Source organism: Emys orbicularis, chromosome 7 (assembly GCF_028017835.1).
Source record: "Emys orbicularis isolate rEmyOrb1 chromosome 7, rEmyOrb1.hap1, whole genome shotgun sequence".
In the NCBI taxonomy this organism is placed as follows: Eukaryota; Metazoa; Chordata; order Testudines; family Emydidae; genus Emys; species Emys orbicularis.
In genome coordinates, this window is record NC_088689.1 from 24271934 (window position 1) to 24344022 (window position 72089).

Genomic DNA, 72089 nt, shown 5'->3' on the forward strand with positions numbered 1-72089 from the left:
CTCAGAATAGGTACAAAGGTGCACTGAGGACCATTCATATGTCTCTGACACGTGTCAGGATGAAGCTAGCACAGTATCACTGTCTGCAGCATGGCCTTATTGGAAATGCTAGGGCTTGTTATGGGTAGAACAGAGTTGGATCCAGAGCGCTGAGGGAAAGCACCACCATTCCTTGGAACTGAGCACACATGACCTGCCCCACTCCCTGCCTGTGGCATGAGAAGATTTGGGGGGTTTGGCAGTCACTACCAAACAGCAATGCCAGCCGAACAGCCCGATCAGCCCCAGGGGCCCGCTGAACAGCTGATCGGTGGCCAGCCCCGGGGCCACAGAACTACTGTGGGAGCTTGAGGCCCCCCGTTTTTTTCCATGTGTGCTTGAGCCCTAGAGCACCCACGGAGTCGGCGCCTATGCAGGATTGGGCCTTCAGTTTCCCTTTTCGAGTATGTGGGTCCATTAAAAAAAAAAAACAGAAAAATGAGTCACAAATATTGGTAGGAATAACAGGAGTACTTGTGGCACCTTAGAGACTAACAAATTTATTAGAGCATAAGCTTTCGTGGGCTACAACCCGATTCAAGGGCTGCCTTTGCACCTGAAACTATTTTCAACTAAATTTTTGAAAGATGATCATTTCCCTTTAAATGGCATATAGATAGCTTTGCCTGTTTGTACTTTGCTAATTGAGCCCCTCACGGACACCAACAAATCCAAAGGAACCAACCCTTTTGAAAATTCGACCCTCAGAACCCATCAGAATTCCTCCAGAGTTAGAGGAATGGAGGAGCAGGAGGTGAGAAATCTTCATGCTGAGCAGAACTGCAGAGCCTACTCCAGCCAACTGGATAACACAGATACTTTTTGGGGTAGTAGTGGATTCTCCTGTTCTCCTCCCTCCCCTAGATCATTCGTGACCTGCCATCTCCATCCCCTTACACAACACACGGACCCCAGATGAGCTCTACTCAGCACAACACATGTGCATCCCATGGACAGTTTCCTCAATATGGAGTTCATACGTACTACATTGTGTCACGTTGATAAACCTCTGAAGGAGAGTGAAATTGATATGGCTGATGGGGAAGGCTAGAGATCCACATTTTATCTCTCTGAACAATGGTACAAATGGAAGTTAAAAGATGAACTAAATATAATAGTTAAATATAAAAGTTAAAAATATAGTCTTAGCTGAACTTCTGGATTTAGCATCACAAACCACTTGAAAGCCATTTTCTTAAAAACAAAATATACATCATTTAAAGAATACTTTGGGAAGGGCTAGGATTAAGAAGCTTGCCACTGTAAAAATAATATTTCAGCTGTGTGGAGCTCTCAAGACCACCATATTGTCCTTGGTATATTTCCAAAATGGGGCCTCCCACTCTAACAGAAGTGGGTATAGGTTTTAAAAATATAATACTAAATTTTCCTCTCATTCAGCTGACTGGCTTTACTACATGTTTTGACAGAATGGCCAAGTCTTCTGAAATTTATTCAACATTTACTGTTCTGAGTTTTAGCTCTCTGGGTTTAAAAACACTAATACAGGCATAGAGGTCACTTGTCACACATATCTTAAATAACACACATTAAACCAAAAACATGCAAGATAAAACCTACACTTAAAAATCATACAGAACATGCACAAAAATCAGTCATACACATTCATGAACAGAAACAATTTTATATTTTAAAAAAAGCTTCGTATGTAAACTTGCCAAACTATATAAACCATTAACAAAAATATGGGCCCCAGTCTGATTTGCATATATGCCCCTGCATGGACCCCCATTAATTTCCTGGTTTGTCCCAAGCAGGTCTCTTTTAGCAGCAAAATGTCAGTGCTATAATAGCATTGGTTACACCCCACTTTCTCAGGGCTGAGTCAAACAGACTAGGCCAGGCTTTGTCACCCTGGCAGAACAGGTGGTTACCTAGGGCAGAGTAAGGGCCAGTCGTTTCCAGCACCAGTGAGGGGAAAACCAGTGGAGTGTCCATGCTCCACTTCACCAGGTCAGAGACAACCCAGGCCCTGGTGCGAAGGTCTCTCAGCCTTAGGAAAGGGATGATGGGCACACACACTGGGGGTCTCCCATGGTGGCCAGCAGCAGGAGCTACTCCCAAAGTCCTTCGCGATCAGTCAAACGAAAAGCAGCGAAAGTCAGCAGGGCGCGCGAGGTCCAGGAGCAGGAGGGCCCTGGCAAGGATGTTAACTGGGAGACTTGGGGGGAGATGGGAGAAGGCTAAGGCAGAACAGGCTGCAGGGAGCGGGCTACTGGGGAGGGACGGTGAAGAGACGGGGGATAAAACAATGCAGCGCGGCAGAGACGCGGTCTGGGGTGCGGGAAGTTAACGGCGATGTGAGGGGCGGAGGGCTCCGGGGCGCGTGCGGGACAGTTGCAGGCTCCCTCTGGTGAAGGTCTGGCGGGAGCAGCTTTCAGATTTTCAGGAAAAGATGCAGACGTACGAGAGCACTTCCCGGGCAGCGTTTGAAAGGGTCAGAGGCGAGGCGGCGATGGCGCGCGCGATGCCGCCCTTCTACGTCTGTTTCCTACAGTCGGTCCCCTCTTGTCTACCGCCAGTTTGAAAATTAAACAGCCCCAGCGCTTCCCATTGGGCCCGCTTAGCGATCACGTGATTTTGCTTCTACCACTCAGACCGTTTCGCGCGCCTTTTCGAATTGGAGTTTTCATCGATAGTCCCTGTATCCTTCCTCCTCACTCGCCCAGGAGGGAGGGAAATAAAATAGTCCTGGAAAGATGTCTGTTCCGGCGGCCGGACTCGCTGCAGCTCCAGAAGGGTGATTTCTGTCAGCAGGTGAGTGAAGGAAGCAGGCAAGTATTGTGGGGGCTACTGGGGTTTGTTTTATGTGGTGACTGGTGAAGAGATACGTAGGGCGGAGTGAAGCGGCCTCGGTACCGGGTCCGACCGGCAGCAGTGCCGGGGGCGGTGAGTGACAAGGTCCCTGGAGCTGAGAGTCTACGCGCGCGCGCGCGCGGAGACGCTCAGGCATCGCGGTGAAGGGACCGGGCTGGGGGCTGAATGTGGCCCTGCTGGCGAGATCTGGATGAACGGACCGTGAGGGACAGTCGGACAGGTAGGAACCCTTCTCTTTCGCACCCCAAGTTTAAAGGGATGCTGTAAGTGAGGTGCTCGCCGTGGTAGGTGGTTGCGGGGGGGCATCTCCACCCCGCGTCTGTTTACGGGGGGGGCCCGGGAGCCGGTGTGTGAGGAAGCGGAACGAATCACTTGTTTCTGGGTTGTGGCTGGGAATGGTGGAGGGAGTCCTGAGGGGAAAGGGGGGGGCGAGGTTGGGCTATGTTGATTTGGGGGGAGGGGGGCGACGCTGGGCTGTGTTGATTTGGGGGAGGGGGGCGACGCTGGGCTGTGTTGATTTGGGGAAGGGGGGGCGACGCTGGGCTGTGTTGATTTGGGGAAGGGGGGCAGGTTCTCGGCGGTGAGCGGCATGGATGGGTTGTGGCGTTTTCACGGGAGAGGGTCCAACTGCTTAAATAGCTCGGGGCATGTGTGTATTGTAGCTTTTTGGTAGGTGGCTCAGGTAATGATTACTATTGTAACTGTCAAAGTCTCCTCATCTTCACATTGACAGTCTCATTTCAAGCAGAGCCCATGCTGATTTGTCATTTTCTCTAGAGGTTGTCCTCCAACTGGTTCTATAAATGTCTCGGTGTGGTTGACATATAATCCCTCCTCCCGCTGTCTTGTTTTTGTTTTTAACTACTGTACATAGGCGCATCAGGCTGTCCCCTAAAATCCTCTGAGAGTATTTCTTTGCAAATGATTAATTAGTTTAGAAACCTGTACAGATGGTGTGGCGTTTTATTTTATGCTTGCATTTGGCCTGAATCCTCAAGTTGGGGGACAATTAGGGTAAGTGTTTAAGAAGTCTCATTTAAATTCATACAGCACAAAAATGAAGATTCTGTTAAAGGGCCACTCAAATTTGGCACAATATTTGGAAATTTTAAAAACAATCTTAGATAAAATGAGATCAATAGGAATTCATGTTTACAAAAAATAGGAAAGATGAGTACTTTTAACCGAGTCCATTCCTTGTTTTCAATTCTAATACTGCAGTTTTGTGCTGCTGCATGAATCTAAAATTGAAATGGATCAAAACCAACTGAAACTACCTGTTCTGTTGTCCTTGTGAGGAGGGAAATACAAAAAAAAGGGTGAAAAGTAAATGGTCTTATACACTTATTTCAGTTTAAATAATGTAAGGTGTTTTTTGTAACATAGGTATGCTAGAGATGCTTGAATTTTTTAAATTAATGCATTTATGCCACAATAATGTGAAATTTAAAAAAAAACTGTTATAAAGAGGGTTTCTGCTCCCATCTTTTCAGCAATAGAGAAACTGCTATATATAGGGGAACAGTATAGTAAAAGTAAACTCAGTAAATAGAAAATATGATTTTCAAGTTATCCCTTAATTGTATGTTTACCTGCAAATTTTAACCTCAATGTCCTGCAAATTTTAATGCTCGAAATTGTATTACAGCTAATCTCAAATTAGGCAGTCATTCTTTTCCAAATGATTGAGATTTGGCAGGGCTGTTTTTGTAATATACACAACTTTACACAGGCACAGTCAATTTAAAAAGTCATGTATTTATTTGAAAATTTGTTCCCTATTATAACATCTTACATTTATATAACTGAAAGAAATGGAAGAAAAGAATTGTATTTTTCTGTTTGTATTTGCTTTTTTCTTTTCTGCATTTTCTTTTCAATGTTTTGTCATATGTGTCCATTCAAATGATTTCCTTTTTTCTATAGTCATTTCCCCCTGTTTGAATGAGACTCACACAGCATTAGAGAGGGAAAAACATTTTGGCACATAGGAAAGCTAATAATCATAAAAACATTAAGAATAGTTGGGGGCAGATTTTGTACCTGAAAAAACTTTCAAGTCACATTCATTTATATAAATATAGTTTATATTGCCCCCTTTTTAAAGCATTCAGTTATGGAAACGTTGTGACACTTAGATACCAAACATATGTAAACATAGAAAAGTAATTATTTACATCAACCTGATACAGTTACTCCTGGGGGAATTCTGCACCCAAAAATATATATATATATGCGCACAATATTTTAAAAATCTGCATGTTTTGTAGAAACAACACAGTATTTGCTGGGAAAGAGCCTGGGTGTGAACTTGGAGGATTGTTGGGTTTGGGTGGGAGAAGTAAGGAACAGGATTTTTTGGGGGGGGGAGGGGGGGGAGATTGTTAGGGAGCTTCCCCCAGGCAGACCCTATCGGACATCCAGCCTGTCTCAGTCAGGCACATGTGTCCCTGTACTGCTCCATCTCCATGTGTCTTTGCACCCCCACTTAGCCACCCTCTTATCCCCCCATCTCCATGTATCCCTGCATCCCTCCTCTCCTGGTCCCCATGTAGCCCTGCACCTCCATGTGGCCCTGCACCCCCACTCCCATTCAGCTCCTGCCCCAGTCTGTCCCCTCCTCTAGCCCTTCTGAGCCCCAGTCTGTGACCCCCCAGCAACCCCAGGTGTCCCATGCTATCGGTTCCCACAATAACACCTGCCTCCTGCCTGGCCCCATGGGCAGGGCGCTGTGAGGAAGGCACCCTCTTTCTCTTCCCTATTCGCAACTGGGGTTGCTCCCGCCTGGGAGTGGCTGCTTTCTGTTCTGGCACCACAGTGGTCCCTTGTGAGTGAAAGGAGTATCTGCAGCACCTTTCCATCAGAATGTGTTTTCTGTTGGGGGAAGCATAATTCTGCGTGGCCCATGAATTCTGCGCGTGTGCCTTTCTATGAACATATGCCGACTTTCACCTCCTGTTATTAGGTATCATTTAACAGTTCCCACGAATCCTTGTGAGTGAAAAAACTTGGGGATCCTTCTGCATGTAAATTGTAGAGAATTTGCCTTTTGAACATAATTTATATAACCAAGGTACCTATGTTCATAAATATGTAGAGCTTAATTTGGGATAGTAAATTTGCCATTCCTTTACAGGTAAGACTTCCAGTTTCAAAGATGCCGCTCTTTGGGAAAATTGTTGTTATTAAAAGGAATGGGACTGATGGAATCCATTTTCCACTCACTGCAAGTTCTTGTTTATTTGGAAGGTAAGAATTGGTAATGTTAGAAATGTATTTATGTACATCAAGAGAACATGTTAACATTTTGTTCTTCTTAGTGTTATATTTTTCTTTATTTTATAAGCTTTGCTGTTTAATACAAATAAATGTTTGAATATTTGCAAGTAGTGAGGGAATGTTTAATGGAGGAAAAAAAGCTCAAGCTAGTTCCCAGGATAAACAGTTGAACTTCCACTCTCTGACTGCACAACATAGCAGCTTTTCTCAGCTTCACTCTGTAGTAAAGGTGAATCTAGAGGAAGCAGGGAGCTTGTGGGGAAGAAAAGTCCCAACTGGACTCATGCTTGGCCAGCAGGGGACAGAAGCCTAATAAGAGGGAGGAGGTCACTAAAGGAAAGAACCAAGGCCGAGTTGGGACTAGAGGTAAAAGTCAGAAAAGATCTTTTGCTGCCATTGGGGATACAGACTGAGTCAGTACATGGTGGTACAGTGTACTGACCCATCTCTTGAACTCCTGTCTTGCTCTTCAGAATCTATGGTTTCATTTAAAAAATAAACAGACACGAAGAGTAACTTTATAGTTGTTATGGTTTCAAAAGAAAATGTAAAAAGTGTCAACAGAGTGAAACTGATGAAGAGATATCTGCAGGAGTCTGCAGAGAGCATGAAATACCTCTGAGAGGTGTGTACTGCATCATCTCTGTTAAGTATGTTACATACTCAGTGATAAAAATTTAATGTCAGCATTAACTATTTCATTCCTCATTTAAGAAAGGAGAGGGAAAATTGTAGATTTGTGCAATTTGCTGAGATCGGCAGTCTGATTTTGGTGCTCCAAGTGGCTTTAGGGATATTTCTTTTACTGCCAGTCAAAAAAAGAATCAAGCCCTTGGAGTCTAACCAGAACCCATGGGCAGATGCAAGCATCGCCAAAAAGAAGCCAAGCTCAAGAAGCTTTGAGAACATGTATGATCATATTTTGAAAATCTGTAAAATATACTTTGAGTGGCATTTTACTTGGATTTCTCTCTTGTGTGGAAATGGTATTCTACTGAATATCTGGCAAGCTGCTCAGGCAGGTTGAGAAGTCAGCATGCTGATGTGTGATGTTTGTTACTAAGCGTGAACCGAAGTTGAGCTGTCCTTAGAACTAATAACACAAATTTTCTTAAAAGTTGATAAATTGTTTTATATATGAATTTTTTGAATGTTACTCAAAGAAAAAGTGAAACAAACATAGGTTTGTGTATTTGAATAATAGAGCACCAAACAAATATTAAAATTTGAGTTTTGAATACAACACTTTATTTTATACTGGAAGAGGAAATTCTTATAGTAGACAGGGTACAGCTAGCTGGATCCTGGACTCTGAAACCCGCTCTCTCTCTTCCCCCCCACCCCCCTGCCTCTGCCCCCGCCCCCATGGGCCTGATTGTCTACAGTGCAATTTTATAGCCCCAAGAGGCTGAGTCGGCTGACTCGGACCAGCTGCTGCTGGGCAGTGAGAGCTTTTATTGCAGTGTAAACATACCCTAAGTAACATATCTGAGAGCCTTATATAAGACCCCAGTCCTGCAGTCAAATCCACTATAGGACTCCTCTGTTCACATGGACCCCATTGGTTTCAGTGGGGCTGTTCATGTGTCTGCACTGATCCAATTCTAAGATGAGGGCCTGCAATTTTAAAGTTTCCTAATATATAGTTTCTACCAGATATACATAGGTAAATCTGTCAGGACTCCAAACTCAATCTGGGCTCTGAAAGTTAAGTTGTGTTCTTTCTCTTGCACATATTAGCAGCAAGAAAGATTTTGTAGGCCTAAGTTTGCCTTCAGTTTGCCTCTGACTTCAAATTTGGCCCTGCAACTGGAATTTAGTAAACAATTATGATATGAGCCAGAATAGATAAATGCATTTTTTACTTGCAATCCTTAGATTTCATGTTTCTGTCTCTGCTTCCTCTATTTTTTTCTGTCCTTTTTAAATTTCAGGACTGGTTCTTTGACTGCTTTAGACATTAGCACGAAAACCAAACACAATATCCTAAAAGTACCTAAGCAGTTTAGCCAGCATGTTGCTTTCTTTTCTCTTGTATTGCATCCGGGAATTAAGTACTAATGGTGTGAATCCTGTAGTCTGAAAAGCATACTTTGTAGGTATACGTGTGGATAAATGTAGGTATACGTGTGGATAAATACATAACAGAATATCATTCACTAAAGCTGTCAAGTTAGAGTAAATATTTGATTGAAAAGCAACATTTGTGGGAGGGAGAAATCTTCTGTAACTTACTGGTAATTATTTTGTCTTTGATTTTTTGGGAAACTTTCCACTGTTGCTAGCAATAGTGGAGCTGCAACAGTGCTTGTGCAGAAGTGAAAGATTTTTCAAAATTGTCTATGTACGTACAGCTGGTGGACATATATCCAGCTAGTTCTTAGTTTAAGAAGCTGTAAATTTTAATAGTGTATATTTAGTTTAAAATTTGCTTTAGGTTTTCTTAGTGCTTGTGCTGACTTTAAATATTTTTATATTGCATTTTCAAACAGCATCATAACATTTTTGCAGATATTAAATGATCACGTGCTCAGAAGCAAATTCTCTATAATAGTTTTTCTGTTCTCTTAATTACTTGCTTAAAACTAAAGTTGTGCTTTTCAACCAAAGGAAAACGGAGTGTGATATCCGCATACAGCTGCCTCAAGTCTCAAAAGAACATTGTAAAATTGAAGTCAATGAGAACAAGGAGGTAAGTTTTGTTTTTAATTGTATTATATTCCATCATTGCATTTCTTCAGGTTACTGAACTAGCTATTTTTTGTTTCATTTGTAGGCAATCTTGATTAATTTAAGTACTGTAAATCCAACGCAATTGAATGGTAACAGTTTTCAGCAACCTGCACATCTGAAGCATGGAGATGTGTTCACTATTGTTGATCGTTCTTTCAGGTCAGTAGCAATGAAGGAGGCAAGGAACTATGGCACTGATTTTGTAGTGAAATTTGCAAAAGCATACTCTTACATCTTCACGGAGCTCCATTGATTTCAGTGGTGCTCCCTAAGGATATAGGGGTCCACCTACCCACATCTCATTGTGGGCTCAGAGACAAAGAGGGTATCTTTTCCCCCTTTAATCTGAGGTTGACACATTTTCTTCTTACTCCCTAAAATAAATTTAAATCTAATTTCATGCTTCATATTTCCTTAAAGAGTTTTTGCATAGTATGATCAGAAAGCTGGGCTGTTAAAGCATTATGTCCTTTAAACTATTTACCAATAAGCTATTCATGACAGTATTGTCTTGATATCCTGGTGGGACTTTCTCCTAAGGTTAGATGTGTTGTATTAATTCAGATGGAATATCTGGGCTAAAGGGTCAAAGGTGTTGATGTAACGCAATCACTGTCCAACATTAAACAGTGTTAAACAAGGTTTGGAGTTTAGCATATAGAGACCACAGCCTGCTTAGTACCATAGCAAACACACCATTAAAAATCGTTTTAACCTTTATTAAGATAAAGAAATGAAGGAAAAACAGTTGAAACACTTTGAAATGTAGACTACTAAGTAAGGCTTTAATTTTAAAAACATGCATTCTTCCCTTTAGCTGGAGAGAAATTTTAGAAGGAAAATCCCCCTTGTTTGACATCTCTTAGACTTAAATTGTGATACGCTTCTACCCCGATATAATGTCCTCGGGAGCCAAAAAATCTTACCGCGTTATAGGTGAAATCGCATTATATTGAACTTGCTTCGATCCGCTGGAGCGCGCAGACACCCCCCCCCCCCCCCCCGAGCTCTGCTTTACCGCGTTATATCCGAATTTGTGTTATATCGGGGTAGAGGTGTAATTGTCCTTTGAGGAGAAAAAAGAAGTCAGTTGAGAGCTGCTGCTGCTGTTGTTAAAGTCCAATTGTGTTTCATCTCAGGTGATGGTTGGGATTTGACGAGCTGATAGAGGTGGTGATATCATCTGGTTCCCTCTCTCTGGCCTGGACTGGTCAGGACATCTTTCAGGATCAGAATGATGAAGGCTTAGGGTCCCAGGAGATGGCAGGGGTGGCAACCATGATATGAAGCTTGCTCCACTAGCCAATTTTTTCCCCAAAATTTCTTTCTTTAAGGACCCCAAAAGGTAGTGGTGGGTGCAGTAGCTCTTCCTGCATTATTTTGTCCAGCAATTAGGCCTAGTTTCTGATGTACCAATTTTCGTTCACATTTCTCATGTTTACCAAGTTTGATCTTAACACGGTCCTTGAGTTAAATCAGTAGGCCTTTTTATTTGGATTAATTCAGTCTTTCTGTCTCCTTTTTATGCCTTTTCCCATGAACAATTGTTGTTACAGGCTATTGTGATATCTTATGAACTTTCACATACTTTTTACAATTGAGCTCACAATTAGGGTAGATTTGTAGGCTCAATTATTACAACAGACTTTTGGAGAAAATTTCACAACTATGCCTCAGGGCAATTTATAACCAGTTACAGCTCTGTTTACAGATCCAGACTAACACAGCTACCCCTCTCATACAGTTAAATAATGGTGGTATTGCTGGAAGGGGACAATTAGTACAGGGTTTATATAAGGGTTTATATACGTTTTACAGTTAGCCATCATAAATATAACATAAGCAAAGAGGTTGTTTTCTTCTGTTAAATGTTTTGCAGGTTTGAATATCCTCCTCAATCAACTCCAAGAAAGAGACTTTCTAGAACTCCAAAAAATGAAACCCTACAGGTAATTTTAAGGCCACTGACTACATTTGCTGAACATATGCATGGTGTCATCTGTCGTGTCATATTAGTATTGGTTTGGTGATTTATCTTCCCCTCCCTATTAGCTTGGCATCAAACACTAATCCAGTGATTGAAGCTGTGAAGAAACTCTTGAGAAATATTGTTTTCTTACTATTTACTAATCCATATTGGCTTGTGTCAGTTTTCAGCAGTGTAAATATTTAACTATAATACTCTAAATTTAGCATCAGAACTAAGGATTATTTTTTAAAAACAGTTTGGCTGTTTTAAGAGAGGACAGGGTACAGGGGTATTGAGACATTTGAGATCCTTGTACCTTAATTTTTACATTTTAAGAATTACAGGAGTAAATCATAGCTGTACGTCCCAAAGTATTTCTAGTGTTCCTGCTTTCAATATAATCTTATTCTGAATAGCAGTAAATAAGTAATGCAGTGTTGTTAATGACGTGTCCCTTTATCTTCCTGGCCAATGACAGTCTAAAGCAGGGGTCGGCAACATTCGGCACGCGGCTCGCCAGGGTAAGCCAGCACATGGCTTGCCCGCGCCACTTCTCGCCGCCCCCATTGGCCCGGGACGGCGAACAGCGGCCAGTGGGGGCCGCGATCAGCCGAACCTGCCGCGTCAGCAGGTAAATAAAACTGGCCCGGCCCGCCAGGGTGCTTACCCTGGCGAGCCGCGTGCCGACCCCTGGTCTAAAGGAATTAAGTTAGCAAAACTGGGAAGCTTGTCCTCAAGATTGTGAACAGCCTCTTTTAGAAAATAATCTGTGATTGTTATTCCATATGCCCATTACATTAAGATAATGTTGAAGTCTCTCTAAAGATTGATCAAAGCATAAAATTTTAAATTTTATCTTCACGACTAGCAGGTTTTGTTAACCTTTTCTTTTACAGTCTCTTGCCCATATTATCAAAATACTTGTTGAAATGAATAACTTGTAGGGATATTGTTAATCAACCGATTGTCGTGAACATTGAAACACTTACGTAGGCTGCAATTCTTATATTTAAACTACTAGCTGAAAGCCCATATTGTCACACAGGTGTGGTAGTTGGGCCAAGTAATCCATTATCTGTGCAGTGTCCTGCATACACCTAATGAAATAGTTGCATGCAAATTAGCTATGGAATAAGGGTGGTGATTGTCACCTCTGATATCACAATGATCTAGGACTTTAGCATGGGATAAGTATATGCCCACTGTACCTGAAAGCTTGTGCTGTCGCACAGATGTAATTCATAAAGTCAAAATTGCTGAGAACTTAAACTGACCACAAATGCCAGTGGTGATTGAACCTGATATTCTAAACAAAAAACTCTCAATCATGCTTGTCGTTGTTTCCGATGCTTCACGCTAGCTCAACAGACATTCTAGGCTTTACGGTGACAATCCTGGCATCTTATTATATTGATGAGCAGGCTTCCCTGAAGTCTAATAAGCATATCATCTCAGTTTTGTTCAGTTATCAGAATTTAGCTGTAATGCATGCTTAGGCTACAGAGTCTTTTGGAATTAATGACTATTCCAAAAATAAGACAAACTATAAAACTGTCTTCAAGAGCCTCAGATGTCTTACTTAAGTAGCAACCTGTGTGACCAACTTCAATACTGTACAATTTCATATAATGCGTGGATTTAAATTTGTTTTGTAAGCCTGGTGCTCAATTAAAATTTGTCTTGGTTATGAAGAGAGGCCAAATTCTGTAATCTTCTGAAAATGTAGAGTAGAAAACTGTATTTGTGATAAAAATATGTTGCTTTATCATAACACTGTACAAATTTACAGGTTCTTCATGTTCAGCAGGTGGCAGAAGTGGAATTACAGAGCCCAACATCTAAAAGTCCTCATACGTCTGGTTGGTAGTTGTTTCATGTAGTTTGCTTTTTTCAATATTATATAGTCACATTTTATTCTTAGCATGCTTGCAAAAAGAAGGTGGGTAAATGTCTAAAGATTCATTTTACAAGTCAACCTGTTACCTCAGTTGAACTTTTATTTTAATGTTATCTAATAGATAATTAGATTTTGCAGACCAAATGCTGCCTTTCAGTGCCATTACAGAAGTATAGTTGAGGACAAAATTAACCACTGCAATTAACATTTTACTAATTCAGTTGATGTCTGAGGTAGAAAAGAATCATTACTCTCCACAGCAAATGTTATATCTGCTCTTGAGTGCTAATAGGAAGAGAAAATTAAAAAAAAAAATTGATGGCTTTTAGGAGTAGAATTGCACATTTTAGCCCATACGTCTATGTGTAATCTAGGCTTTTTCTTAAATTCTCCGCCACAAGTGCACCTCCACTAGTATAGTGGAAATACAGAGGTGCTGTGGGCTTTCTACCCTAGTATTTAACCCTGAGCAAGTCTACAGAATACAGTGTTTCAAAATCTGTGCTAGCATTGCTATCTTTTCTCACCAGCAGTAGATCTGCAGTAGATGGAGAAATAGAGGCTTTATCTACACTAGGACCAGTAGACTGATGTACTCGGTCAGTGGGAAGTGCCCATTCATCCACACAGATTTGCTACAATGGCTTTTTCAGAGAGGGTCAATCAATGCACGTTATCCCCATACCAAGTAGGAGTAAGACTCAACTGATGTTAGCACAATAGATTAAATACCTATTGTGGACACATCCTGCTATAATGGTAACACTGTCACCACAAAAGGTCTTCCCACTACTGACCCATAATGCAACAGTCTCTCCTAAAGCGTCCCGTCTCTTCATATCAACACCTGTTTTCATAGTCCAAAGTCTAGGGGTCACCTTGTCCACAATCTGCCTGCCCCATACTAATAATGCTATACTACATTCTGCATGGAGCTCAGTTTGAGCTATTTTCATCGCAAAATGTTCTTTTTCCCCCCAAAAAAAGATTTTATAGAAAAGCTGTTAATGCTTCAGCATGGTCCTTTGAGAGATCCTGCACCATCATTTTTCTGTGGGGTGAGGAACTTGTCCAATCACAACAGGGAAGTCAAGGTATACCAGCATTTGTCAGCAGCCATCCAAGCTGGCCTCAAGCAATGCTGAGACAAGGGGAAGGACCTCAGTGGCAATTGCCACAATCATGCGTCACAGAATCAATGTAGATGCCAGATGTTAATTTACCATGGTAGTTCTGTATCAGTTTAAACAAACTTATTTGGAGTTTTAACAATCAAGTTCATCCAACTGATTTGAAATTACCATCCATTCACCTGTTTAATGTAGACAAAACCCTAAGAGGCCTGTGTGAACCATAGTGATTCAGTCATTGATTCTGCAGATAGAGAATATTTCTGAGGTATGAGCTACTGTATCTCAATGTGGGGCTAATTCAAAGTCTAAATACAATTTAAATATCGGCATAAACAATTTAACTACTGATGAATGTATAAGAAAAATTCAAATTGGATTGCGAACAGAGCTTGACTAGTGGGCAAAACTTTAGTGCTGATATTTTATCCCAGTGTAACCCTGATTGGTGTTGCTGCTTCTTTATTCAAAAGAGCAAATCTTGTCCAAGGAGAAAATCTGTTTTTCTACCCATTTAATAACAGTCCTCCAGTTTTAAAATAAATATATATGTATAAGGTTCTTTTTACCCTTTATTACTATCTAGATAAAAACATAGAATGTGAAGGCCAAAATTTTGGTGAAAATGACAAGCAAAGCACTGAGGAAGATATTTCCAGAGTTGTACCAGCCAAACAACATGCAACACCTAAATCAACATACAGAACAGCTAAATCTAACAGAAGAGAAAATGAGATGTCTCCTTTTAGCAAACTTTATGAATTGTTGAAAAATGAGATTGATGTGAAAACACAGAAAGATGGCAACGAAGAGATACCTATGCCACGACAAGCAGGTGATATATTTTAAAAAAAAGAGGATGGTGATATAATGTTGATGGACACTGTAGGAATTATTATTATTTATGCAGGATATTAGAACAACACTAATTTAACCATAGAGTCCTTTATTAAATCCAAAGGCCACATGGAATTTATACTATTGCTCTAAACAGGCCTACAAAGCCTAAATAATAAACAATTTACTATATCCAAAGAGTAACAGAACATTTATAAGCATTTGATCAAACAGGCTAAATCCAGGGGTGCTGAGACTCATATTTGTCCGCTCCAACGTTATCAGGCAGGTAGTAGCTGAGTTTACTTTTTTTATACACTTTAAAAAAACAGTCATGTCATTCCCAAGCTAAACACCAATTTGAGACAGTTTGCTTTTATTTCCAATCTTAATCTAGATGAGATTTACCACCTCCTTTTCCCCCAAGGTTTTTCCTCCCTATCTCTTCCCCTCCTTGCTGACCAACAGTTTTTCCTTTGCATCATGGATCCTAATTTTTGAGATAACACTGGTATGTTGGGTAGAAGGTCCATGTTGGCTCTTTTGTTTAAAACGATCTGTAGAGGCCTTCTTTTTAGAAACATACCCTTTTTTCGTTAGTTATTCTTTTAACCAGACATCCTCCCTACTTCATTTTTTCTGGCTTTATATAACTCATTAATTTCCAAGCCTTTCTTTTACTTGCTAGTTAGGGCCTTTCTTTACAACATATTTCTTTAACAAAATGTAAAATAACTTCTGTTTTCTACTTTTATATTTATTCTACAGAGACTAATGCCCAGCAAATTTCATTATTGGTATTTCCATCTGGTCAAGAGACCCAAACTAAGGAAAAAGAGACAATAATTGGTGAAGATATTGAACAGTCTAAAGTTAAAGAACAAGAAATAAACAATGTGGAACTTAATCAGATTTCTACTGAAGGAAATAGTTCTAAGAAGACCAATGAAATAAGTTCTGCAAATTCAGGTGAACCACGGACTGGACAAGATTCATCATTAGGAGTTAAAGCAACAGAAATTTCAAATGAAATTCAAAAGAAAGATGTAGTATGCAGTAGTGTTGGTGGGAATGAATCATGCATTTTGGGAAAAAGTAATAAATATTCAAAGCAAAAGAGAAACAGTAAACAGCTTACACCAAGAAAATCCTTAAATGCAGAAGAAGTGCTAAAAGAAATTCATTATGAGACTTCCTCAGTTAGCGTAACTAAGGAGAGAGATTCTGAAACTGTTGCATTTTCTCCTGGGTATAGTAATTCCAAAAGCCCCAAAGGGAGTGTTAGACAAAGTAAAAAAAATTCAAATAAAAGTCCATTATCAGAGTTATTAACTCCAAAAAGGTTAACACCGAAAGATGAATCTTCTGCTAGCCGTAAACATCACTCTGGAGCGCGAAGGGGAAGACGAATGAGCTCTGGAAAGATGGCTGAAGAAACATTGGAGAGAGATCCATCTCAAGAACATTACAAGAATGTAGATATTAAAGGTAGTGATGTTAAAGAAAAGCTGACCACAGAGAACTACCAACAGAAATTAGAGGTGGAAGATGCTAATATTGTACTGGGACCTCACAGGTTGTCATCAAAAAGAAGGTGCTCTGAAAGTGTTGTACTTCTGAGAGATGATGAAGTTGCATCAGAAATAAATATTTCTAGCCTACCTACTGAAGACAAAAAGTCAGGTAAATACTTTGTATGGTTAGGAGCTATATTTTTAAATTTATTTGGGAGAGACTATCATGTTTTATGTAAGTGAATGGTTTTTTTTTTTTTTTTTGCCGCACATCTATCCTTAAGTATTGTATATGTAATTATGGCTAACCATAATAAATACATTGAAATTGTTTGAGAAAATGTGAATGTAACTACATCTATTGAATTAATTGTGCAAAAACTAAGTTATAAGAATTTGTGCTCATTAAATGTGGCTTGAAATGTGCTTCAGACTTTAAAATGAGTAAAAATTAATTTCTAATTTATATGCTGTAATGTTTTTTGACTCTTCATATATATGAAGAAATTTTTCAATTGTAATTTTTAAAAGGTGAGACAAAGAGGTTACCTCAAAAGCGGAAAAGTGGAGAGCTTGAGTTGTTACATCAGCCTTTTGGGAAAAGAAAGAGAGTGTCCTTTGGTGGTCATCTCAGTCCTGAACTTTTTGATAAAAGTCTACCACCCAACTCACCACTTAGAAGAGGTGCAATTCCAGCAAGGTTAAGCTTACCATTTGGAAATTCACCTCGTGCGGTTCTGAAGAAGGGACAGGGATTCAAACGTCTTGTAATCAAGGTAAACTTTAAAGATGAAAATTTAAACATTACCAAGGAAACAAAATAGAAATTTTAAGTTTGAAAATTACAGAAAAGGCATACATGAGGTAATACAGATACTGTACCTTCAGCTTTAGATGGTATTTAAATACAGCTATTTCCAGTGTAGCTAGCTCTTCAGTATTTTTGAACTCCCAGCTCATCAGTGTCTTATTTGAGATTGTATTTTTACTATAAATTACATATTAACTGGAATTGACATTTATTGGGAAACTATTGCAGTTTGGACTGAAAATTGACTAAAGAAATAAAATGCCTGAAGCTACAAAATAACAAAATTGTAGCCTGAAAATGTTTATCCATTGCTTCCACCAACTTGTGAATTAAATTTAGTAAAACATTAAGTTTGACACATATCTAACACAACTGTTTAAAATTGAAATTTTAACCTACATTCAGGTAATAAATGATTTACTTCAGTTCTCATTTCTTATCCTTTTTACAGCTATTTTGAAATGAAAATGTTAAACATCTTTTTAATTTCCAAGTTTTATTTTACATGAGTAAAACAAAGTTTCTTTCAGTTAATTTGATATGTTGAGCATGTGCTTTTCAGAATTAGGTTAGAATTTGTATTTCTACTTTGTGAGAGAGCTTTTTTTTTAATCCTATCAGGATCTTTCCGAGCATTTGCAGAGACAAAAATCATCACAAAAAAACTTGCCTGCCAGGAGGTCCCCGGCTGCCTCGCCGCCTGCCAGGAGGTCCCCGGCTGCCTCGCCGCCTGCCAGGAGGTCCCCGGCTGCCTCGCCGCCTGCCCTTGAAAAAATGTCACCTAAGCTCACTGCAAACTCCCCATCAAATACACCATTCACAAAAGGACGTTTCTCTATTTCTCACATTAGCACACCATCTCCTACTTCGAAGGAGCAGGGTACTGCTGCAACAGAAGTTAAGGAAAGTGATGGAGATTTTACTGGAGTCAAGACACCTGAATCTTTTCATATTAACCAGGAACATCAGATTTCTGTGCCAACTACACCTAAACAATTAATAAGGCGTAGTATAAGATTTTCTGTGAAGAGAACTCCACAGAAGAGGAGGAGTGATGCTGTGGAAACAATTCATTCTAAAAGAAGAAGTGGTGCTTCTAAAGCCAATTTGCTAGGTTTGTTTAAGTAGTTGATTTTGGAGACTATTAGTGCTTCTTTAAAAACTGAACAGAAGCCATTAACTCATGCATATGCATTATGATATTCTTTAATTACATAATCACATACTATATTTTCTACATGACCCCTACTAGGGATGTAAACAGTTAACCAGTAAGCATTACGCTTACCGGTTAACCAAAGTTTATCATTAATACTAGTGGCCCCGTGTTGGACCGGCGAGAGGGACCCCAGCCCTGACCGGGCCGGAGCGGCACCAGCCCTGGCCATGCCAGCGGGCTCATGGCCATGCCACACCAGCCAGCGGGAGCCCAGCTCCGGTCATGCCAGGCCCCCCCAGCTACCTCAGTTAACAGTTAACCGAAATAATTTTAATTGTTTAACCGGTTAACTTTTTTAACCGATATCTACATCCCTAACCCCTACCTTTTTCAGTGCACAGGATGAATTTAATCCTCATCATTCAGTATGTGATGCTATGTGTTGTTTTCTGTACATCCAAACCTTGCACTGAATATAGCTTTGAAGAGTTTAAGGCTGGAAAGGACCATTAGATTATCTAGCTTGCCCTCCTGTATATAACAGGCCATTAAATTTCACCCAGTTATCTCTGTATTGAGCCCAATAACTTGTTTGACTAAAGCACAACTTCCAGAAGGGCATCCAGATTTGATTCAAAGACCTCAAGAGTTGGAGAAACCACCACTTTGTTAGTTCATTCCAATGGTTAATAACCCTCATTAGTAAAAATTTGTGCCTTAAATTTGTCTGGCTTCAGCTTCTAGCCACTGGTGGCTCTTATACATTTCTCTGCTGGATGAGAGCCCTTTAGTATCTGGTATTTTCTTGTAGTGAAAGGTATTTATGCACTATAATCAAGTAATCTCTCAACTTTTTTTTAATTAACTAAACATATTGAGCTCTTTGAGTCTCTCATTGTAAGGCTTTTTCTCCAGTCCTCAAATAATTTTTGTGGCTTTTTGTGCATACTCTCAAATTTTCCAAGATCCTTTGTAAAATGTGGACATTGGAACTGTATGCAGTATTCTAGTATCTGTATCATCAGAGGTAAAATCACCTCCCTACTCACTACTCCCCTGCATTGTGTTAGCCTTAGAATAGAATCCATTTCACTAAGGTGACATTCAGTTGTCTTTAACCACAAGAACATCCTTTCTGTTCCTGCAGTCCCCCTGCTTGGGTCACTACATACTTTCAACTTCTGCAACAAATGAGGCAGGTGTCCTGCATCATTCTGTGTATAGGATGGATGGTGCTCAGGGAATTAATCAGTTGTCTACAGATGTGTCATAAAAAAAAAAATTCAAATGATTAAAGTTTTGCAAAATATAAGCAACGGAAAATAGGGTCTTATAATGGAAAGTGTTATACAATCTCAACTAGAAGTGTTACTGCCACCTCCACCTGTAATTACCAATCTCCTGAGCAAAGTTCCATAGCAAATGTACTTTAAATATGGGAATTATGAGGAAATAACTCTGGACTGCTGTTTGCACACTTGAGAACTGTTCTCAATCTAATTCTTTTTTTTGCATTCCAGTTGCAAAATCTTGGGCAGAAGTGGTGAAGTTGGGTGTTGCAAGACCACAAGTAAAGGCTGTTAAAAAATGTGTTCTCAAAGGAAAATCAGCCAAGAAGTTAACAAAATCACCAAAGGTATTTTTATTTAAAATAAACCGTACTATTTTCTGAATGCGTAGCCTCATCGGCTTTTAATACATTGTTAGTAGCTAGGTGTGTTTCAGAATCTTCCTTGTCTGCTAAATAGCCTTCGAGCACTGATACACATCTCCCTGATGACTCTAAATATGCTAGATTCCAAATATTCCTTCTTGATTAGTGAAAGGACAGGGCCAAATTTGAACCATTTTTCATTGTATTGATATACACCTGTACCCCGATATAACGCTGTCCTCGGGAGCCAAAAAATCTTACCGCGTTATAGGTGAAACCTCGTTATATCGAACTTGCTTTGATCCGCCGGAGTGTGCAGCCCCGCCCCCCCGGAGCGCTGCTTTACCGCGTTATATCCGAATTCATGTTATATCAGGCCGTGTTATATCGGGGTAGAGGTGTATTAAGTACAGGATTTAATTGAAACTAAAGAATGTGGGGAGGGATAGCTAAGTGGTTTGAGCATTGGCCTGCTAAACCCGGGGTTGTGAGTTCAATCCTTGAGGGGGCCATTTGGGGATTTAGTTGGGGATTGGTCCTGCTTTGAGCAGGGGGTTGGCCTAGATGACCTCCTGAGGTCCTTCCAACCCTGATATTCTATGATGTGTACCTTTTAAAATATTTTGATATCCACAGTGAGATATAGTATTGTTCAGCAGAACTAATGTAAGAGACAAGGTTATCAGTGATCTCAAACTCTTTTATAATGTGGACCATTTCTGAAGATAAAGGTCTTGTGGATCGTCTTCTCTCACACACCCAGTTTTATATTTTCCTGTATCGACAAACTGGAAATGTAGGACTTTAAAGTTATTAGTACAATAAAACCTTAGGTGTTCATTGCTCTAACCTGTCTAAAGTTCTTTGGAATTTAGTCCTGTGTTTGCTACTTCTCCGGTGTAATTGTAGTGAACGGCGAGATGCTTTGTTTATTAAAAGTCCTTTGGAAACGCAAATGTTTCTGGACTGATATACAGCTCTTGTCACAATTAGTTCATATTACAAAGCAATTTCTGTTAAATGTGCCTTAGTAAAGAAAGCACTATTGCTTCTGTTTTTCTGCCCATTCAGTTGTACAAAGACTATAATATATTGTTTTTTGCCTTATTTTAAGGACTTGATCTTTCCTCAGTTTAAACAAAGTGTTTGGTTTACCTATCTTTCAAGATAAAACTTCCCTTCATTTTCTGCTTACAGTGGTACAGGACAACAGCAGTATTCCGTTCTTGTCCTTCTTCCTTAGTTGGTATTAATATAATACCTTAGTTTGTATTCATCCAGCAGACATCAGCTATCATTGAGGGGAGTATATGTGGAAGGGCTAATTAGTCCACTGCGGTGTGTTGAATGGATAATCAATTTTACTTTTACTAGTACAATTGAAACTGTGAATTTCTAATAAATTTTAATTTTGTCATAATATTTAGAAAATTTTCCTTCAGTTAAATAGAGTGGTTCCGTATTAGTGTTCTGCAGTAGCATGTTGTAAACACAGTTTGATTCCCAGAATTTGGCTTTTTGTGTCCACAGAAACTGGGAGCCTTTGTCTAAATCTGGGTTGTTGGGCTGTCAGCAGAAAGGAAGGTTGTCACACCTGCAGGGCCAGGAGGGGAAAAGAGGGAGGCAGCTTAACTTTTGTGTTCAGTAAGAAATTAATTATAACAAGCAATAGAAAATGTTGATTTATTCAGAACTTTTTGAGTTCTTAAATTGTTGTATGCAGAGTTTGCTAGAAGTTGATTACCTTTAGTATGTAGGCATTGCTCTTTGACATATTTCTAGCCAAATTTTACCTTTGAGGTCACCATTAAATGGTTCTCCCATTCTGGGTGCCAAAACATCGATAGAGTAAGTTTTTTCTCTTCCTCCCCATTTCCCAAACTTAACACATGATGGGAAATATAAGGAATAATTATAGCAGAAAAATGAAAATAGAGCCTTTCAAAAATTTGTTTTAATCTTAAAAAGCTTTGTGATAGGGAATGGGCCAAATACACATTTTATACTGCTCTGACTAGGGTGGAATGATTTAAATCAAAGTGTTTGAAATCAGCAAACAGGAAACATTTATTTCAATAATGTATTTTAATCTTTATTTGTATTAATTACTTTCCTAAAGAACAGTTGATTTTTTTTTTCATTGCTTTGTATCCAATAAAACATGTTGATTTGCAATTAGATGTAGCCTTTACACCAGTGGTTCTCAACATATTACACATTGTGGGCTGCATAAATGGCCCAGAATGTGTAACCTGGCAGGGCAGAGGAATCCGGGACCCTGAATCCCGGACCCCTGCCGTGCGGGCTGCCACCCCTGGCCAGTTGCCCCCACCCATGCAGCTGCCCCGACCCCAGGACCCCTGCCATGCGGGGCGGGCCCGGAGCCTGCAGGGCGGGCTGGTGTCCCCAGGTTCCCACGGGGCCAGCTGGCTGCCCCAGATCCCAGGACCCCTGCCACGCAGGTCAGGCCAGCCGCTCGCCCCAGTCCCCTGCTGCAGGGCTGCCCAGGCCCCTGGGGCCGAGCAGCTATCCTGGACCTCGGGGACTGCAGGGCCAGGTGGGAGCTGACCCCCTTGTGCTAGGCGGTGGGGCAGCCCAGACTCCTCCCCCCTGGGCAGCTGGGACCCCAGGACCCCGGACACACCTGCAGCCTTTAGCATGCAGCTGTGTGCTAATTGGGCCGCATGCGAGCTATGAGTTGAGAACTGCTGCTTTACACTGTATTTCAAGAATACTTGTGATATTTCAAGCTCTATTTGGATGGAAATTCAATTAAAAATGCACAAAACCAGTATTTTAAAATTGTTTTTAGAAGTTCAGTATAACTACCTTTAACGTGCTGGAATACATAAGAAAAGAGTTTTGTCAAAACATGTTTTGCATTTAAAACTAACCGATAAATTATTATCTATAGTTAGTGAATTGAACTGATTGGTTCTGGTCAATGTGTGCTTCAAGATCATCCACTCACACCAAGTTTTTATTCATAGATTGGAAGAGGAAAACAAGTTTTCCTGCTTTTTTTCATCTCCCAATTGGTTTCTTAGTTTTGCATGAACTATTCATTGAACTGAAGTGAAGAAAACTTTCTGTCTCTGTCTGCAGAAGAGACAACTGCTATCAAGAGCTGGTTTACTACATCAACAAACTCTGGTTCTAGGTTTACTGTATTTTGAAAAATAAACCTGAATTTCATTTAATTAAAAAAAAACAATTTAAACTAAAAATCCATTTTTTAAAAATGCACATTGGTTCTGACTTTGGTCTGATCTGTGAACAAAATGTACACTGATTTAACTAAAATAAATTTTTAAATGTAAACCAGTCTAAGGTTTGCACCAATTCAACTAAACAGACTTAAAACTTTTAGTAACACTGGTACAGGTTTGTGTGTGGATCTTATGCTGTTTTGGTTATTACAATAAATTCTCATTTACTGAGCAACTCTGTTTTTCTTTCTACAGACTCCAGCAAGAAAAGTAAAGGGTCATTTTAGTACAGGTCATGCAGATTCTCCAGCTACAATAGTGATAGGAAGAGCTCATACCACCAGAGTGAAGCTGGTTGGACAGGCCCCTAGAGTGGTCAAGAATTGTGCTTTGAAACAAAACATGGATATAAATGAAAGCTTCACAGGTAATTTGCACACTTTTTAAAATTAAGCCACATAATTCTTGCCTTATTTCACTTCATGTTGGTTGATAAAAGCAGTTTCCACTTAATACAGCCTATCATGTAACTTGGAACATGTTAATCTCCTTTACATAGTAGAAAATACTTTTATGTACTGCGGGGACCATAACTTTAATTTTTTTCAGCCTTGAGTTTAAAATCTCAACTTGAACCTTGTATTAGGAGGGTTTGTATTTAATTTCAACTTCTTGAAAATGAGCGAACTTTGTCAAGATCATCGCTGTCAAAGTCACTACCTTCTAGGTCCTTCCATTGTTTTCCCCCTCTTCTGCTGCATCAAATACAAACTTCCTGTTCTACCCTTCAAAGCTGAACACAGTTAAGCTCTGCAGTCTCTCTCCTTCTTAACCCAAGGTTGACTGCTCTCTTAACTCCACCAATGATGCTAGAGTCTCCGTTGCCTGGTTTTCTACTTTCTTTACACTAGTGCCTTTATGCTTTCTCCCATACTGCACTTGCACATGGGGAAAACTGCCAGTCAAATCTGTAAAACTACCACTTTCTCTTAAGTGTCTTAAATCTCACCTATATTGTAATGAGTAAGGCTACGTTTTAGTCACGGGTATTTTTAGTAAAAGTCATCAACAGGTCACTGGCAGTAAACAAAAATTCGTTGTCCATGATTTGTGCTAAATAACCCTGACTAAATCTTGGGTGCTCTGGGGTAGGGGGCGGCGGTGCGTGGCCCAGGACCCCTGCTGATGCTGCGGGAGAGGGAGGGGGGTGCATGGTGACCCAAGATCCCCACTGTGGGGGGAGGTGGAGGGCGGTGGCCCAAGCTGCTGGGGCGGCCCCAAGGCCAGACACACCAACTGCTGCAGAAGTCCCAGAGGTCCCGAAAAGTTAAAGAATCCGTGACTTCCATGACAGACTCGCAGCCTTAGTAATGAGTACTGAAAACTGCCATATAACAACTGGCATGTAGTAAGTAAGCTGTGATTACTGCTACTGATTAGTATAATTTTTAGCCAGTCAGTACTAAAACATTTTATTTTGTTAATTTATCCTCTTACTTCCTCTCCAACTGGGATCACTTTTTTTTTTTTTTTTTTTAATGCTCCTGTTATGTCTTGGTGTCTAGATAGTAAGTTCTTTGGAGACGGACTTTCATGTACTATCTTTGTGCAGTGCCTAGCACAATTGGACCCAAACTATGTTTTGGCATCTGACAGCTGCTGCAGTGTAAATGTTATTTGAGTGGTATCTCAATCAAATATTTTAATGTATAGTTGTAATTATTTCAATTTGTGATGCTCCGTACATGCATAGAATCATAGAATATTAGGGTTGGAAGAGACCTCAAGAGGTCATCTAGACCAATCCCCTGCTCAAAGCAGGACCAACATCAACTAAATCATCCCAGCATGTGTGCTTTCTGTATATCTGGAGCACAGTTGTGTATACAAATTAGGCCATCGCACCTTGATGCATCAGTAAAGTATGTCTCTAGATAAAGCTTATATGTAGTTTAGTATAGTAGTGTTTCATTGTTTTACAAATAAAAAGAATTACATTCAATTTATTTAAAATGAAGGTGGTGAAAAATTTAAAGGCAGGATGTGTAGCTAACAACAGAAAAATGTTAAACTTTACATTATATTTGGATGTCTTGCTGTATAAAATGCTGTGTGTCCACTTTCTCTTTGTGGTCAGTTTAGAGCTTCTCACAGTGAATTATCAATATCTCTTGAATTGAGTCTGACTCATACACACACCTGTTGTGCAGTGCTTACACATGTACGTGGTATTTTGCAGACAGTTTCTACTAATCAGTTCTGCTGTACTACATCCTTATTATTCTAGATTTGGGTTTTTTAAATCGGGGAAATTAGTCTTTATTCAATCTGGGATGAAACTACTAACCTGACTTTCACTTATGACATAACACATTTCCAGAGGTGACTCGAACAATCAGTGTATTAACATATTATACCACCTACCTCCTGTTATAATGCCTCTACTGTGAAACAAAGGCATAGACTTGAAGTCATGTATGATTATCTGCCCTTAATGTTACATTGTGTGGTGTACTATTTGAAGAAAGGAACTAAGTCACAACGCTTCATTTTATTCTTTGTTCTGCCAACTGTATAACTGTTTTGTAAATCAAAGCATATGCTAATTACTTTAAACATAATTAATAGGAATGACTGAGATGTTTAGAACTCCAGTAAATGAAAATCAAAAAAGTCCATCTTTATCTGCTGCTCACAAGACTGATCTTACACCATCATGTGCTGAAGTAGAAGGCTCTGAGGTACACACTCCAGAGGAGTCTGGTATGTTTGTTTCTTTTTAATAGCCCTGTGGAAAAGGAGTGAGGGTTTATGGATTGCATACAAGAAAAGCAGACTAGTGCTACTAACCTGGATCTTTGAAGCTAAGCTTAGTCAATTATTGGTTTTATTTGAACCTATGTAGACTTAGTGTAGAGTGAGAATGGGGCAGGTGGCAGTTCGAGATAATCCTGAGATAGAAAGCAGCATTCAACCACCTATCTTAAAAGATGTATTTGTAGTCCCAACTATTTCTGAACTGGGATGATCCATTTCATTAAATGGTTGTGTCCCATGGAGTATGGTGCTTTCAGAATGTTGACGCATGTATGATTTTACAAAATGGGTTTAAAGCATTGAAGAGTTGGTATGCTTCAACAAAATGCAGTGAATTGTTGAATGCAGACACAACTAAGCCCAATGCTTGTGTTTTAAGATAGGGCGAGGGTGGTGTTCATGGAAAAGGTGAGGCCCAGAATGAGAAGTCAAAGGCCATCCAGGGTGGAAGAATGATACTCAGTAGGCACCTTCCTAACTTCCCCACACTTCTTTGGTAGGGTTTCCTTCCTTTCTGTTGTAACTCTTGCTACTAGTCATTGGGTCGCTGTAAAGGTCAAAGCTAATATTGTCCCTGAGAGATCAAATGAGATCTCGTTTCTTCACAATTTAGCAAGAATTACCTTAATATAGTTCTTCATAGGTAGAATTCAAGAATAAATCCTATAATATACCAAAACTTTAGAATTGCATTTCTATTTATTTGAGAATCTGGAATATATATTTTTAGTTACAGAAGAAGGCTTAATAAACGGTTATATTTATTATATATATATGGGCGGAGGGATAGCTCAGTGGTTTGAGCATTGGCCTGCTAAACCCAGGGTTGTGAGTTCAATCCTTGAGGGGACCACTTAAGGATCTGGGGCAAAATCAGTACTTGGCCCTACTAGTGAAGGCAGGGGGCTGGACTTGATGACCTTTCAGGGTCCCTTCCAGTTCTAGGAGATAGGATATCGCCATATATTATTATTACTATATTCAGAGCACTGTGTGTTCCACAAGTACTAAATTTGCTGCAAAATTGTGTTATAGAATAAATCCAAGGTTGATTGGTTGGCTTGTTTTAAGATTTCCCTTGCAGGGCTTGTCCACACTTGACTTCTTTCCCTAAAACTCTCCCCTGTCAGTACCACCGTGCAGCTCTCTACACCAGTAATAGCAATGGTGGGAGATATAGGGTAGACAAGGGGACAGTGATCACTTCAATTTTACAACAACATTATCCATGCCTGCTTTGATCCATAGAGTCCTGCGCGGATACAAATTTATATCCGCAGATGCAGATATCCGCGGATATAAATTGGTATCCACAGAACTGCAGGGCACTCCTGGAGACCACAGCAGCAAAAGGAGCAGAATGTGGGGCCGCTGCTCCCAGCAGTCGGTGCCCTACTCCGGCAGCTTCTTCAGTGTGGCTGTACTGCCCCCAACCTTGCCCATTGGGGCGGGCATCAGGCCCACCAGCAGTTGTCCCTGGTCATGCTCTTGTGTTCAGGTGGTGCGCACGTCCCCAGACAGGAGACGCAGACAGCTGCATGGAAGGGATTGGGTTGGGGTTGGGGCAGTATAGCCTCACTGGAGGAACTGCCACCAAGGGTGCTGGCTCCTGGGAGCAGCAACCCTGTGTTCTTCTGCTCCTTCTGCCACTGTGGTTCCCAGGAGAGCCCTGTGGTCCTGCAGATACCAATTTATATCCACGGATCTCCTCATACGCGGATATAAATGTGTATCCACTCAGGGCTCTACTGATCCAGTACCTTGCCTATGTTATAGCTACTTGCGTTAGCAACCTTGAGAAATTGTAGGGAATATCTAGTGTAGATACAACTGTGGCTAACAACAAAAACCTTTCAAACAATATACCATATATGAACTTGACAATTTGTTTTCTGAGTCTACAGACAGACTGAAATAATAGCAGTTCAAAGTGAAGCAAATTTCAGTATCAACTTTTACTGCAACTTTTTTATCAACTTCAATGTGCTTATCTTGCACAAGTTGTTTTGTCCCCCATGCCTTTTCCAGTGCCAAAAATGCCAAATGTCCCCTTATGCCAAAAAATCAGCTTCCACCTGATGCTTATACAGTAACTCTTCACTTAACGTTGTAGTTATGTTCCTGAAAAATGCAACTTTAAGTGAAACAATGTTAAACGAATCCAATTGTCCCATAAGATTTAATGTAAATGCGGGGGGTTAGGTTCCAAGGAAATTTTTTTGGAACAGACAAAAGGCATTATACTGTATACTGTACAGTACTGTATTGTACTGTGGTTGGGAAGTGCCCCTGGCTTACCCCACACAGGCACAGCCCGCTGCAGGCAAGGACGCTAGGAAGCACCTTTGCAGCAGCAGCAATAGCGGCAGCTTCCCCGGAGAACAGGCTCGGATTTTGCTAGGAATGCTCCAGGCCCGCCTCTTTCTGTCCCCGCTCCACTCCAGGCCTACCTCTTCCCACCCCCACTCCACCTCCTCTCGGGAGCACGCCACATTCCCCCTCCCCCCCGCCCCCAAAGTCCTAAGCACTGCCAAACAGCTGTTTAGCGGTGCTTAGGATTTTCTGGGAGGGAGGGGGAGGAGTGGAGACATGGCGCTTCCCTGCTCCTCCTCCTCCCTCCCAGAAAGTCCTAAGCACCGCCAAAGTGGGAAGCGCTGGGAGAGAGGGGGAGGAGGTGGAGAAGCGGAACTTGTGCAATGCTCCCTTGTAAAGTCGCTGCTCTGCCACAGAATCTTACAAGCAGGCAGCCAAACGACGTTATAAGGGAGCATTGCACAACTTTAAATGAGCATATTTCCCTAATTGAGCAGGGACGTAACATTGAAACAGTGTTAAGTGGGATAACGTTAAATGAGGAATTGCTGTATGTTATGCATTTTCAAAACAAAGTTTGCAGCACGTTTAAAATTTAGGGACAGTATACAAGAAATTTAACTTAATATTGGATTAAATAATAGAAGGAACACTAGTTATATTCATTTTCATATTTAATTCAATTAAAAACTCAATTTTAAAATTTGTGTAGTGCCTTCATGTTGTTTTTCATTGTTAATTACCAAGTTACTTGTTTAAATAAGACTAGATTTTTGTGGGAGGGGCAGAAGCTTTGCGTACCTGATACTACTTCAGCAATTTGCATACTCGGCTTCCTTGCTTAAATTTCCTTTTGAATTACATAAACCTAATTTTATTACAGGAGAGATGGTAATATCACCATTAAGTATCTCAGGCATGTCACAACAGAGAAAAGATAGTCATGATGTTGTATCTCGCTTCCTGAGAGTGGAGAAGTCTCCAAATTCTGCTTTTGTGGCTGTTAAGTTAAAGCAGACTCCTAAAAAAGAGAGAACTGTACTGGAAGAGAAGGTGGAAATGAGTAATCCATTAGTAATGCCAGAAAAGCATATAACTGAGATGAAAGTGGGAGCTAAAAGGCTTGTGAAGACTCCAAAGCAAAAGATGGAACCCGTCGAGGCTCTGTCGGGCGTCAAAAGGCTCTTGAGGACTCCAAAGCAAAAGATGGAACCCGTCGAGGCTCTGTCGGGTGTCAAAAGGCTCTTGAGGACTCCAAAACAAAAGACTGAACCCATCGAGGCGCTCTCGGGCGTCAAAAGACTCTTGAGGACTCCAAAGCAAAAGACCGAACCCATCGAGGCTCTCTCAGGCATCAAAAGGCTCTTGAGGACCCCAAAGCAAAAGACCAAACCTGTCGAGGTTCTTTCGGGCATCAAAAGGCTCTTGAGGACTCCAGAGCAGAAGACGGAACCTCTTACAGATGAAATTGCCTTAAAAAGATTACTAAAGACTCCAGCACAAAAAAAGCAAGTAGTAAATGATCTGGTGGGAGTCTCTTTTATGAAGACAACACGAAAGCAGAAATGTCAGTCAGTAGAAGACATGATAGGGATCAGCCATATGAAAACGTCTAAGCAGAGAATCCAATCAGAAGATACGGTAGGAATTAAAAGGCTATTGAAGACATCACATGAAAGAGTTGAACCAGTAGAAGACATGTTTGGTATCAGCAGACTACTGAGGACACCAAGGGAAAAATATCTACCAGTTGATGACTTCGTGGGATTGCAAAAACTTATGGCTGAGCCTAAACAAAAATATTCAAATTCTGAACTGGATTATGCTGGTGTTAAAGAAATTTTTGATACACCAAAGGAAATTAAGGTAAAAGATCTTGTTATGTTATTTTGGTAATTTTAGTCAAATTCATAAATGTTAAGACTAGAGGATACCATAAGATGATCTATACCAGTGCTTCTCAAGCTATCTGATGTGGGGGGCCGGCAATTTTTTTTTTCCAATGTGCCAGGGACCGGTGCCATATTATTATCCTACTTGACGCTCTTATGAGGAAACTCGTCGCGGACCGGCAGCCGATGGCTCGCGGACTGGCACCGGTCCGTGGACCACCACTTTGAGAAGCACCGATCTATACTGCCTTCCTGGCTATAAAATTTCATCCAGTTTACCCCTGTGTTGAGCTCAATAACTTATTTGGCTGATGCATGCGTTCCAGAAATAGCGCTAAATAATTTATTGAGCACAACACAGGGGCAGTGGTGGATTCTCCATCTCTTGATATCTTCTAATTAAGAATCCATCACTTCCCTTGGTAGCTTGTGCCTGTGGTTAATTGTTTTCATTATTAAAATTTGTGCATTATTTCTAATTTGGATTTGTCTGGCTTCAGCTTCCAGCCATTGGTGATTCTTACGTCTTTCTTTGCTAGATTAGAGTTCTTTAGTTACACCTCTACCTCGATATAACTCTGTCCTCGGGAGCCAAACAATCTTACTGCGTTATAGGTAAAACCACGTTATATCAAACTTCTGCCAGAGTGTGCAGCCCTGCCGCCCCCGGAGCGCCGCTTTACCGCGTTATATCCGAATTCGTGTTATATCTGGCAGCGTTATATTGGGGTAGAGGTGTACTTGAAATTTTCTTTCTGAGAACGTACTGTAATCAAATTGGCTTTCAACCATTTTTGATAAACTAAGCAGATTGAGCTCTTTAAGTCTCTCACTGCACCCTTTCCAATTTTTTAACATTATTTTTAAAACATGGACATCAAAATTGTATGTGGTTTCCCAGTACTGGTCTCACCAATGCTTTGTACAGAGGTAAGATCATTTCCCAACTCTTGCTCACTATTCCCCTGTTCATATGTTTAAGGATCACAGTAGCCCTTTTTGCCACAGTGTGGTACCGAGAACTCATGTTAGTTTGCCTTTCCTCTTTGACCTCCTAAATCCTTTTCAGAATTACTGCTTTCCATGACCAATCCCCCATTCTGTAGATACGGCCTGCATTGCTTGTTTCCTGGGTGTGTAAAACTTCCCATTTGGCTGCATTAAAACACATTGTGTTTGAATGGGACCAGTTTACCAGGTGATCCAGACCACTCTCTGTGATGTCAACCCTGTCCTCCTGGTTATTTATCACTCAGTCAATTTTTGTGTCATATGCAAGTTTTATCAGCAATGATTTTATATTTAATTCTAGATCGGGGTAGGCAACCTATGGCACGCGTGCCAAAGGCAGCACACGAGCTGATTTTCAGTGGCACTCACACTACCTGGGTCCTGGCTGCCGGTCCGGATGGCTCTGCATTTTAATTTAATTTTAAATTAAGCTTCTCAAATATTTTAAAAACCTTATTTACTTTACATATAACAATAGTTTAGTTATATATTATAGACTTGTAGAAAGAGACCTTCTCAAAATGTTAAAATGTATTACTGGCATGCGAAACCTTAAATTAGAGTAAATAAATGAAGACTCGGCACACCACTTCTGAAAGGTTGCCAACCCCGTTCTAGATCATTGATGAAAATGTTGAATAACATCAGGCCTAGCACCAATCCCTACAGAATCCTGCTATAAATACCCCCATTCGCTAACGATTCTCCATTGACAACTACTTTTTTTTTTTTTTTAGATCTGTCAGCTGGTTCTTATTCTATTTAATGTGCTTTATTGATATTGTATAGTGCTATTTTTTTCATCAGAATGTTGAGTGATACTAAGTCAAAAATGCCTTACAAAATTCTTAAGTATATTACATCTAAACAATTACCTTTCTCAACCAAACTTGTAATCTCAAAAGTGGATGAAATCAGATTTGTTTGACAAGATCTGTTTTCCATAAAATCATGTTTACTGGACTTACTTGTATTTCTATCCTTTAATTCTTTATCAGTTGAATCTCATTTCAGTTTTTTCATTATTTTGCCTGGGTTTGATGTAAGGCTAACCAGCCTATAGTTACCTGGGTCATCCCGCCTGTCCTTTTTAAATATTGGCACATGACCACTCTTCTGGACTTATGGAATTTCCCTGCTATTTCAAGATTTATTAAAAATTATCATGAGCAGGCCAGAGATCTTCTCAGCTAAGCCTTCTAGGGCTCTTGAGTGCAGGTTACCGGGGCCTGCCAATTTAAAAATACTTAGTCATAGCAGATGTTTTTTAACATCCTCCTTAGTTAGTAATGGGCTGGAAAGTAGCTCGTCATCCTCATGTGATAAGAGTATATTGTCCTGCTTCTTTCCAAATATAGAACAGAAATGTTAATACTTCCTGCCTTTTTTGCATCATTAATTGTTTTAACATCTCCTTCTAGTAGGGGGGTCTATACCATCATTAGCATTTATTTTGTTCTTAATATACTTAAAATCTCCTCCTTGTCCTTAACCCTGACAGCCACAGATTTATTGATTATTTTTTAAATTTGTTAGGTCAAAATTACAGATCTCATGCAAGAAAATAATTCTCCTCATATTGATCCTAAAAGTGAACATGGTAAGTACAAATGTGTGCATTTTTAATGTTATAATTTATAATGTATCTTAAATGTGTGTGTTTTTGAAAATTCCAGAATACACAGAAAATATTGAATTTAGTTTGTGCAGTGATAATTTTGAATACTTGCTGCTGGGAATTGGAATTTATGAATGTAGTATTCTGATAGTAAGATCTGTAGATCCACCAGCATGAAAATCCTGCTGTTAAACTTCATTTAAAATTAAATCTCTTTTGAAAGACTTCCAAAAGCATATTATTCCGTTAACACTATGTTGGTTCAAAACTGAGTTGAAGGTAAGAATGCTATCTATTGAATCACCCTATACTATCTTGTGCATTTAGCTGTTATTTTCTTATTGCTACTAAATACGACGGTACCCTTTTCTTAATGCGGGATCATCTTTCACATTTCATGACTTTTGGGTTTTTGTATGTAGCTTTAATATTGTCTTAATGTAGATTTTGCTAAATATATACAAATGAGATTAACAGGATTTTGTGCTGCGTATCATTGAAAATCATTTGGCAGAAGAATCGGAAAAGAAAAAAAAAAGGCATGAGATTCAGATTCTTCAGCACTCTTGAGCATTCTTTGGGATTTGGTCAGTGTCTTTTCAGGATCCCAGGTCGCCTTTCTTCCAGCTCAGCTTTCTCTTCCTGGTTATGGATTCTCCTCTCTGACTCTTTGCAGCAAACTCTCAGCAACTTGGGCTGGTCAGAGAGTCGAAAGGTTCTCTCTAGCTCAGAAAACATGTCCCAGAATGAACCTCCCAACCTCACAGTTTTTAAAAGCCAGTTCTAACACCTCTCCTGTCCTGCTAGAGAATTTCCACTGCTGCAACCAGCCTCCCTGCAGACCACCTGGAATAACTGGATTCTTACAGCCCAGGCACCCTCTTTAGTATACCCATTGTCCTTCCAGAGCACAGTCATTAAATGTTAATGACTTCTTTTGATTTTTCTGTATGGGAGAAGCCTTCCAGCCAAATGTGTGGTATATGACAATGTCATTGTCAGCCAATGGCTGATTTAATGCATGAGAGTTAGAATTTTATACATAGAATCCATAAAATCAATCAGAATTCATAAGTTGTACAGAGACAAATTCCCCAAATCATCATAGTAACCGTAATTATATCCTTTATCAATGGTTATTAGACAGTCATGAAATAATCATATCTAAAGTATCAAATGTAATCAAGTTTCTCTCATTCTAAAATATCAGTAGCCCAACCAATAAAATAACATCTGTTTCTTTTTACTGTGTAATCAAAAAGCATTCATTGTTGAATCCGTAGAAGTCACTCAAATATCTTATTTAGAATATTAAATATACATTAACTTACCATTTTAATAAAATCAAATAGTCCTACCCTAAGCTTAGAGGTAATTTTGATCAGGCACGTGGTGCAGTTATTTTACTAATTTTATTCTTGCTCCTTTTGTTCTGTGTTTTTAATGAAAAATGTTACTTGTTTTAGAATCCAGAGGAAATTATGAAAGAGAACTGAAGGAAGAGAAAAAAATGGAAGATTCACTTGAAAAAACATCACTCCCATTTGTGAGATCAAGGAATGGAAACATTAAAAATGAACAAGAATTGCAAGAAAGCCTTGAACATGCATGTATTTCACCTAAGGAGTCAGAAATTGTGAAAAATATAGAAAATATTGAAAAAGAAAAAATGAGTAATGGCTCTCAGACACAGAGCCATAATCTCTCAAATTCAGTAATCTCTCTTTTACTTACCAAAATGGATCCAGTTCAAGAACCAGCTATGCAACTGCAAAGAGAATTAAACCAATATTTGAAAGATAGTGATGATAAAGAATTGCTTTTTGAAAATCCTGTTGCCCCACAATTAAATCTTATCCGGGAATCTATCGATTTGTCCAGTAAAGACAAAAAATCTACAAGGGCAAAACAGCAGAAAATAGAAATAAAAGAGAACCCCTCTTCACTAAGAGAATGTGAAGAAAATCTAAAGGAGAATGTAAATTTACTAGAATTACCAGTTCTGATGAAAGAGAGGATTGAAGACCAGAAGGAAGAGGCTGTTGCTTTCACTTCCGTAGTTAAAAATCTAGGAAGAAAAGAGAGAACTAATCAGTGTATGCAAGAAGGAATTGTTTCAAAAATTCATGTTCACAAACAACTTGACAAAAATAAGGAAGCTGTTTCCTCAGTAGAAATAAATGGAACTTTTCATAGCTCCAGAAGAGGTAAAAGGAGTCTTGAGTCTCATGATAAAGATTCTTTAATGCTACAAAGAGAAACTACAAGTATGAAACAGAATTTGCAGACTGAGCATCAATCTGTCACAAACCATATTTTAATAATGGAAAATGATCAAAGTCTGAAGACAGCAAATGTATCTAGTAGCAGTAAAAATGTAAGAGGGCACCCTCTGCAAACAGGGCTTATAGCACCTGAAGATAAGTCTGATCAAGGTAGTGTAAAAAATAATGAAAAGGTGGCTCTGTCAGTTAGGAAGAGGTCTAGAGGGGAGAAAAAATTAGAAATGCTAGAATCATTAGTTCCAGCTAAAAGAACCAGAAGAGGGAAAACTGAAGATAACAAACAGGGATTTACAGAGGAACATGATGCAAAAGAAAACCCCCGAAGACAGACAACAAGGAACCCTTGTAGAGCAGAAACAGCAAAGTGTATACAAACAGATGAACAGGATTTTGCCCACAGTATCATTGAGGCTGCTGCAGTAGAAGAATCTGAAATCAATAAACCAACCCTTGAAATTATGGTAACAGAGATGAAAGGAAGAAAATCTTTGAGAGTAAAATCTAGAAAGCAATTAGAGGAAACAAAGAAAGTAAGTACAGAGATGGGACCTGAAAGTGTAAGATCTGTCCAGGAAACCAAGAGAACATCAAAAGAAACTGTAGTTAAAACACATAAATCTATAAAAAATGAGACAAAAGCGGTTCAGGAAACTAAGGAAGCAGAAACAGGTCAAAGCTTAAAGTTAAAGAAGTCACATTTTGAAAACACAAATGAAGCACCACTTGATGTTTATAGCTTGCAAGCAAACAGGAATTCAATAAAAAAAACTAATCAAAGACATGGAAATAAGAGAGGTCAAAAAGGTATATTGGACATTAAGGAAGGTGAATTTGCCAAAAATGAAAAAATGATACCACAAAATATATCAGAAACTGAACCAGAGACAATTTCTACAAAAGACTCTCTAGGATCTCTACAGACAGTGCAAAATTCCAAAACCAAGGAAGCCCAAAACAATCCAACTGCTGCAATGGTATATGGTCCTAAAGATGATGAGAGAACTGTTTTTAGACATGGAAAGAGGATAAGGAAAGGTGATGGCAAACAGGAAGCATCTGAAACCAAACAAATTGAGATTTTAGAAAATAATCCTACAGAAGCAAATGAAAATACACCAAGAAGAGACAGAGGGAAAAAAGTTCATTTTGAACTTGAGGAAGCCAGTTCTGCTTCTCTCAGAGGAAAACACGTTTTACCTGAAGGTAATGATAAAGACCAAAATGAGACTTCAGAAAACATTCCTTCCCAAGCAAATGAAAATCTCTCAAGAAGGGGCAGAAGGAAAGAGGTTGATCTCATACCACATGCAGTTAGTTCCACTTCTCTTAGAGAAAAATACAGCTTGCCAGAAAGTGATGCCAAAAAAGAGGCTCCTAAAAAAGACCAAGATGCAGCTTTGGAATCTACTGCTTCCCCTACAAAAGAGAATACATCCAGAAGGGGCAGAAGGAAACAGGTTGATCATAAAGTGCTGGCAGCTAATTCCACTTCTTTTGGAGGAAAATGCAGCTTGCCAGGAGATAGCAGTAAAGAAGAGATGTCAGAAGATCAAAATGTGCCTATTGTTTCTCCTACAAAAGAGAAGCTATCAAGAAGGGGCAGAAGGAACCAAGTTTCTCTCACGTCTCAGGCAGCTAGTTGCACTTCTCTCAGAGGAAAAAGTAGCTTGACAGAAAACGATGATAAAGATGCGATTCCTAAAGAAGACCAAAACGTGCCTTTAGGAAGTACTACCTCCCAGGCAAAAGCTAATCCACCAAGAAAAGGCAGAAGGAAACAGGTTGATCTCACAACACAGGCAGCTAGATCCACTTCTCTCCGAGGAAAAAGCAGCTTGCCAGAAAATGATGGTAAAGAGAAGGTTCCTAAAGAAGACCCAAATGTGCCTTTGGGAAATACTACCGAGGCAAAAGCTAATCCACCAAGAAAGGGCAGAAGGAAACAGGTTGATCTCACAACACAGGCAGCTAGTTCCACTTCTCTCAGAGGAAAAAGCAGCTTGCCAGAAAATGATAATAAAGAGAAGACTCCTAAAGAAGACCAAAATGTGCCTTTGGAAAATATTACCTCCCAGGTATCAAAAAGGGGCAGAAGGAAACAGGTTGATCTCACGACACAGGCAGCTAGTTCCACTTCTCTCCGAGGAAAAAGCAGCTTGCCAGAAAATGATGGTAAAGAGAAGGTTCCTAAAGAAGACCCAAATGTGCCTTTGGGAAATACTACCGAGGCAAAAGCTAATCCACCAAGAAAGGGCAGAAGGAAACAGGTTGATCTCACGACACAGGCAACTAGATCCACTTCTCTCCGAGGAAAAAGCAGCTTGCCAGAAAATGATAATAAAGAGAAGACTCCTAAAGAAGACCAAAATGTGCCTTTGGAAAATATTACCTCCCAGGCATCAAAAAGGGGCAGAAGGAAACAGGTTGATCTCACGACACAGGCAGCTAGTTCCACTTCTCTCCGAGGAAAAAGCAGCTTGCCAGAAAATGATGGTAAAGAGAAGGTTCCTAAAGAAGACCCAAATGTGCCTTTGGGAAATACTACCGAGGCAAAAGCTAATCCACCAAGAAAGGGCAGAAGGAAACAGGTTGATCTCATGACACAGGCAGCTAGTTCCACTTCTCTCAGAGGAAAAAACAGTTTGCCAGAAAATGATGATAAAGAGAAGGTTCCTAAAGAAGACCCAAATGTGCCTTTGGGAAATACTACCGAGGCAAAAGCTAATCCACCAAGAAAGGGCAGAAGGAAACAGGTTGATCTCATGACACAGGCAGCTAGTTCCACTTCTCTCCGAGGAAAAAGCAGCTTGCCAGAAAATGATGATAAAGAGAAGGTTCCTAAAGAAGACCAAAATGTGCCTTTGGGAAATATTACTTCTCAGGCATCAAAAAGGGGCAGAAGGAAACAGGTTGATCTCACATCTCAAGCAGCTAGTTCCACTTCTCTCAGGGGAAAACGTCACTTGCCAGAGGATGAAAAGGCAGCCAAAAAATTAAAATCAGGTATGGCAATGATTTATTTTCAGTTACCTAATATAATTGTTTAATTTTTGAAGGTGGGTGAATGCAAACTATTGCATGTTTTAGATAAGGAAGTACTTTATTCTTGATCTTGCATGTAACTTAATGTTGTGAATAAAAGTGATAAAATTTACATTACTGTAGGTCCCAATACTTCAATCTTAAAAGTTCGTTGCCACAGGGACACTTAGTACATGTTTGTATAGCACCTAGCACCTTTGTTACTCTAAATCTGAAGTCCTCAAAATTTTTCATATTATGAATCACCTTCCCCTCAATCTATTTGCAATTGTACAACATCTCTGTTGCAATTACAACAATTGTTAACATGAAAAAATATTAGGAAAATATTTAGTTAATGTTTTCAATGTGATATGTTGCCAATTGTAAAAGATCACCGTCTTTTTCACCTTCATTTAATCTTCCCCACTTATGTATGTTCCTTCTCATCCTTCTCCTCTGCCTGGTCCCCTCTTCCCCTGCATATGCTTTTTTGCTGTCTGATCCTCCAATCCCATGTTCATGCTACCCTCCCCCTTTTTTCCCTTTACATTTGCTCTTTTGTCTTGTTCCTTTTTCTCATTCTTTTCTCCTGCCTTCTGGTTCCCTTGCTTGCTCCCTGCTCCTGCTATACATGCTTGCTTTGGTGCCTGATCTTCTGCTGCACTAGGTACCTGATTCCTTTCTCGCCGTTCTTCTGGACAATGTTCTTCTGCTGGAGGTCATCTTTCCACCAAGCAGCTTTTGACGGTAACTACCATCTCTGGTGCCATTAGTGACTTTTTTCTGGGATCAGCACCTGTTTCCTGTGGTTTTGAGATTCCTATGCAGGTGTCTAGTCTTTTCTTTACAATGAAGAGCCTGACCTGCCCGCTCTTTGTGGACCCAGAACCACTGCTGTATATTCTAATGCAGGGTTTTCCTTGATTTAATATTTTTATTGGGTGTCTTTAGTTTTACATATGAGTTTAAAAAAAAAAAATCACTAAAATAAAGTACCAAATTGGGTTTATGGTATAACTTTGGGACTAATACTGCACAAAGGCCCCAAGAATCAAGTGCAGCCAGTTATTTTGGTTGGAACCTTAGCCTTTAGTAAAAGGCTTAAACCCACAAGGCAGCAGGAATGTTGGCAGTGCGCTTACTGAATGGTGGCCTGCATTCACCATGTCACAGCACTATCTTTGGAGATTTATGGTGATTTATAAGTGTCATCTGCTGCTCCACCATAGCCTTTTAGTACAGTCATCAAATCGTCCATGACTGCTTATTCAACAGGCTTCCCTGCATATATCACAGCTAACCACCGTATCTGAAGTCCATTTGTACAGAATGGACTACCATGGTTGCAAAATGCCACAGAAAAAAAATTAGGTTTGGTGCACTAATTAATGTTAATCTGGTTTCAGAAATAGCTGAGAGCCTTCAGGGATCTATTTTAAAGGATGCTGGTTGTGCAGAAATGCAGTTTCATAACTGGTTTGTTGTATTCCTGGGTATTGTTTCTGGGATATATTTATTAGGGATATTTTTCTTTAAAACGGCATAGCTTGTAGATTTGAATTTCAGCTAAAAAGTTTGATTTATTATCCAAATTTACAATTAAATTTTTTTTTTTTTTTTTTTTTTTACAAACAGAGTGTGGTGAAAGTATAACTCTGCAGAAAGAAACAAGAAAAAAAACTAAAGGAGAACTTGGCAAAGGTGGTATTAGCATGATTCAGAGTGCTGGAGGAACAGAAAGGAAAACAAGAGCAAGTGCAAGAACAAGAAAATAACCTTTTAATAGTTGTAGAGAGTTTTGAATATTTTTCAGTATTTGATTTTGCAGTTTTTTTACGTAAATGGATGAGCACTTAGATTTGATAGAGTTGTAAAGCATTCAGTGAATTTAGGTATAATGGAGATATGTTTATCTGTTTATATAAGTAGAAGAGATACCTCTTTTAATGGCATAATTCAGGCAAATATATTTGCTTTCCAAACTGTTGTGAGCTTGTGCAAAATTACAGCAACCAAAAAACTTTCTGTGCCAACATTGATGCCTCCTTTCACTGATGATCATTTCAGCAGTCTGGAAGTTGTATTACTTTGCTGAATCTGCCCATATGTAATTGTATGTTATTATCTAGTTAGCTTAATTTTGGGATACTGAAGTTTTATTTTTTCATGAAAGTTCTGTAAATATCCTTTTAAAAAAGTCTACAGGTTTTTATTGGCAAAACTATTATGTGGGAATTCTGATTTAACAGCTTAAATTGACTACTGCAAAAAATGCGAATAGCTTTTTATAAGAGTTAATAAATTTTGTAAATGTTAATTAAATGTGTGATTTTATTTTGTGATTTAAGCATACTTTTAGTTATAAGTATATTAGGAAACTCAAGATTTATGTATAATTACTATTTTTTTCTCACAAGCACAGTGTCAGCGTTATTCCCCCATTCCTCTAAATGACCCAGCAGGTTTATGGAAGCATGTCTTATATATGATGGGTCTCCTAGAATATTGGTTGTCCCCTAGTTTGTGGTGCAAGACTGCTCTTTGCTCTGCAGCAGGTCCAATTGTACATGATTGCTAACACCAGACAGCCTGCAAAACTAACTGGACAAAGGGTGGGCATCTTAAAGCAATGGGGCTGCTCTTTCCCCAACTCCTCCTTTTCAAAGGAGTGTTGTTCTGTGTTTTGTATGCAGTTATTTTAATATAACATCATCCAAGTGTTTTCAGCATCCAACGACCATGTAGATATGTACACACTAACTAAAGACTATTATTCTTAAATAATGGAGTCTTTCTGTTACTTGTAAATAGCACATTGCATGAATAATTCAAAATGTTAAAGATATATTTTTTAAAACTATAAGATAGTATATATTCTCCCTGCCATTTATTTGTTTTTAAGAGCCTGATCCTGCTCTATTGAAGTTGATGCCAGAAATGTCCCGTTGACTACAATGGTGGTGGACAAGATACAAGTCAACTTCTTCTACCGCATATTTACATCTGTTAAGTGAGGTTTTAAGCCAGTTTTCAAAAAGAAACCAGTATTTTAAATGTTTTTTCTATGAGGAGCTGAGTCCTGAAATTTTTTAAACATTGAATCTTTTCTACACTATCATTTTCCATTATTACATGACCACTAGCACAGCTCCACTGGTGTTAACATTGATGGGACCATTAATGTGAACAGCCTGCTGCTGGCATTGCAACCATTGTGCCACCAGATCTGTTCCAAGCAGAGTTAGGGCTTGTCTTCACATACAGCTGTGCCATTCTGGTGCTTTAGTGAAGATGCTTCTATGCCAATGGGAATAGTTAATCCACTCTTCCGTCAACATAGTGCTATCTACACGGGGGTTAGGTCAGTATAACTACATTGTCATGGGTGTGGATTTTTCACACCCCTGAGCAATGTAGTTATACTGATACACGTCTGTACTGTAGACGTGGCCTTAGATGACAAACGGTTTAAAACACTGGCAGCTCTCCCACTGTTGCTACTGCTGGTGGAGCTGGAGTAGAGAGAGATTAAGAAAAATACTAGTGTACACACAACTTAAATTTATTCCAAACTCATTTACAGGAATATATAGAGTTGTGGTTTTCTGTAACTTAGACAATTAAAAAGCAATGTGTTTAGCTGGGAGTGAGAATTTTAAAATTCTTTTTAAAAAATACTGAAGGTAAACTGCATTTTAATATTTCAAAGGTTGTGTTTTCGGGGGCTTTTTTTGTGCATAACTTGTACTATGAAGCCCAACTATCCACTTCTTTAATATAGTGACCCCTCTCCTATGCCTTTTTGCCCCAGTACTGCACAAGGCCAATAGTTCCAAAGATCCCCTTCATCAAGTAGTGTCCTTATGGGTGCTTCACTGTAGGTGTTTCTGTGTCCCTCCACTGCTGATCATAGAACTTCTGTAGCAGTGTCTATGGGGCCCTCACATGGGCTGTCTCTCCTTGTGCTGCGCCATGAGGCCAGCCAGTGCACGCGGGATAACCGCCTTCAGTTCCTTCTTAACCGCCCCGGATAGAGACAGGGCCTTTAGCTGTCCGTTAGCGCATTGTTAACTTTCCTTTTCATTTGTTAATCGTTAGCTTTTAGAAACCTTTTAGCTTTCTTCTGACTCTTTATTTGGCTGTGCCTAATAAAAAAAATAGAGAGAGAAAAGACTTTGTTCTTGTGTTGACCCCCAATGGCGGGAACCCACCTGGAAAAGGATATGCCTGGTTCTCTAGACTTCAAGAAGTATCTCACTTTCAGCAAGGTAATCCTGGTTGTGGACAAGCACTCCCAGTGCCTTTGCTTTCTTGGCAAGGACCATATCCAACAAAAGTGTTCCCTCTGCCAGCAGCTCTGACTAAGATCCCACAAAGACTAAGATCGCCAGAAAATCATCTTTATGGAGGCAGCTCTCCATAAATTCCATTGTGTACGCTGTGAACTCTCGTGGCTGACAGCACCACTCTAAGGCTAGGTCTACACTGGGGGGGGGGGAGTCGACCTCAGATACGCAACGCGTATTTTAGGTTGACTTACCTGACTGTGAGGACGGCGGCGAGTCGACCGCTGCCGCACCGCCGTCGACTCCGCTTCTGCCTCTTGCCGCGGTGGATTTACTAGATGCGATAAGTCGATCCCCAATAGATCGATTGCTACCCGCCGATCCGGCGGGTAGCGAAGACGTGCCCTTAGACAACACCCTATGACAGAGACTGGAAGCACCTTGATCTCTTTGGTAGGAAGGCCTACTCCTCAGCCACCTTACAGTTTCGAATTGCCAACTACTAGGCACTCATGGCAAAGTACAACTACATTAATTATAATAAATTACACGACTTTATTGATAAACTGCTGGAGCGCTCTTGGGACTTCTTCAAGGTCATCATCCAGGAAGGGCAGCTGGTAGCAAAAACATCTTTTCAATTGGCCCTTGATGCAGCTGACATGGCTGCCAGGACCACCTCCACTGCTGTGGTGATAAGACGGGCGTCATGGCTTCACCTCTCAGGATTCCTGAAGGAGGTTTAGACCACAGTGGAGGATTTCTCCTTTGAGGGTTTCAAGCTCTTCGCTGAGAAGACTGATGCCTCCCTTCACTCCTTGAAGGAGTGCAGGGCCACTCTCTGGTCACTGGGAATCTATACACCAGGGCAAAAGAGACATTTTAGCCCTCAATACCAATAGAGACCTTATTCATCCCAATTCCCCTCACAATGGCACTATCTACCCCAAAGGAATAAAGGGAAATTCCCAAAATGGAAGCCTTTGGGCTCCCAGTTTTAGACTCAACGACCTGCCCCTAAGCACTACTTTTGATGGGCAGGTTGAGGTGTCATGAGACCTCTCCTTAATACTACCTAGGCTCATGCACCCATTTGGCCACTATTTGGCAACGTTCCACAGTGCTTGGAAAAATGTCTGATAGATGGGTCCTAAGAGATTGTCAGATCTGGTTATTCCATTCACTTTACCTCCCTACCCCTTCCACAACATAGCCTCATGTATTATATCAACTGTCAGGGAAGAGCCAGGTCGCCTTCCCTATACACAGAGGCAATGAAACTATGGAACTGGTGCATCTCTCATAACATCACCGTGTCCAAGGCTTACCTCCCAGACACGCAAACTTCTATAGTAGACAAGCTCATTCGCAAATTCCCACATGACCATGGGAGTGGGAGATGCACCCTTCAGTACTTAACGATTTATTCATACTGTGGGGAATACTGTCCACAGAGCGGTTCACCACCTACCAGAACAAGAAGTGTCCGTGATACTGTTCCGGGGTGGGGATCGGTCAGCTCTCTCTGGGCGATGCTCTCCTCCTCCTATGGGACAAGGACTTTCTTTGCACCTTCTCTCAGTTTCCTCTTCTGCTGAAGGTCCTGCTAAAGATAAAGAGGAATACAGTTTGTGTAATTTTGATTGCTCCCATGTAGCTGAGACAGACCTGGTACCGTTACCTAATGTAGATCGTGATGTGCCCACCGATCTCCCTTCTGGCCACTCCGCACCTTCTCTCTCAGGACAAAGGGCATACCATACAACCCAACTTGGGGATCCTCCACCTCAAGGCATGGCTCCTATGTGATTCCAGCATCTAGAGAGCTCATGCTCAAAGTTGGTGCAAAAGGTTTTACTACACAATAGAAAGTCTTCCACACGTCACACTTACCTGCAGAATGCAGAAATGGTCCAGGTTCCAGATTTGGTGCACGTCCCAACAAATCTCTCCAGTGTCAGCAACTCTTCCTCATATTCTTCCGGGAAGGGCCAGGGCCCCACTAAACCATTGTCGGGTTCCAAGCAGGCCTTTTGAAGTGGCACCCAAGGATGGTGCACCAGCCTCAATTCCGGATCCTTCCCCGTCTTTTTTTGAATCGTCTATCCCACTTCTACCATGCTTGGACTGCTGGGTCCTCCGCACAGTGGAAGTGGGATACTCTTCTTCGAGAGATGTCCCTGTGGGTGCTCCACTCCAGGTGTTGGTGCGTCCCTGCGCCTTCGCTCGGAGATTTTTGTAGCAGTACTCGTACCGGCCACGCATGCGCAGAGGCTGCCCCCCTGCTGTGATTCTAGCTTAATAGTACGCATGCGTGGCCGGTCTCCTCAGTTCCTTCTCTACCGTCCCCGGCCTGAGACGGAGCTCAGCAGACTCGTTAGGAAATTCCTTTCTCTTGTTACAATTACCCTTCTAGTTAGTTAGTTTGTTGTTAGTTATAGTTAGTTACCATTTTTATCTTAAAAAAAAAAAAAAATCCTGTCAGCTGCAGCCGCTTCAGACATGCCTGGCTCCACAGGCTTTAAACGCTGCTCAAACTGCAAGGAAGCTATCCCGCTATCAGATGGCCACTCACACTGTATAAAATGTTTGGGGGAGACCCACATTCCTCAAAAATATGCCCACTGCAGAAAACTCAGCTCCAGGGCACGGAAGGACAGGGAGCTTAGATTGAAACTGCTCCTCCTCCAGAAATCCCTAGGAGCAGCTTCAGACCCAGGTGCTGATTCCAGCTCCGCTGAACACCACAGCCCCCCCGCCTCAAACAAACACAAGAAAGCGGCTAAGAAAGGGCACCTTTTGTCGTCTTCAAAGGAAACCCTGAGACACAAGCCCTCCCCGGGCAGATCTACCGCTTCCCTGCCTGTGCTCCCCCACTTGAGCACTTTTGACAAGCCGGGCTCCTCCGGCACCGCGCGAAAACCGCCTGAGGCTGCGGCGGCGGCGCGAAGCTCTGGTGCCGAGGCTTCAGGCTTTCAGCTGCCTGCCTCTCTTCTGGCACCGTTCGGCACCGCGACGGACGCGGTGCCGACATTCCGCACCCTGCCTGACCCCCTGGAGGCTGATGCTGCCCTCCCGGCACCGACCACGGCACCGGCACCCGTGGAACTGATTGGCAGTGAGCCAAGAAACAAAACCCCGGCTCAGAGGCATGTTCCCTCATTGCAACTCCCTCCTGCACAGCCTTCACCTCATGCAGGAGCCTCACCACTTCAATTTACTCAGGCAAGAGATCTGCTGGTGTCACCTATCCTGCAGTCTCCCCTGCTGAATGCCTGTTTCTCTTCTATGGCAGAGTCAGGGTCTGAACAGCCTTCCTCCAGTGAGGAGGAAACTGGAACACAGGAGGGTTTTTCTCCGTATCAACCCTCCCATCCCCAGACCCCAGTCAACAGAGGTTTTAGGAAAATTACCTCAGCCTATTCTCAGGATCCTGCCCCCTGGGGGGTGAACCCCTGGATGGCACCACCTATGCCCTACCCACCACCATGGCAATATTGGGCACCATGGGCATCGTACCCTCGAGAACACACGCGCTACGCCACCTCAACCAGGCGCAACACCGGTCTAGCACCACCACCTGACGAATCTGCCAATGACACCAGACACCAGGCAGCACCATCACACTTGCAGGATCCACCAAGTCCTGCTCCTATTCCAGTAGAGCCGGAAGTAACGCCTGAAGAAGCCTTACTTCCCCCTCCTCCAACACCGTCGGATGACTACGCAAAATTCCAAGACCTCTTTAAAAGAGTTGCCAGTGATTTGAGAATTAACTTGGAGGAAGTCCCTGAACAACAACATGAGTTAACGGACATCCTACAGCCCTCTTCTTTCTCTAGGGTTGCATTACCAATCAACGTAGCCCTTTTAGAACCTGCTAAGTCCATCTGGCAGACTCCAGCTACATGCCTACCGACCTGTAAACAAGCGGACCGGAAGTACTTCATCTCTTCTAAGGGCTCTGAATTTCTTTTTACCCATCCGGCGCCAAACTCCTTAGTAGTAGACGCAGCGAACCAAAGGGCCAAAGAACAGTATTCCCGCTCCACCCCAGCCAACAAGGAAAGTAAACGCTTGGACCTCTTTGGTCGTAAAGTATATGCATCCTCCACACTACAATTTCGTATAGCTAATTATACTGCAGTTCTTGCAAAATATGACCACAGAAACTATAATAAGTTCATGGACTTTATTGACGACATCCCAGAACAGAAAAAACAACAATTCACAGCCCTGGTTTCTGAGGGACAAATCATATCACGTACCGCTCTTCAAGCGGCCCTCGATGTAACCAACACTGCAGCAAGATCGACCGCCACAGCAGTGGTCATGCGCCGAGGTTCATGGCTCTCATCCTCTTTCTTTCCTCGAGAGGTCCAGAGCACCATTGAAGATCTTCCCTTTGACGGTGAAAAACTTTTTGCTTCCGCCACGAACGACGTGCTTCACTCAATGAAGGACTCAAGGGCAACCCTCCGGTCCTTAGGTCTCCAGACACCTATGACCAGAAGACGGCAATATAGATACCAACCTTACCAACGTCCACGCTATCCCGCATTTACACAACACTCCCATAGACCACAGGAGCAACAACAACAACAACAATGCCAGAGACCAAGATTCCAGCGTCGCCGTCCCAACTCTGCGGGGGCGCCTCAACCCCCTCCAACTAATAGGCAGATTTGAAGCCTTGGTCGAGGGTTTAGAAAACAGCATTCCCACTTCAGCCAGCACACATATCTTTGGACACCGCCTACGACCATTCTCCCACCAATGGCAGAACATTACCTCCGACAAGTGGGTTATAGAGGTGGTTACAACTGGATACGCCATCCCCTTCCTCTCCTTGCCTCCCACCCACCCACCCTCCCCGTCCCTCTTCAGGGACCCTTCTCACGAGCGACTACTCCTCCAAGAAATGCAACATCTCCTTCAACTGGGAGCAATAGAAATTGTGCCAGAACAACACAAAGGGAAGGGTTTTTACTCCCATTATTTCTTAACAGAAAAGAAAACTGGGGGATGGCGACCAATCCTCGACCTCAGGCGACTCAACAAATTTGTCAAAAAGCAAAAGTTCAAGATGGTTACTCTCACCACCATAATCCCAGCGCTGGAGCAGGGCGATTGGTTTTCAGCCCTCGACCTACAGGACGCCTATTTTCATGTGACTATACACCCGGCCCACAGACGCTTCCTATGTTTTACTCTTCAATACAGGGTTCTTCCCTTCAGACTGTCCATGGCCCCCCGTGTTTATTCCAAGATCCTAACCGTAGTTACTGCCTACCTCAGAAAACAAGGGGTTATAATATTTCCTTACCTCGACGATTGCCTCCTCAAAGCCTCAACGTTCGACGAAGCTCTCCGATCCACGCGGCTTACTGTCGATTGTTTCCTATCTCTCGCCTGCAAATAAACAAAAACAAATCCACATTATGCCCCACCCAACATTTGGAGTTCATAGGGACATACCTCGACTCCCGGACGGGATTGGCATCTCTTCCACTGGACCGCTTCAACTCCATAAGCCGACTGGTCCCAAAATTCGCAACAGTCCCCAGGTGACTGTCCGAGACTGTCTACAAATACTAGGTCACATGGCCTCGTGCACTTTCGTCATCCGAAATGCATGCCTCTACATGAGGTGTTTCCAAGCGTGGTTGGCCACGGTTTACAGACCAAATGTGCACTCTCTAAACAAGACTCTTTCCATACCTTTCCGAGTCAAAGATTGTCTACTGTGGTGGACAGTTCACTCCTCCAACCTCTGTTCTGGAGTCCCCTTTCTTCAGGAGGCTCCATCCCTCTTACTGACTACCGGTGCATTTCTGACAGGCTGGGGTGCACACATGTCTCACCACACAGTCCAGGGGCTATGGTCTTCAACCGAGACCTCTCTGCACATAAATGTCCTAGAACGTCGAGCCATTCGCAATGCGTGCCGTCACTTTCTTCCACTACTCAGGAATCCCCATGTACGCATAAGGACAGACAACATTGCATGCATGTTCTATGTAAACAGGCCGGGAGGAGCTCGATCCCACTCGCTTTGCACAGAGGCTATGAAGCTCTGGAATTGGTGCATTGCGAACAACATCCGGGTATCAGCTGCCTATCTTCCCGGAGTGATGAACACCACAGCGGACGAACTAAGCAGACGTTTTCCCTGGGATCACGAATGGGAGATGGACGAGAAAACCATTCACAACATATTCCGCTTTTGGGGTCACCCAACCATAGACCTTTTTGCAACTGCAAAAAACAAAAAAATGTTCCGACTCTTGCTCCAGAGCGGGCCTGGGCAAACATTCCCTGGGAGACGCATTCATGATCCCATGGCACCAAAACTTACTCTATGCATTTCCCCCGATACCGGTTCTCAACAGGGTCCTGATAAAAATACGAACAGACCGTGCCAAGGTGATCCTAATTGCCCCGTCATGGCCCAGACAACCGTGGTTTCCGTTCCTCACCAGAATGTCGATTCGACCACCAATCTCGTTGCCTCTTCTCCCGAACCTCCTATCATAACAGCACGGCCGATTTCTCCACCCCAACCTGTCCATGCTTCACCTCAAAGCCTGGTTCCTACATGGTTCTCCCAAAGCGAACTAGATTGCTCTGAACAAGTTCAAAGAGTGCTCCTACATAGCAGAACACAATCTACTCGCACCACCTATCTACGAAAGTGGAAACGATTCACACATTGGTGTTCAGCTAAACAACTTTGTCCCACGTCGGTATCTCTCTCGCTCATACTTGATTATCTATTGGACCTTAAGCGATCCGGCCTTTCTTTCAGCTCCATCAGAGTCCATTTAGCTGCTATTACAACTTTTCATGACAAAATTGATGATCCTCTGTTTTTGCTCATCCAATCACCAAGCGTTTCCTCAAGGGACTCCAAGCCCTATACCCAGACATTAAACCACCTACCACCCCGTGGGACCTTCACTTAATACTATCTTGCCTAACTCAACAACCATTTGAACCCCTAGCCACGTGCTCCCTTTTACACCTTTTGATGAAAACAGCATTTTTAGTGGCAATTACCTCCGCCAGACGGGCAGGAGAAATAGCAGCTCTTATGGCAGACCCACCATATACGCTATTTTTCAAAGACAAGGTTGCCCTCAGATTACACCCCAAATTTCTTCCTAAGGTGCATTCATCATTCCACATTAATGATCCGATACACCTACCAACCTTTTTTCCGAAACCACATGCGAACTCGTTCGAAGCTACACTGCATACTTTAGATGTACGCAGGGCCCTGTCCTTCTATTTGGATAGAACCAAACCTTTTAGAAACTCTTCTAGACTTTTTGTCTCCATTGCGGAACGTTCCAAAGGTTCTCCTATTTCTACCCAGAGACTTTCAAACTGGATTTCTCAGTGCATCCGGTTGTGCTATCAGATGAAGAAGGTTATACCTCCAGACGGCATCAGAACGCACTCCACTAGATCTCTGGCTGCCTCTGTAGCATTCTTACGCAAAGTTCCCCTGGCTGATATCTGTAAAGCAGCCACTTGGTCCTCTGAACACACATTTGTTAAACACTATGCCCTTACTCAAGGCCCCCTTTCTGATATACGTTTGGGCAGGGCTGTACTATCTACGGCATTCCTATCAGATCCAAAGTCCCTACCTCCTTGAGACACACTGCTTTTAAGTCACCTGGAGTGGAGCACCCACAGGGACATCTCTCGAAGAAGAAGAGGAGGTTACTCACCCTGTGCAGTAACTGACATTCTTCGAGATGAGTGTCCCTGTGGGTGCTCCACTACCCACCCTCCTCCCCTCTACTTCGGAGTTGGGGTAGCCTCCATTGTAGAGAAGGAACTGAGGAGACCGGCCACGCATGTGTACTATTAAGCTAGACTCACAGCGGGGGGGGGGGGGGGGGGCAGCCTCTGTGCATGCGTGGCTGGTACGAGTACTGCTACAAAAATCTCCGAGCGAAGGCGCAGGGACGCACCAACACCTGGAGTGGAGCACCCACAGGGACACTCATCTCGAAGAACGTCAGTTACTGCACAGGGTGAGTAACCTCCTCTTCTCTCCAGTTCTGCTCCTACCCTCCCTCCCACCCCCCTTCCCTGTCCCTCTTCAGGGACCCCTCTCACGAGCAACTCCTCCAGGAAGTGCAGGTGCTCCTCGCCATGGGAGCAGTGGAGGAGGTTCCTCAGGAGCTAAGGGGCAAGGGATTCTACTCCTGATACTTCCTAATCCCCAAGGCCAAGTGCGGTCTCAGACCCATTCTAGATCTTCACAGACTCAAAAAATTCATGGTAGAGTTGAAGTTCTGCATGGTCTCCCTGGGCACCATTATCCCCTCCCTGGATCCAGAGACTGGTATGCCGCCCTCGACATGGAGGACTTGTACTTCTATATAGCAATTCGTCCTGCACACCGGCGCTTCCTACGCTTCTTGGTCAACCACAAACATTACCAATTCACTGTCCTACCATTTGGCCTCTCAACAGCCCCCTGAGTGTTCACCAAGTGCATGTCGGTCGTGTCTGCTTTGCTCCGTCGACAGCAGATGCAAGTATATCCCTACCTTGATGACTGGCTGCTCAGGGGCCACACCAGGGTGCAGGTGCAGTCCCAAATCCGTTTGGTCAGGTACACGTTTGAGCGACTGGGTCTCCTCAGCTTGGGGAAGTCAGCCTTGGAACTGACCTAAAGAATAGAATTCATTGGGGCAGTGTTAAACTCGGTTCAGGCGCAAGCTCTTCTGCCAGAGACCCGATTCTGAGCCATCACAGACATAATTCAAAGCCTCCAGCAATTCCCAACCACAACAGCAAGGGGGTGCCTGAGTTTCCTCGGCCATATGGGAAAGTGGCAAGTCCCTCAAGCGGGCTGCTGGGTGAGGGAACCCAGGCGGCTGAAGATACGTTGGGCCTGTGGGCGGGAAGGCCACCTGCGGTGGGCATGCCCAGGCCCGAGGCAAAGGGTCCAGGTCAGCCCTGGCGAGGGGGCGGGACCTTGGAGGGATCCTGAAAGGCCCACGACAGCCAAGAAGCGGCAAGTTTGCTGGGGCTGCCGGAAGCCGGACCACATTAGGAGGCCCTGCCCTCTCAAGGGAGTTGAGGGTCGGCCGATGGAGGTGCCTGGAGGCCCGGGAGGGGCCACACTGGACCTATAGAAGGTGACAGAGGCTGAGGTGGAGATAGTTGGGACCCAGCAGGGAGTCGGGACCCAGACCATCACAGAGCCGGTTGCCAATGGGGAAACCCAGACCGAGTGGGCCCAGCAAGAGGCCGGGACCCAGGTGGTCGTGGGACAGGAGACCAAATGGACTCAGACCCTGAGGGTGGAGGCTCAGGGGGAGTCTGACCTGCGTGCGTGGCTGGAGGCTACAGAGCGAGCCCTCCGCGAGGCTCAAGCGAGTGGGGTGGACCTCGCTAAAGTATATGAGGCCATCGTCGAGCAGGAGTCCCATCTGCGGAAGCAGCTGGAGGACTCGGAAAAGAAGCGGGCGGCTCTGGAGGCGCACGGGCGACTGGTCCAGGCCAGGAGACACCCCTACCCCCAGGGGTGGTGATCTTGAGGGGGGGGGGGTGTAGCAGGATGGACACCTGCTCCTGCCTGGAAGGGCCTGAGTTAGCCTAGGGAGCAGGCAGCATGAAGGCTGAGCTGATTAGGGGAAGTAGCTGCAGCTGGGGCCACGCCCCAAACGGACTCAGCTGGCCTGTATAAAGAGGCTGGGAGCCAGGAGCTCTAGAGTCTCTCTCTGCGTTCAGGGAGAGAAGGGACTGGCTGCAGGGAGCTAGACACAGGGTACCTGTAGTGGAGCAGGGCTGGGGAAAGGCTGAGGAGCTGGGGAGCTCCAGCCTGGAAAGCCCCAGGCTGCGACCTAGTATTAGGCCAAGGGGTACTGGGGGTTGCAGAGGGCAGCCCAGGGCTAGGCCAAGACAGCAGGTCCAAACCACCCTTGCCAGTGATGAGTGGCCTATACTGCAGTCTGCCCCAGGGAGCGGGGGCTAGTTGGTGACTGGCAGTGGCCTTATCCTGAGGTGAGGTGGGGTTAGTGGGTGGGGGTTCCCCTGGGAGGGGAGACCCAGCGTGTCTGGGTATTGCCAGGGGGCAGCACCCGGGGCAAGGGGCCAGAAGTAGGGACAAGGCAGATCACCGGCCTGCAGAGGACGCTCCAGACGCTGGACGAGCTGATTCCCCGAAGCAACCAGTAGGGGGCGCCGCAGGGGTGAGTCCAGACCTCTACACCGGGGCATAACAGCTTGAATTCAGTGGTCACGGTTCCAGGGCATCCCTCCACTGGTGGCTTAACCCTCAAGCAGTGTGCAAAGGAGTCCCCTTCCACAACCCTCAACCTTCCTTGTCCCTGGTTGCGGACGCATTGGCTCTGGGATGGGGTGCGCATCTGGGAGACCTCTAGACACAGGCCTGTGGTCGCAGGACGAGCTCTCCCTACATATCAACATCAAGGAGCTGAGGGCGCTATGCCTAGCCTGCCAGGCCTTTCAGACCTAATTACAAGGCCAATGCGTAGCAGTTCTAACTGACACCACCACCACCATGTTTTACGTCAACAAGCAGGGTGGAGCCTGTTCCTCTCCCGTATGCCAGGAGGCCCTCCGGCTGTGGGAGTTCTGCATAGCCCACTCCATTCACCTAAAAGCATCCTTTCTACTAGGAGTTCAGAATATGCTGGCGGACCACCTCAGCAGGTCTGTCCGCACATGAGTGATCCATCCGGCTGGATGTCATACACCTCATTTTCCAAAGGTGGGGGTTTCCCCAGTTGACCTGTTTGCCACCCGATGCAAAAGGAAGTGCCCAATGTCCTGCTCCTTCCAGGGTCACAGCCCAGGTGGACTCATGGATGCATTCCTGCTACCCTGGAGAGGTCGCCTGCTCTACGCCTTTCCCCCTTCCTTCTGCACAAGGTCCTGCTCAAGGCCTGCAGAGAGGGGGGAAAGAATTCTGATAGCTCCAGCGTGGCCTCGACAACACTGGTACACTATGCCACTGGAGCTGTCGGTGGACACACCGGTCATGTTACCTCTCCTCCCCAACTTACTCAATCAGGACCATGGTCGCCTCCATCACTCCGACCTGTGGTCCCTCCACCTCACGGCTTGGAAGCTTTGTGACTGAACCCCATGGAACTTCTGTGCTCAGAACAAGTAAGGGAGGTCTTCCTTGGCAGCAGGAAGCCCTCCACTAGAGCTGGCAAAGTGGAAGAGATTCTTGTGCTGGTGTGACCACCTCCAGGTGCCTGTACCTCTCATCTTGGAGTACCTCCTACACCTGAAAGAGCAAGTCCTGGCGGCGTCCTCCATAAGGGTACACCTCGCTGCTATCTCGGCCTTCCACCCAGGCGTCTGATCTATCCGTCTTCGCCAACCCTATGGTTGGTCGCTTCCTCAAAGATCTGGACCGCCTACATCCCCAGATCAGGCAGCCTGTCCCTGTGTGGGACCTTAACCTGGTCCTCTCCAGGCTCATGGGGCCCCCATTCAAACCACTGGCCGTTTGCTTCCTCCTGTATCTGTCATGGAAGGTAGCTTTCCAGGTTGCCATTACTTCTGTGAGGAGGGTGTCTGAACTAAAGGCCCTCACCTCTGACCCACCTTACACGGTTTTCCACAGGATAAAGTGCAGCTCAGCCCGCACCTGGCCTTTCTCCCCAAGGTGGTGTTGCACTTCCACACCAACCAGAACATTTTCCTACCTGTCTTTTACCCTAAGCCTCATGCCAGTAACCGGGAGCAGAAGCTGTACTCCCTTGATGTTCAGTGAGCACTAGCTTTCTACATCGAGCTCACTAAGACGTTCAGAAAATTGAACCAGTTCATAGCGGTGGCAGACCTGATGAAAGGGCTCCCGGTCTCATCTCAAAGAATATTCTTCTGGATCATGTCATGCATCCACATGTGTTATGAGCTGGTCAAAGTACCGGCCCCAGCTCTTACAGCACACTCCATGAGGGCCCAAGCCTCGTCAGCAGTGTTCTTGGCCCAGGTCCCAATCCAAGAAATCTGCAGGGCAGCAACTTGGTCCTCGGTGCATACCTTCACCTCTCACTTACGCCATCGTCCGGCACACTAGAAATGACACGGCTTTCGGCAGAGTGGTGCTACAATCAGTGTTTCCTTAACTCCAACCCCACTGCCTAGGTAAGGCTTGGGAGTCACCTGATTGGAATCGATATGAGCAACCACTGGAAGAAGAAAAAACGGTTACTCACCTCTTGTAACGGTTCTTCGAGATGTGTTGCTCATATCCATTCCAAACCCGCCTTCCCCTCTGTCGGAGTAACCGGCAAGAAGGAACTGAGGAGGCGCCGGGTCGGCAGAGTCGTATACTGAGCGCCATGAAGGCAAGACTCCAGGGGGCTCCACAGCCGACCTGACAGGTGCTGCTAGGGGAAAAACTTTCCGATGACTGTGCACGCAGCGTGCGCACACCTAATTCAAATGGATATGAGCAACACATCTCCAAGAACAACAATTACAAGAGGTGAGTAACCATTTTTTATGGAAATGCTGGGGTCCACTTTCCTCACAGAGTAACTGCATGTTCCACTAGGGACTAGAGGTGAGTGCACAGCTATAGCTCCACTGAAGGCTGTCCCCATACCAAAAATTTGCAGGCCTACTACTTGGTCTTCTATCCATCCTTTTGCCAAACATTATGCCATTTTACCTGTTTTTGGAGATGACACTGCCTTGCTTGATGCAGTCCTTCAAACTGCCTAGTCTTGCCTTCTGAGAACCCACCTCCTCACTTAGGTTATTGCTTGGGTGTCTCCTACGGTGAAGCACACAAAGGGACGTATACTAGAAGAAGGAGAGGTTACTTACCTTACAATAACTTGGGTTCTTCAAGATGTTTTGTCCCTATTGGTGCGCCACCTCCCACCTTCCTTCCCCTCTGCTGTGGAGTTCTGGCTTCACGGTTGAGAAGGAACTGAATGGCGGTGTTCTTGCGCCTCTCTATAAGCCCTTGTTCAGAGCCTGTGCACAGGCATGGGCCCACAGATGCTACTTTACAGCCTACAATTGAGAGTGCATAGGCGCACACACCTCCCATAGTGTAGCACCCAGGGACAAAATATAGAATAACTCAAGTTACTGTGAGGCAAGTAACCTCTCCTTTTACAGCTTTTGGATTTCCCATCTTTTAATTTGTACCTTTACGTGGCATTCCTCCTTTGACCTGACACTGAGTTCTGATGTTTGTTTTGGGAGAACAGTAATACTGTTGTTATTAGGTTAGTGTTTACTGGCATGTTGCCTAGGTTATCAAGTTTGGTAATTTCCCAAAGGTAGGGATCTGACCGAGTCCATTTTCAAAGAGGAAGAAAAAAAGTCTACTTATCAGTAAGCAGTCACCTTTAAGTACATTATCTCCACAGATTTCCGCATTTTCAGTTTCCTTCCCCATTTCTTCAGAGTATAATCTACAATTTGTACCAGATGAATTAGTAAATAATTGATGCAGTTGTGAGTCACCCCCTTTTTAACCTTTATGAGATCCCATGTGTCTCCAAAAGTCACAACTAGTAAATTATTTCAGGCATGTGGTCAGTGTTACATGCATCTCAAAGGTGTGGATCTGTGGATTCAATACAGTTGAAGAACATCTTATTTGCTATTATATTTTAAGACATTAAGCACAGGTAATGAAAATCCAGCTAGAATTTTAACTACCAAACATGTCAAATTATTATTTACCTTTTGTTATTTTTTATGGTAGTCATGAGTAAGACTACGTTTTAGTCATGGGTATTTTTAGTAAAAGTCACAGACAGGTCACAGGCAGTAAACAAAAATTCATGGCCCGTGACCTGTCCATGACTTCTGCTATACACCCCTGACTAAATCTTGAGGGGGGCAGCCCAGGGGTGCCATGGGTGCTGGGGGTGGGGGGCAGTGGTGCACGGCCTGGGACCCCTGCTGGGGGGGGAGAGGTTTGGGAAGGCCGGCAGGCTCCCTACCTGGCTCCGTGCCTCTCCAGAAGTGGCAGCATCCCCCTCTCTAAACTCCTAGGCAGAGGTGTGGTCAGGCAGCTTTGCGCACTGTCTCCACCCAGAGTGCCGGCTTTGCAGCTCCCATTGGCTAGGAACCGTGGCCAATGGGAGCTGCGGGGGTGGTGTCTGCAGGCGGCAGCAGCGCGCAGAGCTGTCTGGCCACGTCTCCATCTAGGAGCTGAGCGAGGGAGATGTCGCCACTTTTGGGGAGTCCCCCAGGTTAATGCTGCCCAGAGCCCTCCTCACCCCCTCCTGTGCCCCAACCCCCTGCCTCCTGCACCCAAACTCTGCTGCTGCTGGGGTGGTGGGTGGGCACGGTGGCCTGAGACTGCCCCAGCAGCGGAGTGCAACTGTCATGGGCTGCCTGAGCTGCCCCCAGGCCAGGTGCACTGGCAGCTGCAGAAGTTAGAGGTCACAGAAAGTCATGGAATCCGTGACTTAGTCATGAGTACCTGTCAGTCTCTGTTTTGTACCGTATATCATCATTACCTTTCCTCATTAAATCATCCACAAAATAAAGAAAACTGCAATATGTATTAATATCACTGGATTGGAAGTCTGTTGTGATATTAGAAGCCTCAAGAACAATGAGTTCTTCTTCGAATGCTTGTTCATGTCCATTCCAATCAGGTGTGTGTGCGCCGCATGCACGCCAGCCAGAAGATTTTTCCCTTAGCAGTGTCTGTAGGGTTGGCCTGGGCGCCCTCTGGAGTCGCGCCTTCATGGCGCCCAATATAGGGCCCTGCTGACCCCACACCCCCTCAGTTCCTTCTTACCGCTGGTGACGGCTAGCTGGAACAACACTCGCTCTTGCTTGCAAGCGCTTTTGGCAGTGTCCTCTTCACTTTTGATTGTAAAATAGTGTAAATAGTTTGTTAGTTAGTAGTCATAGTTAGTTGTGATTCTTGGGGGGTCCCCTCCCCAACAACATCTACCCCGGTTCTGGGGTATGCCCGGGTCCAAACTCTGCGAGGTCTGTTGCAAGTTTATGCCCAAGAGTGACCCACACTTTTCTTGTCTGCAGTGCCTCGGGGAGAGCCACCAAAAGAACAAGTGCCGGATCTGCAAGGGTTTTTGCCCTAGGACCCTTAAAGACCGGGAGCAAAGACTTAAGATCCTGCTAATGAAAATGGCACTCCAGCCACATTCCGACCCGGGGTCTGCAGAACCCGTGCCGAGCACTTCCTCGGTGGTCTGGCACCGACGGTGTGTGAGCCAGCACCGAACAAGGACCCTAAGGTCTCACAGCACCGCCACGGCTCCACCCATAACAAACCCTCTTTCGTTTGACACCGTTCTCAGTCCCTGGTGCCACAAAAGAAGAAAAGGCCGGAGAGGGGTCGGTCTCCCCCTCTAAAGACCAAGGGACCTGTGGCATCAACGAGCGTCTCGACCCAGACCACCTCATCTCTCCAGCCCTCTAGGGTCTTGTTGACTCCTGCCCCGTCTGGCGTTCAGTTGACTCCAAACCTCAATGGTCCCCGGAGCGCCAAGGTGATTACCTCCAGCTCCCCTTGACACCGGAGACGTTTGAGGCAGCCAAAGACCTTATACTCCTCACGGCGCCATCCTCCCCGCAGAGGAGAGACAAGTCACCGGTGACTGCGTGGCCCCAGTTTCAATCAAGGGGCAAACCAACGCTGAAGGTGCGCCGATCCCCATCTCCGGCGCACCTTTCCCCGGCACGGCCCATCCATGCAGGGAAGCTGCACCAATCCCCGACCTCTCGGCACCGTTCTCTGGCAGCCCAGAGCACCGCCTCTCCATGGTCCTCCTACTCGGAGGCAGAGTCCTATCGCTCTGATAGGACCAGGAGCAGAAGGTCCAGATCCCGCCACGACCACCAGCCCTACCCGGCACCGTGGCCTCTGCAGTGGCAGCCTTTGATGCAGTTGCCCTTTTGGACACCCTGGGCGTATCACCAGAGCCAGGGGAGATCCAGGGGCCAATGTCCTTGGCGTCCTTCGCCGCTCCACAGGCAATGCCAATAATGCTGGCAGCGGCACCGCCGACGGAAGTCCTGACACCGCTGTTGTCCTCTACAGCTCCGGCACCGACCCTACCATCAGCGGCACTAATGGCAGCTGCAGCATCAATACCACCAGCGTTGACGATATCGGCACCGCCAGAACCAATAACTTCAGCACTGCCTGCCTCAGCACCGATGTTTCCGCCCCCAGTGGACCTGGCACTGCAAGCTGTGGAATACCGCATGCCGCGAGACCCACAGGGCACAGAAGGGAGTGATCAGGGTCCGCTGCCAGGCCTCTCCTCTTCATCCTCCCAAGATGAAGGTGTGGCGGGGACGTCAACAGCCCCAGCTCTGGAGGATAACAGGGTACTCCAGCAGCTCTTATGTCGTGCTGCCCAGAACCTAGACATACAGGCGGAGGAGGTGGTGGAGGAATCCAACCCAGTCATCGACATCCTCGCACCTTCTGGTCCCTCTCGTATCGCCTTGCCCTTAATAAAGACAGAGACAACAAAAACGCTGTGGCAGACCCCTGCATCTCTGGCCCCTATGGCTAAGAGGAATGAGAGGTGGTACTTTGTTCCTCCTAAGGGATATGAACATTTAGACACCCACCCACTGACTCCCCTGGTGGTTGATGCAGCCAATCAGCGAGAGCGCCAGGGCTCCCAGGGCCCCTCCCCTAAGAATGGGGAGGCAAAAAGACTCGTGCTTTTTGGCAGGAAGGTCTATTCCACTGGGGGACTACAGCTCCACATTGCAAATCAACAAGCCATTGTGCGCAGATACGCACACAAAACCTTTGCTGCAATGGCCAAGTTTGAGGAGCTGCTGCTGCAAGACTTTTGTGCAGAGTTTTCGACATTGGTGGAGGAGGGAAAGCTGGTCTCCCGAGCTTCCCTACAAGCGACATTGGATGCAGCAGATGCAGCCTCATGCACAGTGGCCATGGGGGTTGTAATAAGGAGGGGTTCCTGGTTGCAGGTCTCTGGTCTGCCCCATGAGGTCCAACAAACAATCCAGGACTTCCCCTTCAAGGGTTTGGCCCTCTTTTCCAATAAGACTGACAAGAGACTCCATAGTCTGAAAGACTGAAGGGCCACCCTTAGATCTTTGAGGCTCCATACACCAGCCACTCGATGTAGGCATTTCCGGCCACAGCCTCCCTCCAGGTTCTACCAACAGAACCGCCAGGACACTCCTCGTAGGAGTAATAGGAGCGGTAGAAGGAGGCAGCACCCCTCCTCAGGCCAGGGCTTAGGCCAGCCCAAGCCACCGTCTGGCCCCAGACCACCCTTTTGAAGGTGCTCTTACCTTTTTGTCCCGACTGTCCCCTTTCTACCGTGCATGGTCCCGCATTACCTTGGATCGCTGGGTGCTCCGCACAGTAGAGAGGGGATATTCCATCCCATTCTGTGTCCTCCCTCCCTTCCCCGTCCCTCTTCAGGGACCCCTCTCATGAGCAACTTCTCATACAGGAAGTGCACTTGCTCCTCTCAGTAGGGGCAGTGGAAGAGGTTCCTCAGGAGCAAAGGGGGCAAGGGCTTCTACTCCCGGTATTTCCTAATACCGAAAGCCAAGGGTGGCCTCAGGCCCATCCAGGAACTCGACAAGTTCGTCAAGAAACTCAGGTTCCGCATGGTCTCTTTGGCCTCCATTATCCCCCTCATTGGATCCAGGAGACTGGTATGCTGCCCTCGACTTGAAGGGCGCATACTTTCACATAGCAATAATTCCACCTCACAGAAGATACCTCAGGTTTGTGGTGAATAACAGCCACTATCCGTTTACTTGCCTCCCATTTGGCCTGTCAGCAGCACCTCGGGTGTTCACCAAGTGTATGGCAGACGTTGCGGCGTTCCTGCGCAAGCCCCAGGTACAGGTGTTCCCGTTCCTTGATGACTGGCTGATCAAAGGCCACTCCAGATCTCAAGTGGAAGAGCAGGTCAGCCTCATAAGACGAAAGTTCATCGAACTGGGTCTCCAAAACGAGGCCAAATCAATACTGTCCCCGGTGCAGAGGATGGAGTTTATAGGGGCAGTGCTAGACTCGACTCAAGCCAGGGCATATCTCCCAGAAGCCAGGTTTCGGTCACTGGGTGACATTATACGGGGCCTCAAGCAGTTCCCCACTACTACAGCAAGGAACTGCCTGAAACTGCTGGGGCATATGGCCGCTTGTACTACGTAGTACAGAATGCCAGACTCAGGCTTCGCCTGCTCCAGTCATGGCTAGCATCAGTATATCGACCAGCTTGAGATGCTTTGGAAAGCATCCGACGAAGTGGGCATTCACCCACGAAAGCTTATGCTCCAATACATCTGTTAGTCTTAAAGGTGCCACAGGACTCTCTGTTGCTTTGGACAGCATTGTAACCCTGCCTCGCCCAATACTAGACTTCCTTCTGTAGTGGCTTGACCCACAGGTAGTTTGTGCAAAGTACCCTTCTCCAGCCCCCAGCCATCCCTCTGTTTAGTGACATGCGTCAGATCTGGGATGGGAGGTACATTTGGGAGACCTCAGGACACGAGGCCTCTGAGAGCAGTGCACCTGCCGTGCTGGACTTTCAGAGTCCATATCAGGGAGATGTGTATTAGTCCTCATGGACAACACCTCGTATTGTTTTATATCAAAGAACGGGGGTGCACGCTCCTCTCCCCTGTTCCAGGAAGCCCTTGTGCTGCGGGACTTCTGTGTAGAGCACTTGATACACCTGCAAGCATCATATCTGCCTGGGATACAGAACAAGCTGGCGGACAGTCTCAGCCGCTTTTTCATGGCCACGAGTGGTCCTTCCGGCCAGACATAGTGAGCTCAATCTTCCAACACTGGGGTTTTCCCCAAATAGACTTGTTTGCCACATGACACAACAGGAAGTGTCAGCTATTCTGCTCCTTCCTGAATCACAGCCCAGGTTCCATCGCGGATTTATTCCTACTTTCATGGGGATGCATCGCTGGTTCCTTTAGTTCACAACTCCTCAAGATCCACAGAGACCGAACCCTAGTGATATTGATAGCTCCAGCCTGGCCACGCCAGCACTGGTTCACATTGCTCCTGGAAATGTCTGTGGCAACTCCAGTCACCCTACTATTTGTCCTGGACCTAATCCCACAGGATCACGGCCGCCTCCGGCACCCAAACCTCAAGTCGCTCCACCTCACAGCGTGGAAGCTCCATGGCTTAACGCGGTGGAGCTGTCCTGCTCTAATCAAGTCAGGCAAGTTCTTGGCAGTAGAAAGCCTCCACAAGGGCGACATACCTTGCCAAGTGGAGGAGGTTCTCCGTCTGGTCGGAGCAGCACCATCAGTCGCCGACGCTTGCCTCGGTGCCATTTATGCTGGACTACCTCCTGTATCTTAAGCAACAGGCACTGTCCATGTCGTCGATAAGGGTCCACTTGGCCGCCATCTCCGCCTTCCATTCGGGCGCAGATGGCTACTCAGTCTTTGCGAACCCGATGGTCAGCCGTTTCCTTAAAGGTCTCAACAGATTATACCCACAAGTGCGACAGCCTATCCCGACTTGGGACCTTAATCTAGTCCTTTCCAGACTTACAGTCCACCATTTGAGCCACTGGCTACATGCTCCCTGCTTTATCTCGCATACAAGGTGGCGTTTCTGGTTACGATAATCTCAGCTAGGAGACTGTTGGAGCTCAGGGCCCTTACATCGGAGCCCCCTTGCACAGTTTTGCATAAGGACAAAGTTCAGCTCAGACCTCACCCGGCCTTTCTCCCTAAGGTTGTCTCCCAGTTTCACATCAACCAGGACAGCTTCCTCCCAGTATTCTATCCTAAGCCGCTTTCCAGTGGCAGGGAGTAGAGGCTTCACTCACTGGATGTCCGCAGGGCGCTAGCCTTCTATATCGAGAGAACGAAGCCATTCCGAAAGTCGTCCAGTTATTCGTAGCGGTGGCAGATAGAATGAAAGGCCTCCCTGTCTCATCACAACGTATCTCATCGTGGATCACATCATGCATTTGGGAGTGTTACAACTTGGCGAAGGTGTCCGCTCCGCTGATCACCGCACGCTCAGGGCTCAGGCTTCTTCAGCAGCATTCCTGGCACAGGTCCCCACACAGGAAATCTGCATGGCGGCAACGTGGTCCTCTATACACACTTTCACAACGCACTATGCGATCACTGAACAGGACAAAGACGACGCAGTCTTCGGATGAGCTGTGCTCCAATCAGTGGTTGACTCTGACCCCACCTCCTGAACTTTGGCGTGTGAGTCACCTGATTGGAATGGATATGAACAAGCACTCGAAGAAAAAACGGTTACTCACCTTTTCGTAACTGTTGTTCGTGTCCATTCCAATACCCACCCTCCTACCCCTCTGTCGGAGCAGCCGGCAAGAAGGAACTGAGGAGGTTGGGGGTCAGCAGGGCCTTATATTGGATGCCATGAAGGCGCGACTCCAGGGGGCACCCAGGCTGACCCTATGGACGCTGCTAAGGGGAAAATCTTCCGGCTGGCGTGCACACAGCACGCACAGAACTGATTGGAATGGACTTGAACAACACATCTTGAAGAACAACAGTTACGAGGTGAGTAACCGTTTTTTCTCCCTCCTTCAGCATTATAAATATGTATTGTTCTGAGTTTAAACAAGTGCTGCTTAGATAGTCAATCTGTTTTAAATAAATGAGGTAAGAAAGAGTTTCATTATCTAATCATTTTTTTACACTAGTGTACAAAAAGTGCTTGGGAGTATGTTAAAATAATATCAAGCTATTATAAAGGACTCTTCTTTATAAATAGTCCTAAAAATGCTCTGGATGGTAAAATGGTTTTAGGATTGCCTGTCCTTTCACCAATGTAAAGTTGCATCACAACACATTCTACCAACTAGTGGGACATTCCAGTCAAAACAGAAACTGTCCTGTGGAAATAAGGATATAGCTCACATTCAAGCGGGGCTGTTTACAACTCCCATATGGGTTCTCTATATTCTTGCCAGACCTGTGAAGGATTGGCATATTCGTGAGATCACTTTGTGAATCTCATTATTTACACAGATTCTTTAACATAATCCTCAACCCCTATAGCCCGGGATTCTACCATCTTTGACTGTGATCTCAGATCTTATGCTAAACAGGGGCAGACCTGTTCAATTGTTTAAAAAGCCATAGAGTTGCACACTTTTATAAGACTGCAAGAGGGGAACCTCACTCTTATAGAATGTGGAACGTGAATAGGAAAACATATACCTTTCTAAGAACCTTATGAATTGTGCAGGGAGTGGGGAAGGGTAATGAGGAAAGCAAAGAGATTGTGGAGCAGCAGCATATCAGGAGAGCATTTCCCCCTTTCTTCCTTTGAGTCTCCTGAGGTGCACAAGAAGGGGAGACACTCCTGTAGACCTCAGGATGTGTATAGGAGTGAGGATCTGCCTGGGTAAGAGGATCAGCCTCCCAGCAAGCCATAGGAGGCTCACTGGGGTCTCTCCTAACCTTCACCCCTATAAGCCTTAGGAGGCTTGTCAATGTCTTCAGGGTTGGGCAGAGGCTTATTCCCTCATAGAGTGGATTAATCAAATAAACTTAATTTTAAATTGCCCACATTGTATTGTCAACGAAGGGTCTGGCCAAAGGCAAAACTGTTGACATTTCTAACTGTGGTTGCCAACTTCTTTTAATGTCTTAACTTTAGTTTTGGTTGGAAAAATTGGGAGATCTGTCTATGAGAGAGGCTAGATACTTGCTTTTTTAATATCTATCTAGCTCTACCCACCCACAGGCACCCACACATACATGTGCATACACACACAGGTAATGAAAAAATATATATATAAATAAAAGCTTTGACCACTAGCAGTCGCCTGATATATTATTTTAAACTTAATGGAGCCATTGTGCCATTCTGACATTGCTATATAACATTTTTAACTTGCAAATTTAGATTGTAATGCACCAATCTTTTGTCTTGAGCTCTTGGTCTCTTCTTGGTGGGTCCAGTATACTTAGATTTATCTCTCTTTTTTTTCTCTGTTCTTTTGCTAAAAATGCAAAAAATAAAAATAGACTTGTCTGATCACCTCTATTTTTAGTGTCATAATTCAGTGTCATAAAGTGAACTTGTCCAATTCACTTTAAGTGCAGTAGAAACATTCAAGTTGAGCCAAAGACCTAATTTACCAATTCTGAGATGGGCATTCCTGTGTTTATAGATTTTAAGCTGTGAAGAGGGCGGGTAGGTGGTTAAAATAGAGGTTGTAATAATAATAAAAGTGCCCTGATTTAAATTTTAAGATTACAGATGTTTACTGTATTATTTTGTGTGAGTAAATCAAAACTGAATAATAATCTTGGGAGGAACAACCCGTAAAATGCTTTACCTTTTCCAGATGTGCTATTTGTCAGGGATGTAACAAATAATAACCGAGAAAAAAGTCTTCCTCTTGAAAGTCCTGATTTAAGAATAAAATACAACATTTTCTGACTTCAGAACAATACCCTTAAATATGTGACTGCTATAAATGAATTCAGCACTTATGTCCAGGTGGTAGGAGAAATTTCAGAAGGGACTCATTGAGCATATAGGTCAACTTTACTTCGAAAGAGAAGTTTAATCAAGTTGGAATGCCTGAACAGACACAAACCCTTTGTTGTATTTGCTTATGATGTGCACCCACATGTTGTTTCTGTGTGAGAGCTTAATAACGAAGCTGCACTAATGATATCAAATCATTGATGCTAACAAATAACTTGCATGTGATTCTAAAATTAAATATTCTTCTTTGAGTGCTTGTTCACGTCCATTCCACATTAGGTGTGCGCGCGCTGCGTGCACGGACGTCGGAAACTTTTCCCCTTAGCGGCTCCCGTCGGGTCGGCAAGGGAGCCCGCCAAAGCAGCGCCTCCACGCCGGTGCATATATACCCCTACCGACCTGTCCCCCCCTTCAATTCCTTCTTACCATCCGTGGCGGCGTTGGAACAACTCTTCTCTTGCTTGCGAGTGATCCCTTAGCACAGTTATAACAGTTATCTGTAGTTATCAGTAGTTAGCACTTCTTAATAGTAGATAGTTAAGCTTCCTTTGTTTTAGGTGTCTGGAAGTTGTTTCCAGCAACAGCCCTGGGCTGCGGGGCATGCCGCAGGCCCAAGGGTTTAAGGCTTGTGCCATGTGCCACAAGCCTATGCCAATCAGTGATCCCCATGACTCGTGTCTCCGTTGTTTGGGGGAAGCGCACCAGACTGAGCGCTGCAAGATCAGTAAGGCCTTTAAGCCAAGAACTAAGAAAGAGAGAGACTTTGCCTCAAGCAGTTGCTCATGGAGGCCGCGCTACAACCTGTGGCCTCGGACCAGCCGGCTTCGGTGCTAGTGTCCTCGGTGTGGAGTGCCCCGGCATCAATCCGTGATCCGGTACCGGTGCGGCACCGCAAGCATGTGGCACCGAAACAACAGGACAAGCCCAGGCACCGCTCGACTTCTCCAGTACGGTCGGAGGGGCAGCCGAAAGGCGATAGAGGGCTCTCCCCACATAAGAAGGCGGCACCTCCCAAGGGACCGAGCACTTAAAAGGGCAGTGCGGCCCCAAGACATGCACTGGTACTGGTGGCTCCGGTGCTGCAGGGCCCGTCAAGCCCTGGGCTAAGTGGGTCGAGCACAGAAGAAGGGCTGGAGGACATCCTAGAACAGCCCTTCACGCCAGACACCTTTGAGGTGGCAAAAGACCTCATCAGCACCAAGGGGACATAAGACCACAATCCCCGGCCCCGGGTAGAAGGCAGCGATCCCCGTCCTGAGAGCATCGGTACCGATCCCAGTCCCAGTCGGGGAGAAGCCACTCTCCAGCCCCCTGACGGCATCGTGCCACAGCACCACCTTGGCCTTCAAGCTCGGCCTCCTCAGAATCCGAGGAGCAAGGGACCTCCTCCAGAGCTTCGAGGTCCGGCTATTTGGTGCACCGGTCCAGGTCCCCACGCAGACACCCCTCCGTGCCCAAGGAGGCTACGGTATCCAGGCCGCCAGACGTTTCTCTGGAACACCGGTGAGCGGAAGCGGCACCGAGCCCGGGGCTGTCCCGGGGACAGTCTACCAGGCAGGGCTCGGATGTGCCCCTGACATATGATGAAGGGCAGGAAGAACAAACAGAGGAGGCTCAGCAGGCCCTCACCTCCTCATCGTCCCCAGACTAGGCTGTGGCGGGCACGGCGGTGTCGGGGCCTTCCCCGATCGACCACAGGGCACATCAGGAGCTGCTCCGCAGGGTCGCCCAAAATTTGGGCCTACAGGCAGAGGAAACGGTGGAGCAGGAGGATCCTATGGTGGACATACTAAGCTCTGAAGGTCCCTCCAGAATTGCGCTCCCACTCATAAAGACCATCCAGTCTAACTACAAGACGGTCTGGCAAACCCCAGCCTCCAGCGCACCAACGGCAAGGGGGGTGGAGAGGAAGTACTTCATCCCTTCCAAGGGACACGACTTCCTTTTTTCTCATCTGACTCCCTGTTCGTTGGTTGTCTCAGCCGTGAATGAACAGGAGCGTAATGGCCAGCAAGCCCCGGCCCCCAAGGCCAAGGAGGCTAAACGTTTGGACCTCTTTGGCAGGAAGGTCTGTCTACTCCTCTGAGGGCCTGCAATTATGGATTGCGAACCAGCAGGCGATCCTAAACAGGCACAATTTTAATTCCTGGGCAGCAGTTTCCAAATTTAAAGACTTATTGCCCCAGTTCACGGCACTCGTAGAGGAGGGAAAAGCAGTCGCCAAGACCTCTTTACAAGCCTCTCTGAACTCGGCAGATGCAGCAGCCAGAAAAATCACCTCAGGTGTGGTGATGAGGCGTTCGGCGTGGCTTCAGGCTTCGGGCCTTCCGCCAGAGGTCCAGAACGCCATCCAGGACCTCCCCTTCAAAGGGTCTGGCCTCTTTTCCAATCAGACGAATGCCAGGCTGCATAGCCTTAAAGACTCTCGGGCAACCCTCAAGTCGTTAGGCATGCACACCCCAGCAACTCAGAGGAAGCCATTCAAGCCCCAACCGTCGCAACAACGGCAGTACCAGCCCCGCCCTAGGCAGGAGCCTTACCACAGGAGGGGCAGAGACAACAGGCGCAGGCGGAATAACATGCCTAGTCAAGGCCAGGGCCAGGGCAAGCCCCAGCCTGGCAGCAAGCAGGGGTTTTGAAGGTGCGCTCAAGGACAGCATACCAACCCAGCTCCCGGATCCTTCCCCACGTTTCTTGGACCGCTTGTCCCGCTTCTACCAGGCGTGGTCCCGTATAACGTCGGACCGTTGGGTCTTATGCACGGTACAAGTGGGTTACATGCTGCAGTTCTCCTCCTTCCCTCCTACCCACCCCCTTTCCCCGTCCCTCTTCAGGGACCCTTCTCACGAGCAACTCCTTATACAGGAGGTACAGTTGCTCCTAGAGGCGGGGGCAGTGGAGGAAGTCCCTCGGGAACTAAGGGGAAAGGGGTTTTACTCCTGCTACTTTCTCATCCCAAAGGCAAAGGGGGGCCTTTGGCCCATTTTAGACCTTTGCTGGCTCAACAAGTTCTTAGTCAAGGTCCGCTTCTGTATGGTCTCCGTAGGCACTATTATCCCGTCCCTGGATCCGGGGATTGGTACACTACCCTCGATATGAAAGATGCCTACTTTCACATCGCTATTCACCCCGCTCACCAGCAGTTCCTACGATTCGCCATAAACCAGCACCATTACCAGTTCACAGTCCTCCTGTTCGGCCTGGCGGCAGCCCCCCACATCTTCACAAAGTGCATGTCAGTAATGGCAGCCTTCCTGCGAAAGAGGAGAATACGGGTATACCCATACCTAGTCGATTGGGTCCTTGCGGATCGGTCCAAAGAGGAGGTCTGCTTCCATGTGACAGTGGTCTTGCCCAAGTCTTCCCTGATACCAACCCAAAGGCTGGAGTTCATCAGGTCAGTGCTGGACTCGGTGCAGGCGCGAGCAAGCCTTCCGGAATCCAGGTTCCTGACCATCCAGCGGGTCATAGACTAGATGCTAAGGTTCCCCACTACCACGGCCAGATGCTGCCTCCAGCTCCTAGGGCACATGGCAGCGTGCACCCACATAGTCAAATATGCTCGACTGCGGCTCAGGACTTTACAAGCGTGGCTTGCCCAATCGTATCGCCCGGGCAGAGATCCCCTAGACCTTGTTGTGACAGTTCCGGCCCAGACGTTGGACTCCCTGCGCTGGTGGCTCAATCGGCTGGTAGTATGCGAAGGTATCCCTTCGCCGCACCGCAGCCTGCTCTGACGCTGGTGACAGACGTGTCAGACCTTGGCTGGGGAGCTCACTTAGGGGACCTAAGGACACAGGGCTTGTGGTCTGAGGCGGAGATGTCGCTCCACATCAATGTGAAGGAGCTCAGGTCGGTTCATCTAGCCTGCCAAACCTTTCACGCTACTCTGGAAGGTCACAGCGTGACAGTTCTGACAGATAATACAGACAACTTGTTTTATATAAACAAGCAGGGCGGAGCCCGCTCCTCTCCCCTCTGCCGAGAGGCCCTTCTTCTGTGGGACTTTTGTATAGCCCGCTCCATCCATCTCGTAGCATCATTATCTCCCGGGAGAACGGAATAAGCTAGTGGACAGCCTCAGCAGGTCGTATTGCATGCACGAGTGGTCGATAAGATCGGACATCTTGCAGTCAGTCTTCCAGAAGTGGGGGTTTCCCCAAATGGACCTCTTTGCCACCAAGGACAACAGCCAATGTCCGTGGTTTTGCTCGTTCCAGAACCACAGTCCGGGCTCGGTCGCAGACGCTTTCGTGACCCCTTGGAGCGGAAGTCTGAAGTACGCCTTCCCTCCGCTCCCACTCATCCACAGAGTCCTCCTCAAAGTTCGCAGGGACCAGGTGATGATAATTTTGATCGCCCCAGCCTGGCCTCGGCAGCACTGGTTTACAACCCTGCTAGAGCTGTCAGTGGCCACTCCGATTGCCCTGCCTCTACACTGTGACCTCATCACGCAGGACAGAGGGCGCATGCTCCACCTGGATCTGTAGTCTCTGCACCTCATGGCGTGGATGCTCTCTGGCTAAATGCTATGGAGAGCCAGTGCTCTCTTCCGGTACGACAAATTCTCCTTAGCAGTAGGAAACCTTCCACTAGGGCGGCCTACCTAGCTAAGTGGAAAAGATTTTCCTGCTGGTGTGAGCCTAAGCAGATACAGCCACTCCAGGCCACTATTCCAGTTGTCCTAGAATATCTCCTGCACCTCAGGCATCAGGGTCTTGCTCCTTCCTCAATCAGGGTGCAGCTAGCTGCCATTTCAGCGTTCCACCCGGGGGAATCTGGATGCTCTGTGTTCTCTAACCCCATGGTGGTGCAGTTCCTCAAGGGACTGGAGAGAGTGTTCCCCTATTTGTGCCCGCCGGTCCCTCCCTGGAACCCTTAATCTGGTCCTTTCCAAGCTTATGGGGCCCCCGTTTGAGCTCCTGGCCTCTTGCTCTCTCCTGCACCTCTCCTGGAAAGTGACATTCCTGGTGGCCATTACATCGGCGAGGAGGGTGTCCGAGTTATGAGCCCTAACCTTGGAGCCTCCTTATACAGTTTTCTATAGGGACAAAGTGCAACTCAGGCCACAACCAAAATTCCTCCCTAAGATAGTCTCGCAATTCCATATGGGCCAGGACATTTGTTTACCAGTGTTCTTTCCTAAACCACACACGGACCCGAGTCACCGTAGCCTGCACGCTCTGGATGTCCGAAGGGCCCTGGTGTTCTATTTGGAGCGAACTAAACCTTTCCACAAGTCGACGCAGTTGTTTGTCGCCATAGCTGATAGAATGAAAGGGCTTCCAGTCTCGGCGCAACGCATTTCATCGTGGATTGCGGACTGCATCCGCGCTTGCTACGAGCTTGCCAAGGTTCCAGCCCCGCCGATCATGGCTCATTCGACGAGGGCACAGGTGTCCTCAACAGCTTTCCTGGCATGCATCCCGATCCAGGAGATCTGTAAAGCAGCCACCTGGTCATCGGTGCACACTTTCACAGCCCACTAGGCAGTCAATCAGCAAGCCAGAGATGATGCAGTGGTTGGCAGGGCTGTTCTTCAATCAATTGCTCCATGACTCCTACCCTCCTCCTATGGTAAGCTTGTGAGTCACCTAATGTGGAATGGACGTGAACAAGCACTCGAAGAAGAAAAAACGGTTACCTACCTTTCGTAACTGTTCTTCGAGATGTGTTGTTCACGTCCATTACGCTTCCCACCCTCTTTCCCCTCTGTCGGAGTCTCCGGCAAGAAGGAACTGACGGGGGGGTCAGGTCGGCTGGGTTATATATGCATCGGTGTGGAGGCGCCGCTCTGGCGGGCTCCCCTGCCGACCCAATGGGAGCCGCTAAGGGGAAAAGTTTCCGACGTTCGTGCACGCGGTGCGCGCACACCTAATGTGTAATTGACGTGAACAACACATCTTGAAGAACAACAGTTACAAAAGGTGTAGGTAACGGGTTTTTTTTTTTTTTTTTTTTGCCGTGGGATATAAAAGGCTACACCCAAGGATGTCAGTTTGAAGAATTCTCTCTCTCTGATTGTGAAGATAATTCTGTCCATGTGATAGGGATTCTCCTTTGTCTTTTTTTTTTTTTTTTTTTTTTATGAACGGGGTTTCCTTTTTCTAGATAATTTTAACTGAAGAAGGTTGGCTAAAATACCTTCCTTTTCTGTCTTGTATTTCCAGTAACCATCCTTTCATTCTTCCATTATCACATGTTCACTACTCCTTGGAGCATATGGTTGCTTTGATAGAAGAGTCCTCCAGTCATGATTCTAGTAGAACGCCTTTTACCTTCCTCCAAGAACAGAATGCAGCTTGCTAGTCACCAAGATTGGAATCTGTGTGGTCAGCAAATCTGGAAGAGCTACAGTTATCCTACGGTAAATAATCATATCGTATCAAAGTTGTTGTAGCTATCAAAACGTACATGCTTGTCATTCCAGGACCATTTCCCTTAACTTCATCACACACATGAAGTGCATATATGCTATTCTACAGCATGTCCATTATGTCCCAAATTCAGCATTGGGATTCAACTCAACATGGACTCAACTTTCATTGTCTTTAGGGGGAGTTGCATCTGCTTACATATAAATGGGATTTAGCCTGGTGACTTTGAGCACAAGTACTTAAGTAGTTTTACTGCAATTAAGGAACATTGTCTAGGCTCCTAGAAATTACCCAACCTTCAAATATAATTTACAATTGGAATTAGATGATTTGCTTGATAGGCGTGGCAATAATTATAGTAAATCTCCTCCGTAGCAGGTTCAGAGCCAGTATATTCATTTCCTGCCCTTTCCTTGAGTTGCTATCAGATTCTCTACAACTGGTATAATCTCTGAGAAGGCGATTATACCTGAGTTAGCTGGGCACAGCAGGTACCACCTGCAACAAGGGTATTGAAAAATTCTTTTGGCTCTACAGCAGTTCTTGAACTGTTTGTTCAGAGGAGGATGACAAAGGAACAATATATAAGTGCATAGTGCAGATCAGTAGTATCACTGCTGGGTTTCTTGGGCTTCTTAGGTCTATTGGAGCGAGTTACATTACTTCTAGATGGTGTCTGAGTGTAGAATGGGTTCTGAATTTGTGAGCTGTGGTAGCTCGTATTGCAATATAACAAACAGCCTTTAACATGTTCACTGGGACAAAGCTGAAAATTTTCCAGCAATCTGAAGTTAAACTTAGTTTTTGAATTTCTATCACTGAGTGCCATGTAGAGGGCGGGGGGGGGGGGGGGGGGGAGGGGGAGAAGAGGATTGTGGATGAACAGCTGGGATAATTGGGGTCTAGCAGGCCTA

The 72089-nt window shown here is 44.7% G+C and overlaps 1 protein-coding gene across 1 annotated transcript; it reads left to right on the plus strand.

The window, feature by feature from the left end:
- Positions 1 to 778: 778 nt before the first annotated feature.
- On the plus strand, positions 779 to 39804 carry MKI67 (marker of proliferation Ki-67). Its single transcript, XM_065407613.1, has 18 exons — positions 779 to 793; positions 2497 to 2817; positions 6014 to 6126; positions 8767 to 8848; positions 8933 to 9048; positions 10769 to 10838; positions 12648 to 12717; positions 14472 to 14720; positions 15491 to 16405; positions 16768 to 17012; positions 17669 to 18161; positions 19727 to 19842; positions 23325 to 23496; positions 25698 to 25832; positions 29083 to 30065; positions 32639 to 32702; positions 34187 to 38008; positions 39665 to 39804. The coding sequence occupies exons 1-18, from the start codon at positions 779 to 781 to the stop codon at positions 39802 to 39804; spliced, it is 8121 nt and encodes a 2706-aa protein (XP_065263685.1).
- The last annotated feature ends 32285 nt before the right edge of the window (positions 39805 to 72089 follow it).

What these genes read in the sequence shown, in the direction of transcription:
- MKI67 (XM_065407613.1), top strand. An exon ending in AGTTAACAAAATCACCAAAG is followed by an intron (nt 19,843 to 23,324) that starts GTATTTTTATTT and finishes TTCTTTCTACAG; the next exon opens with ACTCCAGCAAGAAAAGTAAA. An exon ending in AGCCAAAAAATTAAAATCAG is followed by an intron (nt 38,009 to 39,664) that starts GTATGGCAATGA and finishes TTTTACAAACAG; the next exon opens with AGTGTGGTGAAAGTATAACT.